The sequence below is a fragment of the Lynx canadensis genome, chromosome E1, assembly GCF_007474595.2.
Source record: "Lynx canadensis isolate LIC74 chromosome E1, mLynCan4.pri.v2, whole genome shotgun sequence".
NCBI lineage: Eukaryota > Metazoa > Chordata > Mammalia > Carnivora > Felidae > Lynx > Lynx canadensis.
Window position 1 is genome coordinate 4,520,514 of NC_044316.2, and position 50,829 is coordinate 4,571,342.

The window sequence follows — 50,829 nt, forward strand, 5'->3', positions numbered from 1 at the left end:
ATCTGCTTGAATTTTGGAAAGTATGGATGCAGCAGCAGTGAACTAGTTAACAAGTGAAGAACTGAAAATAGTGAAGCTGGTCCAGTGTTTCACGAGAACTGAGTTCAGAATCAAAGGATTAGGAAGGCCCTTAAAAATAATGAAGCCATTACACATTTTTTGCAAAAAATGAGACATTCTTTATGATTGCATTGCAAAACTTTAACCTAATGGATGCCATACATAGTGTGTAAGACTGGGAACTTTCCCTTTTCTCCCAACTCCTTTGTTGATTCCTTCTTTATTCTAAGAATTAGCAGAGAGTTGCAATTACAAGCTAAATCTTGTGAAATATAATAGAAAATAAACTTATTTCAGTAACTTTTGTTTTATTTTATTTTATTTTTTTAATTTTTATTTGTTTTTGAGAGAGAAAGAGAGAGGGAGGGAGTGCACACAAGTAGGGGGAAGGTCAGAGAGGGAGACACAGAATCCAAAGCAGGCTCCAGGCTCTGAGGTGTCAGCACAAAACTGGATGCGGGGCTCAAACTCACAAACCCTGAGCTCATGACCTCAGCTGAAGTCAGACACTTAACCAACTGAGCCACCCAGGTGCCCCAAGTTTGGTTTTATTTTTAAGGCAAAATCCCAATCAGATTCTTTCCCCAGAATTTACTATGCAGTTTTGGACTTCATTTTAATTTAGATTCACTTTAAAAGGGTTGTTTTCCCAGATGACATGTTTGTCTATATAGAAAATTGCAAGGAATTTATAAAAAACTTCCAGACTACTATGTGAGTTCAGTAGGGTTTCATACAAAAATCAGTTGTATTTCTATATGCTATGTGCTAGTAACGAACATATGGATATCAAAATTAAAAATATAATACCATTTAAAATTGCTTAAAAGCAAAAAGAAAGGAGGGCCTCCTTGGTGGCTCAGTTAGTTAAGCATCTGACTTCACTCAGGTCACGATCTCACAGTTTCATGGGTTTGAACCCTGTGTTGGGCTCTGTGCCGACCACTCAGAGCCTGGAGTCTGCTTTGGATTTTGTGTCTCCCCCTCTCTCTCTGCCCCTCCCCTGTTCTCTCTCTCTCTCTCTCTCAAAAATAAATAAAGATTAAAAAATTTTTTTAAAAAGAAGAGAAAAATTAAGAAAAAATAAAGGAAAAGAAAAATTTAGGTGTGAATCTAACAAAACATGTATAGAACTCTATATGCCAAGAACTACAAAACCACTGATGAAAGAAATCATGGATCTAGATAAATGGAGAGATATACTAACTTCATGAATTGGAAGAATCAACAGAGTATGTTAATTCTCCCCAAAGTGATAAACAGATTTAATACATTTGCTATCAAAAATTCTAACTGTGGCTTTAAAGTTTGACATACAGTATTCTAATTATCTTACCAAAGCACTGTAATTGTAGTATGTCCCTCAATGAAAAATTATAAACAGCTTTATGGAGGTATAATGACATATTACATACAGCACATATTTAGAGTGTATCGACATGTGCCTATGCTCTGATGCCATCATCTGAGTCAAGACAATGAACATGTCTGTCATCCTGAAAAGTTTCCTTCTGCTCCTTTGTAATTCCCCCTGGTGACCACTGGTCAGCTTTCAATAACTACAGATTAATTTTTATTTTCTAGAATTTTATATAAATGGAATAATAGAGTTTATAATTTTTTGGGGGGGTTGTCTTCTTTACTAAGCATAATTAGTTGAAGAATCATCCACTTTTTCGTATGTTAACAGTTTATTTCTTTTCATTGCTGAGTAACGTTCCATTGTATGGATTTACCCCAGTTCATTTCTCCATTCACTTGTTCATGGACTTTTGGGTTGTTTCCATTTTGGGGTTATTACAAATAAATATATTATGGATATTTCTTTTGGGTAAATAACTAGGTGTGGAATGAGTAGAACAAATGGATTATTTCTAAACTTTTGAAGAAGCTGCCAAACTATTTTTTTTTAATTTTTATTTATTTATTTATTTATTTTTTTTTTTCAACGTTTATTTATTTTTGGGACAGAGAGAGACAGAGCATGAACGGGGGAGGGGCAGAGAGAGAGGGAGACACAGAATCGGAAACAGGCTCCAGGCCTGAGCCATCAGCCCAGAGCCCGACGCGGGGCTCGAACTCACGGACCGCAAGATCGTGACCTGGCTGAAGTCAGACGCTTAACCGACTGCGCCACCCAGGCGCCCCAATTTTTTGTTTTTTAAGAGGGAGAGAGTGCAAGTAGGGGAGAGGGGCAGAGTGGAAGAGAGAGGGGGAGAGAGAGAGAGAGGGAGAGAGAGAGAGAATCCTAAGGAGGGTCCACTCTCAGTGTGGAGCCCAACTCAGGGCTTGATTCTGTGACGTGGGTATCATGACGTGAGCCAAAATCAAGAGTCGATGTTCAACTGACTGAGCCACCCAGGCACCGTTGCCAAACTATTTTTTTTAAATTAAATTTAGGTTAGTTAACATGTAGCAGTCTTGGTTTTAGGAGTAGAATTTAGTGATTTATCACTTACATATAGCACCCAGTGCTCATCCTAACAAGTGCCCTCCTTAATGCCCATCCCCCATTTAGCCACCCACCCCTCATCCACCTCCCTCCATCAACCCTCAGTTTTTTTCTGTGACATTAAAGGTCTCTGTGGTTTGTTTCCCTCTCTTCTCTCTGCCTCCCCCTCCCCATATGTTTATCTGTTTTGTTTATTAAATTCCACATATGGGTGAAATCATATGGGTAGGGGAGGACAGAGAAGGATGGGGAGACACAGGATCCGAAGAGGGCTCCTCATTGACAGCAGAGAGCCTGACACGGCTCAAACTCATGAACCATATACCACATCTTCTTTATCCGTTCATCAGTTGATGGACATTTGGGCTCTCTTCTTAGGGCCAAACTATTTTCTGAAGTGATTATGTCATTTAACATCACTAATGGATGTGAAAGGTCCAGTTCTTGGCTAACACTTGAACTTTTAGCCATTGTAATAGGTGTGTAGTGGTATCTCATTATGTTTTCATTGTTATTTACCCAATGACTCAGTGTGTTTAAATTTTTTTTCATGTGCCTTTTTGTCATCTGTATATCATCTTTGATGAAATAAATTTATTTATTTGTTAATTGACGTATAGTTGGTATATAGTATTATATTAGCTTCAGGTGTACAACATACTGTTCCAACATTTATATATGGTACTAAATGCTCATGATGGTAAGTATAGTCACTATCTGTAACCATACAAAGTTATTACAATGTTATTGACTTTATTCCCTGTGCCATACTTTACATCCTTGGTGTTTAACTTAATAACTGCAAGTTTGTACCCCTTAATCCCCTTCAGCTGTTTCACCATCTCCCCTCTCCTGCCTTCCCCTTTGCAGCCACAGTTTGTTTTCTGTATTTAGGAGACTGTTTCTGTTTTGTTTGTTCATTTATTTTGTTTTTTTGGATTCCACAAATAAATGAAATCATTTGGTATTTGTCTTCCTCTGTCTCACTAATTTAACTTAGCATAATGACCTTGTAGGTCTATCCATGTTGTAGATGGAAAGATTTCATTCTTTTTTGTGCCTGAGTAATGGTCCATTGTATACAATATATATATCCACACACGTATATATACATATATACATATTTGTGTGTGTGTGTATCACATCTTTTTTATTCATCTACGAGAGGACACTTAGGTTGCTTCCATGTTTTGGCTATTGTAAATAATGGTGTACTGAACATAGGGGATGCATATGTCTTATAACTTTAGTGCTTCCATTTTTTTTTTTTTTCGGTAAAAACCCAGAAGTGGAATTGCTGGATCATATGGTATAGTTCTATTTAAAAAATTTTGAGGAACCTCCATATTGTTTCCATGGTGGCTGCACCAATTTACATTCCCACTACCAGTGCACGAGGGTTCCCTTTTTTCCACATCCTCTCCAGCCCTTGTTTCTTGCCTGTCATTCTGACAAGTAAATATTAATAGAATGTTTATTAAATCTTTTGCCTCTTTAGAAATTGGGTGATCTGTTTTCTTTTTATTGAATTTTTAGACTTCTTTAAACTTCTGGATACAAGTCATTTATCAGGGATATAATTTGCAAATACTTTCCAGTCTGTGGCTTATCTTTTTTTTCTCTTTATTTATGATTTTATTTTTATTTTGTTATTTTATTTTATTTTATTTTATTTTATTTTATTTTATTTTATTTTATTTTATTTTTTGAGAGAGAGAGACAGAGACAGAGTACGAGCAGGGGAGGGGCAGAGAGAGGGGGAGACACAGAACCCGAAGCAGGCACCAGGCTCCAAGCTGTCAGCACAGAGCCCGACGCGGGCTCGAACTCACAGACCGTGAGATCATGACCTGAGCCCAAGTTGGACACTTAACCGACTGAGCCACGCAGGCACCCCTTCATTCTCTTTAAAACATGTTTTCAAAGAGCAAAAACTACATTTTGATGAAGTACACCTTTTTTTTTCATGGCTTGTACTTTTGGTGTTGTAACTAAGAATTGTTTGCCTAAGCCAGGGTCACAAAGCTTTACTGTTATGTTTATTTCTGGAAGTTTTTGTGATTGTAGTGTTGGGTTTCTCCTTGATCCAAAATTTTTTGAAGAAAATTTATTTGGATTTTTTTAAAATTTTAAACTTTTTTAGTAATTTGAGACATATTTGAGATCATAGGCTGTACAGTTTATGCTGTAAAGGTTTGAAGATGACAGGGTTGGGAGCTGGGGGCAAGTAGATGCTGCAGGAGGGACAGGAGGACATAAAATAGATCATGGTCCTGATCACCAGTTTTGCTCTGCTGCCTTCCCTCTTTCTGACGACCAGACTCCTACTGTTTACACTGCACCACTTTTTTCTTGTATCCTTTGTCCCTCTTTTCTCTTCTTAGTTTTTTTTTTCCTTCCTCGCTTTCTCTCTGACTCACTCATCCAGTTGGTCAGAAAATCCTTGTGCGTCACCTTCGTAATACATCCAGAATCCCCCACCCTAATATTTTCCCAATGCTGTTTCTCCAGTCTAAGCCATGGTCATTTGTTATCTTTTATTTTACTGTAGACCCCTCACTAGTCTCCCAGCTTCTGCCTTTGCATTCTTCAGTCTATTTCTCAATGCAGCAGCCAGAGTTATTTTTAAAAATGTGTGTTAATATGTCTTCTCTACTTAAATCCTCCAAAGCTTTGACATCTCACTCTGAATAAAGACACAAGTTCTCAGGCCCTCAGGCCCTACATGATCTGGCCCCTGGTTCCTCTCTTATGTCATAACTCTTTATTTTGCTCATTCTCCTCCAGCCCCTGTGACATGCTAACCTGCCCCTGCCACAGGGCCTGTGCCTTTTCTGTTTTTCCCTCTGCCTGGAAATACTCTGACCTCACATACTCAGCTTGGCTTACTCTCTTGGTTCCTGCAGGTCTCTTCCCAAATGTCTTTTTTTTTTTTTTTTAAGTTTATTTATTTTGACAGAGAGAGAGAGAGAGGGGGAGAGAGAGAGGGAGACAGAGAATCCCAAGCAGGCCCCTCACTGTCAGCACAGAGCCCAATGCAGGGCTCGAACTCATGAACTCTGAGATCATGACCTGAGCCAAAGTCGGAGGCTTAACCAACTAAGCCACCCAGGCGCCCCTCCGGTGTCTAATTTTGTAGAGAAGCCTATTCTCTACAAAGTAGTGCCTCCCTCTACTTCTTTATTTCCCACTAGTACTTATTGTCTGACATGTTACATGCCTTCTTATTTGTTGGTTGCCTTTTTATCCTCGTAGGATGTAAGTTCCCGGAGGAGAGGGCAGGAACTCTCTTTGCTCACTGTTGTACCTACACAGGAAAGAACAGTGCCTGGCACAGAGTAGATGCTCAGTAACTACTTGTGCGGTAGATCAGTGAATGGATCCTGTCTGCAGAGGCAGCCCTGGGGAGTATTTTCCTTAGTAGTTTGTAACAATCTAGAGAGTCTTAATAAAACCAAGTCCTGCAAAAGATACTTGTGGGGGTGGGGTGCAGGTGAGTGCTGATGGAGGTATAAAAAATTGAATGCTCTGCAAAGCCATATATCATATTAAAAAAATAGCTAGGTGAGAACTGTATTTGAGAGTAAATAATTTTGCAAATGAAAAATAATGACAGTATGGTTTAATTTATAAGTTTACTAGAGTTTTTATTTACTCAACATTAAAAGAAAAATAAATGTCATAGCCAAGTGGCCCAGAATAGCACATTTTGTGCATTTCTTCAGCCCCTTGGCAGGATCAGGCAGGTGTGTTCACTCCGCACTGATTTTCGTGTGGACCTCCCGGCTCTTTGCCCGCAGCTTGTTGACCTGGGACTCGGCAATGTCAGCGCGTTCCTCGGCCTCCTCCAGCTCGTGCTGGAGCTTGCGGAATTTAGCAAGATTAGCGTTGGATTGTTCCTCCTGAGAAGAAAGAGAAACTTGTGAGAATGAGACTTTGTGGTTCTCATTGCACTTGTCAGCAAACCAGATTATCTACTCAACCCAGATATTTCCTTCTTATGGTCTGTTTGCCACGTCTGACTTAAAATCTGGGCAGAACTTGTAACTTCAATTACATTTTTCTTTTCACCCTAAAGAATGAAAGAAATACGTTTGAAGTGGAAGGGACAACCTTGGTACGGCAAACCCAGGTGTATGTGAAGTCTGTGATGCATGAGTTGGGTAGAAGGGAGGAGGAGAGCCATGTACCCTGATGGTGTAGTAAGTAAATGCAAGGTCAAATTTTAACTTTGGGACAACCTCACTTAACAAATTTGGCCATTTATTTTGACTCTGGTATACAGAGAAAGGGAAAAAGTGGGTCTGGGAAGAAGCATGCATCTATTGGTTTTACTTATTACCATTTGAGCCTCTTCCTTCCTTCCTCCCCCTCCTAACTTCCTGCCCGCTTCCTACCTACTGCACTGTGTCTAGAAGAATGGGGAACAACCAGGAAAAGTGAAGCTGGAGGGTCTTCCCGCTTGTCTTTATTTGTCACGGTGCAGTGGAGAGATGGGCCCTGATGATAGTGGTAGTGCATGAACAAGTCGGTTGGGGTACAAGATTTACGTTCGGCTCTTGAGAACACTTAGTTTTGTGCATTTCTAGAGGAAGAGGAGTATTTATCATGGAACAGAGTTGTGTTGGTATATTTTTTGCAGCTATCAAGTAAGGTGGGTTATTTGGAACTTTCTTCCCCCTCCCCCAACCCTTACAAATTGCTTAATGATAAAAACCTCTTCTTTTGAAGTCTTATTCATTTTCTACCTCAGAATAAGTTTTCTTCTTCCCTCAAGGGCTTAAGGATACTCACAGCCTCCTCAGCTTGTCTCTTGTACGATTTCACCTTTGCCTGTAGTTTATCTACCAGGTCCTGCAGCCTGAGAACATTCTTGCGGTCTTCTTCGGTCTGGGAGTTTGAAAAAACAATCTGCATTCAGCACAGTGAAATGAGCCTACTACAGGTGGTAAAGTAAATCACTTTGGTATGATGGCAGGTGGGCCTGGGGTAAACTTGGTCCATGCTGAGGCTTCCATACTGTTAACAGTAGCCTTTCTTGTTAAGTGTCCACTCTGTGCAGGCACTGTATTAGGGAATTAGACACATGTTCTTTAATCTTTACCTCCCTACTCTGGAGAGTAGATGCTGTTACTCTGTTTTATAGGTAATGAAACTAAAGTTTAGAATGTTAAGTAACCTACCCAAGTTCAAAAATTAAGTGAGGCCAAGTTAGGATGAATACCCAGTTTATCTGGCTTTAAAACCTGTGTTCTTTTCTCTTGTATGCCATTTTCTAAAGGCCTCCATGATTTTCCCGGCTTAGGAAAGGGTCTGTGATAAGCAGTTGTAGCATTTACCCCTTAATTTATATATCAGGTTAATGTGTATCTATTTGTGAATACCACTTTAGTAGTTGCCAGTTGTCAGTTTTCCTTTGAGCAGGAAGTCTGGATATTCTAGAAAGTTATTCCCCTTACCTGGTAGGTAAGTTCCTTTACTCTTCTCTCATGTTTCCGCAAACCTTTAACAGCCTCTGCGTTACGTTTCTGCTCATTTTCAACCTCTCCTTCAAGTTCACGTACCTACAACCAAGAAATATTTGAATACAGCCAATCTTGAAGGATATTGATTAGCTCAGGACCTGCTGAAGATACTGGGTGGATGTCCTCAGGGTGAGGACAAAGATGGGTATCACTATGTAGGGAGAAAGGGTAGATGGAGTGCCCTTTCCCCTTCTCATATTCAGAGAGAGTGAGAGACCCACCCTGGCCTCCAGTTTCTGGATCTGCTTCTTCCCGCCCTTCAGGGCCAGCTGCTCAGCCTCGTCCAGACGGTGCTGAAGGTCCTTCACCGTCTGCTCCAGGTTCTTCTTCATCCGCTCCAGGTGGGCGCTGGTGTCCTGCTCCTTCTTCAGCTCCTCGGCCATCATGGCCGCCTGTTAGCAGTGAAACAAAACCGGTTGAGAGCTGGGCTGGCGCATCAGCGTTCAAGTTTGAGCACCACCGTGTTGCCCTCTGCTCACATCAGTGATGGCCTTCTTGGCCTTCTCTTCTGCGTTGCGGGCTTCCTGGACAATGTCTTCCATCTCTCCCTGGATCTGGGAGATGTCTGTCTCCAGCTTCTTCTTGGTGTTGATCAGGCTGGTGTTCTGTTAAAAATAGTCAATGGAAGTTTACAAGACTTGCTGTCTGCCATCATGGGATTTTACATATGTTTTCCTTGTTGGCTTGTGCAGGGGACCTGATGGCAACAGTTTACTAAACTTTAAATATTTGTTCAGTGGAAAGTATTAATCATTTGAAAGGTTGGAACGCTCCCCTCCCCCACCACTGTCCCAGTAGCTTTCTAATTTATGCATAAGGGCTTTTGAGATTTAGGAATTCCTATAATTATCTTTTAATTATATTTCAAACAGACATTACTAGTATTCTATCCTTAAAAGGTTGGAAATATTAGAAAATAATAGATTCTTTTTGTGAGTGCCTGGCATTGGGAGCTTTTCAGTTAGGATCTCTGTTAACTTTCATGGTTTGCTCCCTGGGGGAATACTCAATTAGTTTTATGAAAACATTTTATTAAAATTTTAACCTAGTGGTTCTTGGAGGGAATCAGTACTGCCTCAGCAGGCATATGGGAACATTTGGGGGTAGATAATTTTGCTTGAGCACCATCGTGTTGCCCTCTGCTCACATCAGTGATGGCCTTCTTGGCCTGCTTGTCAATTTTGACAATTTTGCTTGTCAAAATCACTACAAGGTGCTACTGCATTTGATGTCCAGGCAAGTCAGCAATGTCTTGCAAGACACAAGGCCAGTAAACACAATAATGTTAAGTGCAGAAGTACTCCTGATGAGAAACACTACATAGAACATTTTTGGATTTGGGAGTTAGCAGATATCTTTATTCAAGTTTATTCTGCGTCACGGTTTTCAAAATAGTCTAAAGAGTCAATTTTGCTTTTATAAAAACTCTCTCCTTTTTTTGGTAGAAAACCTAAAAAAAGAAGATAGGAACACACACCAAAAAGTCACCTACAGTCCCTTCATTCCAAGATAACTTGCAGTTAACATTTTAGAGCACATCCTGCATCCTTTTTTTTTTTTTTTTTAGTATACATATACACATATTTACAGGAATGGAGTGTTTCCATACTTTAATTCTTATCCATCACCTAACAATACACCAGCATCTGTTTGCTGTGCAGGCCTTACCTGGGTGTGGAGGAGCTGGACGCGCTCACTGGCGTCCAGGAGCTCCTGTTCTGCGATTTTCCTGCTCCTCTCCGTCTGCTCCAGGGTCGCCCGCAGCTCCTCGATCTCAGCCTGCAGCAGGTTGGCCCTGCGCTCCACCATGGCCAGCTGCTCCTTCAGGTCCTCCTGGCCCCGGAGCGCGTCGTCCAGGTGCAGCTGGGTGTCCTGTTAAGTAGAACAAAACAAAACAAAACAAAACAAAAACAAAAACAAAAACAAAACCTTAGACACTCTGAAGAGGACGTGAACATTCCAGGAGATGAATTGGAAGAACTTACTGGTGCCAGGAGCAGGAGATGACAGTTCTGTCATTTGAGTGTGCAAATGGTGATGTCACCGGCTTAGGTGAGAGAGAATTATCAGGAGACAGATTCTCATTCTATTTATGCCATTGACTGGTTATTTTTTCATGTGCGAGTAACTAATGTCTATCATTTACAGAGCATTTTCCATATGTTCTACCCAGTACTTGACATCTGTTATCTCATTTGATTCTCAGAGGAACTCTATGAGGTATGAGTATTTTCATTCTTATATTGTAGAAGAAGCAGCAGACGTTCTGAGAGGTTAAATAATTTGCCTAAAGTCAGGCAGCCAGTAAGTAACAAAGAGCTTCAACCTTAGGCTTATTGGTACCAAAGTCTTGCATTTTCTCTCATATCAAAGCTTATCTCTGGGCTTCTGTTTGTTCTTTTACATAATGTTCCTGTAAAAATATATTCTCTGTATATGTACATATAATATTTAATTTATATTTGGTTTTACCAGCATACTGTGAGCTACATAAATTGTTAAAAGAAAAAACTGGATTGTTTAGCACAAAGATGTTTTGCCGAATGGAAGACAGATAATTTCCCTGACTTAGCTGTTAATGTGGACCCATTTACCTTCAAGATGGCCTGGGTGTTCCTGTAGTTCCTCAGGGCCTCTGCAGCCTGGCGGTTGGCGTGGTTCAGCTGGATTTCCATTTCATTGAGGTCTCCCTCCATCTTCTTCTTGACTCTCAGAGCATCGTTCCTGCTCCTGATCTCAGCATCCAAGGTGCTCTGCATCGACTCCACGACTCTGATGTGGTTTCTCTTTAGTTGATCGATTTCCTCATCCTTTTCAGTGATTTTCCTGTCGACTTCAGACTTGACTTGGTTCAACTCCAACTGGATGCGTAGGATCTTTCCCTCTTCGTGTTCAAGAGATGCCTTAACAAAACAGTGATCAATTAATAATGGAAAGTAACTTGAATATTTGGAGTATATTTCCTTGTGAGCCAAACTCTTATTAATGTCAGTTGTCTGAGTTTACAAAGTATAATACAGCAGTTCCAGGAGCCTGCTAAGTACATCATTTTTTTTGGTTTATTCAGTCATAGATTATATAGGGTAGCTCTGTAATAAAGGTGCTTTGTAAAGTGTAAAGCGGTATATAAATATTATTCATAGGAGTAATAACAAAACCTATATGATTAAACTCATGTAATAAACATAAACTCTCCATGTGTTATCTTATTCAGAGAGAGAAAGAGAGAGCATGTGGGGGAGAAGGGCTGAGGGAGAGAGAGAAAATCTTAAGCAGGCTCCATGATCAGCATGGAGCTTGACATAGGATTTGATCCCACGACTCTGGGATCATGACCTGAGCCAAAATCCAGACTCGGATGCTCAGCTGACAGAGCCACCCAGGCGCCTCTCAGTCATAAACATTAAACATTAAAATGTTTATGTGTGCTATATGAATTCTTGTTGTAGAAATTCTCAGTCTTAAAACATACGTTTTTCTGATTGAAAAGTATATGTTCACTGCAGAAAATGGGGCAATATATAAAACAAAGAAAAACCTCCTATTGTGCCCCCCACCCAGACATAACCATCTTATTGTGGTACGTTTTTTCTAGTCTTTTTTCCTACTTCTATATATTTCTGCATGATGACATTATAGTGTGTATTCAGATGTGTGTTGCTCTAAAAATTGTCTACCATAAATATTTCCCCATGTTAATTATGTTTAGGGTTGCATAGAATTACATCATATGGATGTTCCTTGATTGCTTCATCTTTGTTCTTGGATTGCACATTTTTGTGTTTTTAAGATAATTTTCTTGAGATAGAGTCTCAGATACAGAATTGATGGGTCATAGTATTACATTTAAAAAAAAAATTTAACGTTTATTCATTTTTGAGAGACAGAGACAGAGCATGAACGGGGAAGGGGCAGAGAGAGAGGGAGACACAGAATCTGAAGCAGGCTCCAGGCTCTGAGCTGTCAGCACAGAGCCCGACGCGGGGCTCGGACTCACAAACCGCAAGGTCATGACCTAAGCCAAAGTCGGACGCTCAACCAGCTGAGCCACCTAGGCGCCCCCATAGTATTACATTTTTAAGCTTTTGCTAACTATCGCCAAATTGTCCTTCATAAAGATTGTGTGCATGATAATGGATCCACTGCCTGCTTTGGGTGTTTTCACCCATGTCTTTGATCCCCGCTCCCCAACACATCATAATATGTACCTCTGCTTCCTCTAAGGCAGCCTGAATATCGCATTTCTCTTGTTCCACTTGCTTCTTTATCTTCTCCAGTTCATGGATTTGCTTCCCTCCCTCAGCAATCTGCTCCGTGAGGTCAGAAATCTCCTCTGTGGGTGAACAGACCAGGGAGAGGTGGTCACACTGGTGTGGCATGGAAGGGTCTTACCACGGCTGTTGGAAGTACAGAAGTTCAAGAGCACTCACGCTGCAAGTTCTTGTTCTCTCGCCTCAGGGTTTCAAGGTGATCCAGGGATTCCTCGTAGGCATTCTTGATCTTGAACAGCTCAGTGCCGAGAGAGCGGGACTCCTTCTGGGAGGCCTCAAGTTCAGCCTGAGTCTCCTCATACTTCTGTTTCCACTCTGCCAGGACCTGAAAAGCAGCAAATCGTCAGCCTTTGCAAGAAGACAGGGAGGCCAAGTAAAACTCTGATGAAGTTTCAGCAGTCTGGGCCACCTTGTCGAAGTTCCTCTGCTTCTTGTCCAGGGCCGCGCAGGCCGCGTTTGTTCTCTCCACGTCGAGCATGAGGTCTTCCACTTCGTTCTGGAGCCGCTGCTTCGTCTTCTCCAGGGAGGCACATTTGGCGTTCACCGCTTCTACGTGCTCCTCGGCGTCCTGCAGACGTTGGGCCAGCTTCTTCCTGAAAAGTTAGCCAAGCAATTAAGGAGAGTGGTCAAGAATAGGAGCAGGTGATCACCTCCTTGGTCCCCTTCTCAGCCCTGCTTCTATAATGGTGCATTACGTATGGTCATCCGAACTATGGCAGCCAGAACTGCTTTCTAGATTGTTGCTGTATGAAAAGGTCCAAAATGGTGAACAACGGAATTCAGTTCTTAGAGGCTGCTGTTAGCACTCTATTATATGGATCTTACTGTGTAAGTGATTCAGGACTTTAAGGACTTCTGATCGAGTATGGTTGCAGAAAATGATTATCCAGGACAATTTTGTTGATTGATTTATATATCTCATCTCTTTCCAAAAAGGATTTCAGGCTAACTAGGTGTTTTACCGGGCAGAAATGTACTGAGCATATTCATTTGCTTTCTCAGCCTTTCCGTTTCATTTTATGTACTTTATCCCCAGAGAAAAATAGCTAGTTTCTTCTAATACATATTTGGAATTCTCACCAGAGAAAGAAATTGGTGGATAAATCAGAATAATTCATGCTGTTTAAGCAAAGGCAGGTTTAATTTTTCCTTCTGAATTGCCTACATTCTTGCTTCATTCCCTATAGTGTTGCCAGCTCTACATACTTAAGGTACAGAAAAGCCTTTAGCTCTGAAGTCCAAGAAGATCTATTTGAAGGTCCCCTTTGGTCTGTACACAGACTAAAGCTTTATTTTAGACTAACTGTGGACATTATGTACAATTTGGTGGCCTCCAGCTATGTCTTCTTATTACAATACTTAAGAAGGTGGGCTCTGGAATCAGAATATCTGGTTCTAATCCTAGCTGTACCATTTATTAATTGTGTGCTCTTGGGTTAGTTGGTTCACCTCTCGTAGCCTCAGTTTCCTTGTCTGTAAAATAGGGATAAAACATGATGTTGTCATGGATACTAAATGAGCTGACATATGTATAGTACTTGACATATAGTGTGCAGTCAGTAAATTTCACATCTGCTGTTACCCTTATGTTATCATCATCAACATCATCATAGTGTTGCTGGGAGTTGTTGAGTTGTGCAGCTAGGAAACCATGTCGTTTTCTTCCCCCAGCGTTCACAGCACATACTTGGCCTCCTCCAGCTCCTCTGTGCGCTGGATGGCGTCCGTCTCGTATTTGGTCCTCCACTGGGCCACCTCACTGTTGGCCTTGGACAGCGCCCTCTGCAGCTCGGCCTTGCCCTCCTGCTCCTCCTCGTACTGTTCCCGCAGCAGGTCACAGTCGTGGCGGGAGGACTGCAGGGCGTGGGCCAGCGCGTTCTTGGCCTGTGGAAGTACCATTTCAGTGACTTAAAATCGTTTATTCAGTGCTACATAGTTCACATACCCAGAGGAGAACCTAACTGGACGTGTTTAGATTTGCTTAGCCGAGAAGACCTTTGGTAAAACTCACTTTTGTTTCTTCCTCCAGCTGATGTTTCAGCTCCTCAATCTGTTGTGTAGATGCTTGTTTGTTCCTTGAAAGCTGAGAGACCAAAGCCTCTTTCTCATCTAATTGTCGGGAATATTCACCTAAGAACAAGAGAAGTAGATGAATTTGTTAATGGCATAAAAATAAGCTCAAGCTTTCTTGTGTATCTGTATATATTTATATATGTGTATCAAGTATATACTTTATCTGCTTCTAACTATGAGTATAGCACTGGTTAGAACTGGAGTTAAGCAGCAGAAATGCCACGGGAGTGTAACAAACTACTCTGCTCATTCTTCCTTTGTATTCTTTCTGACCTGCTCAGCAGATTCCAACAGTTCGTTTATTCCCCTCTAAAATGGGAGAGAGTAATGCTGTTTATTCAGAACCCCTGGAATCACTTAAAAATTTTTTTTTAAATGTTTATTTATTTTGAGAGAGAGTGCTAGCAGGGGAGGGCCAGAGAGAGAGAGAGGGAGAGAAAGAATCCCAAGCAAGCTCTACAGCTGCCAGCGTAGAGCCTGACACGGCGCTGGAACTCATGAACCAGGAGATCATGACCTGAGTCGAAATCAAGTGTCGGACGCTTAACTGACTGAGCCACCCAGGCACCCCACCTCTGGGATCACTTTTATTTAGTATGTAGTTTCAGGGCTCAGGAAAAGTCCCCCACCTGCTTCTGTCTGCAGACGCGCTCTCTGAGCCGTCAGGTCATTGATCAGCCGCTGCTGCTCCTCTTCCTTGGTCTTAAGTTCACTCACCTGGTCTTCTAGAGTGCGGCACATCTTTTCCAGGTTCCCCTATAGGACATGTGTCAGTGAAAGGTGAGACACTGAATGCAGTAAAAAAAAAAAAAAAAAAAAAAAAAAAAAAAAAAGATTCTTCAAACAAAGGTTTTTTTTAATGTTTATTATATTGAGAGAGAGAGGCAGAGTGTGGACAGGGGAAGGCCATAGTTAGAGGGAGACACAGACTCCAAAGCAGGATCCAGGCTCTGAGCGGTCAGCACAGGGGACGTAGGGCTTGAACTCATGAACTGTGAGATCTTGACCTGAGCCAAAGTCAGATGCTTAACCGACTGAGCCACCCAGGTGCCCCTAAAACTTGATTCTTAAAATATTTTTAGAGTGAATAAATTCAAGTCAAGTGTGAGTAGGAAGTTATGGCACCAACTTTATGGGACAGGCTAGGATTCAAATATGATGAGTGTGGAAATGTCCTTGAAGTGGTCATCGTTGGAGCCTGTTCATTTATCCCACTGATACTGATGTTTGCTTAACGTGGATTTTGCAGTAGTCTTAAGGGGTCATAACTAAGTACTGACAAAAATGAAGTAGAAGGGAATATATTAGAATATTAGGAAATATTAGTGTTGTAAGCTGCTGGCAAACAATGTTTAATGACAGAACAATGAGTGTTGTTACAGGTTATTAATTACCATCATTTGTAGATGGTATTTGGTACCTTGGCCTTGGAGACGGTCTCCATGTTACTGGCCAGGTCGTCGATCTCCATCTTCAACTCGCTCTTCTCCTTCTCCAGCTTCTGCTTGACCCTCTGTAGGTTGTCTATCTGCTCTCCCAGCTCGGCCACGCTGTCCGCGTGCTTCTTCCTCAGGGTGGCCGCCGTGGCTTCGTGCTGCAGGGTGGCCTCCTCCAGGTCCCTGCGCATCTTCTGGAACTCGGCCTCCCGCTTCTTGTTCATCTCGATCTGGGCGGAAGTGGCCCCGCCGGCTTCTTCCAGCCGCTCGCTGATCTCCTCCAGTTCGCGGGAGAGGTCGGAGCGCTGCTTCTCTGCTTTGGCCCGGGAGGCCCGCTCTGCCTCGATTTCCTCCTCCAGCTCCTCGATGCGGGCCTGGGGTGACACACATACATTAACATAAACTCATCTCAATCTCAGGGGTTTTGGGGGTACAGAAACAAATGGAGGCTAGATGATTCACCTGCAGCTCTTTGATTTTCTTTTGTAGTTGAATTTCTACTGCCTGCTCATCTTCAATTTTACTTAGCAAATTGCTGATTTCAAATTCTTTCCTTCAGACAAAAGAATGAGACATATTAGTACTCCTAGGAATTGAAAGATGATACCACACAGGATGTTTTTCTGGAGTTCCTACTTTTTGAGTCTCTCATCAAGTTGCTGTTTCTCATTTTCTACATCCATTGTGGATTCTTGGGCTAATTTTAGGTCTCCCTCCAGTTTCCTCTTTGCTCTTTCTAGATCCATGCGGAGTTTCTTTTCTTGCTCTAATGACCCTTCAAGCTAATGAGAAAGGAAAGTATATTAAACATTGAAAGTGTATTTAAAAATATCCTTCACATGGATATCAGAACCACACTTACGTCATCTACTTGCTGCTCAAGCTTGGTTTTAGCTTTGCTCAGCGTGTTGACCTTGTCCTCTTCTGCCTGTAGGTCATCCAGGGTCTGCTGGTGGGCCTCCTGGAGGGCCTTCTTCTCCTTGGTCAGCTTAGCGATGGTTTCGTCCAGGCCTGCCATCTCTTCCGTGAGGTTTTTCACCTTGAAAAATTAAAGAAGAAATGGTATCTGCTCTAAAGCAGGTTTACTAGGCTGGCAGAACCTCGATATGGTAGAACAGAGTGTGATTCGTACCTTGTTCTCTGTGGCATGCTTCTCCTTTTCAACCTTGGCCAGGGTCAGCTCAAGATCATCGATGTCTTTCTTCAGCTCTGAACACTCGTCCTCCAGTTTCCTCTTCTTGGCCGTCAGCTCGGCGTTGATCTCCTCCTCATCCTCAGCTCTCTCAGTCACCTCCTTGATCTTGGCCTCCAGCTGGATTTTGTTCTTAATGAGTTGCTCACACCTTTCCTCTGCATCAGCCAAGGCATCAGCTTCCTGTAGAGGGATTCATTAAGATATTTAGAGAACTTGTTACTGATTTTGAACTTGTTCTTTGCACAAAGTAGTAGTGTTTGTTGAATTCTGGTGACTCTTTCAGTATGAATGTAAATTAAACTTAATTGAACATTATTACATGGCTTAGAGAAATGCAGCTAATTAAAAGTGAGACTATAGATTTAGAAGCAAATTAACCTGAAAAATGATTGTATTGAAGCAATTGACTACACAGTAGTGTCTAGAAGAGTGATAGGCCGATGGAAGCCTGAGCTCTTATCTCAGTATTGCCTCCGTATGGATGAACTCAGGCAAATTGCTTTATTTCTATTGTTCTCACTTTTCTCATAGGGAGTTGAGGGAGTGGGAATAAATGATCAATCACTAGGAACACTTTAGCTATAATATTCAAAGAGTGTGACTTAGATTGGTTAAATTTGGTTTTGATCATTCTCTGCTCACCTCAAACAGCTAGTTGCTGGACTGGATTTAGAAAGGAAAAGAAAAAGAACTTAAACAGTTTTATGCCTATGAATACCTTTCCATGCACCATTTGTCACACACTCCCAACCTTCCTGATAGTCCCTAACAGTGCTGTAATTGTCCACAATTTTCATTTCCATTGAATGGAACACCTATTAGTCTCAATGTGAATTTTAGAATATACAAGAACATGCAATTTTGAGGCACTATATAGCTCCACACATTTTTTTTATGAGTGACTAAGGGTCTCCAATAAAAATCAGCTCAGCCTTATTAGATTACTCTAGCCCGGGGAATTTCTTTAACTTCTTACTCAGTGCTGGTTTTGTTCATACCTTACGTTTTTTAGTTTAAACACTTAAGTGGATGATAATGGGGACTTCCCAGCGTTCCTTTGCTGTTATTTTTAATAGTGATGCACTCAATAAATATTTATTCACTGATGATAATAACTGCGAAGAGAGGTTAAGATGGAGAGGCTTTTGATCTTGTGCTTTTGGGAAAAGGTAACCTTCATGTAAGTGAAGTTATCAGAAAGAAAAGCTGAAAATAGCTTAACGATTTTAGGTTTCTTCGTGACATTGGTGGGCTTTAGGTCCAGGGAAATGGGAAGTTACATTTGGTCAGAGCCCAGAACTGTCCCCCACCCTGATTACAACTCTTTCCTGAGATAATAAACGGAAGTCTAAAGACTCGGGGTCTCTATCGAAGGAAGAATCGCAGAGGGTACTTGGCTCTACTTTAGACTACGGTTACTCAGTTCAGGTAACTGCAAACAGGTTTATTGAACTAAATCTCAGTAGGGATGGAGAGAAATAAGATTAACGATTTTTCTTTCATTTCAATACAATCTCCTACACTGCGTTCGGAAAATAGGATGATCCTTGTGAGGCTGGGATGAAGCCTGCAGGGCAAGTGGGTAAAATATTGACTGAGTTTTCGCTTTAAACTGCTTCCTTTGTGGCTGTTAAAATTGTGATGTTATTGAATACGTGCTTTAGTCTTCCCTTTTCCATTTGTAATTTGGAAGTCATTGTGCTGTGTCTTCCTCACAGGACTATTGAAAGGTAGTGAAATGCTAAAAACAGTAACTTGAGATTTTCTCTTTCAAGATGAGGTTATTTGTGGGGCGCCTGGGTGGCTCAGTAGGTTAAGCGTCTGACTTCAGCTCAGGTCATGATCTCATGGCTCGTGGGCTCTGTGCTGACAGCTCAGATTCTGGGGCCTGCTTCAGATTCTCTGTCTCCCTTTCTCTGTCCCTCGCCTTCTCACACTCTGTCTCTGTCTCTCTCTCTCAAAAATAAATAAAAACATTAAAAAAAAAAAGATGAAGCTATTTGTAAATCCAAAGTATCTATGCCTTCCAGAAACGCTTCCATAACGTGGTGTATCCCAAATACACAGTACTCACGGATTGAACCTGAAGCTGCAGGTCATTTTTCTCTTTCAAGAGAGTGACCATCTTTTCCTCCAGTTCCTTCCTCTTCGCCTCTGACTTGGCGAGTTCATCTTTGGTTTTCTGAAACTCCTCCTTCATGGTGGCCATCTCCTTCTCGGTCTCTGCACTCTTGAGAAGGGGCTTGATCTTGAAGAAGAGTTTCATCCAGGGCCAGTGCTTGACGTTCATGAAGGCGCGGACGTTGTACTGGATGCAGAAGAGGGCTTCTCTGAAATGACGTGAAAATATCAGTGTAGATTGATCCGTCAGAGGCAGCGTCACTGTTGTTATTTTGTATTTTCCACACAAATTCCCCTTGTAATGATCCCGTATGTAGAGATGATTTATACGCAGGCTTTATATATACACACAAACACTCCTGCTGGTTCCCCGTCTAACCACTTTGCTAATGTGTACTGCTCATACCGAATAATCCTGTGTTCTTTTTAAAAGCAATTTTTTAATGTTTATTTTTGAGAGCGAGAGAGACAGAATGTGATCAGGGGAGGAGTAGAGAGAGAGGGAGACACAGAATCCGAAGCAGGCTGCAGGCTCTGAGCTGTCAGCACAGAGCCCGACGCGGGGCTCGAACTCACAAACTGTGAGATCATGACTTGAGGGAAGTCGGACGCTTAACCAACTGAGCCACCCAGGCACCCCTAATTCTGTGTTTTTAAGACCTGACCACGCTAGCAAAGGAGCTGACCTTAAAGTGGGAATACTTTGCAGGTATGAGCAACACATACCAATTTAAGATCATTTGGATATACAGTCTTAGTGATTTGGGAGTGGGCGTGGCAGTTGTAAGCTGAGTGTGCCGCTTGGCCGCTGGCACACAGATGTGAGCTGTAAGATGGCATAGGGTGCTCTCTGCGTTTCCCCGCTGTGTGAACTTCTGATGTAGCCTGTCTTTCTTGAAGCCTCTCCTCTTATTTTGATTACCACTGAATTATCCACTCATCAACTTTTGTTAGCTTCTTCAGACAATGTACTGATGTTTCTCAAATTCTTTTAAATGCCTCTCATTCTTAGTTGTTTAAATTGTTAATTTCTGTAGGGGATTTAGTATGCATTGAGCACTCAAATTTGTTTTATTTAAATAAAATTTTAAATAGTAATAAAAGATATCCCTTCTGCAGACTGTAGCAATAGACAAAACAAGGTTTGATTACCTTGTAGCAATGTGTAGTCCTCTTTATTATTAAAATGTAAATTCTGTTTCTGTATAGGTGCAAATTACAAGAACCATGATGACTCTGAGAAGGCAAATACCATGCAGAAGCCATAATGTAGACATATGGGAAAGGCTTGGGAACACTTACAGTGCAAATCCAAATAAGCACAGATGAGCAAAATGAACGCAAAATGTGTGTGTGGGGGGTGGTAGGGAGCACAGTAGTGCTGGGTAGAGCAAGCTGGACGAGGTTTATTGGAGAAAGAAGTGCATGTTCTGAATTGGTAAGTAGGTAAATTAGGATGAGGGGAAAAGGCTGGGGCAAACGTGAAGACAGACAAGTGAATTGTGTAGCCTGGCTGGAAAAGGCTGTGTGGCTGGGGATGACGGATGCAGTGGGGAATAGAGACAGCCTCGATGGCCACGCAGGGAAACTTGGATTTGACGTGAAATGGGAGCCACAGACAGAGATACGGCCTGATGAAAATGGTGCTTATTGCCGAGTATTCTGTCAGGTCTATGTGAGGTGGATGGAAAAGGAGAAATTGGAAGGAGTCCCAAATGTGAGGGGTTAAGCAAAGGCTGATGTGTTGTAGGAGTGAGTTCTGAACTGTGTGAGAAGCACGTATCAGCCACAAAATGAAAGTTAATGAAGAAAGAACACTGAGTAATAGTCCCCAGGGGATCTTACAGTTCTGATAATCTGCACAGCTTTTACCTCCTTTGCAACATCTTCTGATATTCTACTCTCATTAGGAATCCCCTGCAGACAGCTTGAGTTCTTGTTATAATCTGGGCCAACTTTTCGTCTCTCATTTCTTCCAGGAGACCCAGAAGGCCAGCTTTGAAGAACACCTGGAGGAAAAGTGAATCCCATGTCATCCCCATAGTACAGAAGATGCAGAAATGGTGAAGGGAATGGGTCAGGTATGCACAGATAACAGCTATACCTTGGTATGCCCAAATTTATATTGGGTGTGATCAATATCAATAGAGGCGAGAAGTTTCTCAGAAGCCTTCTTGCTGTCGATGAACTGTCCTTCTGGAATAGCACTTGCGTTTAAAACTTTGTATCTGTTCAGTGAAACAGAAAAGAATTATTAGGGAGGTGTGATTATATGTGGAAACTGAGACACCAAAAAGAAGCATTAACAAAAATCAGAGAAAAAGTAAAAGTAGAAAATCCACATGTCCTTTTAAGTTCCAACAGTAAAACAATGTGATTTTTCTTTTGCCTAATGCATGCCTCCTTCCTGTTTGTGAGAAATACCACCCCTTTGAACTGTTCTCCTGCCCTGCTACCACGGGACTATATTATTTGACTTCTTAATTTTACAGTATTCACTGAGTAGGGTACATGAGAAACAGAGGACAACAGTTAAGGTGACAGAATGGTCTGCAGCATGCAGTGAAATACAAAGAGACAGGCCTTTGTTTAAAATCCCCATATAAGATTCTGCTGGGGAATCCCTTCCTGCAGATGCGGATGCCTTCCAGCACTCCGTTACACCTCAGCTGGTGCAGGACAAGTTCATGCTCCATGGCCCCTGCAAATAGAAGAGTACTTAGTTTTGGGTAGTCCATTTTCAAACTTGTGCCTGTTTATTATTTCATGCTCTTATATCTTACCAGGAGTTTTGGTTTCATTGGGAATGATACACCGTACAAAATGAGGGTGTGTGCTCCTCAGATTGGTCATCAGTTTATTTAAATTTTCCTAGAAAACCAGACAGAAGGAAGTTCTTGATGAGGAAGTTTTATTTCAGGTTGCTTTTTTTGGTAATTATTTGGACTGAACCTAGACACTCTCTTAACTGTTAGGTATTAGCCTATTAGGCTTCGATTGCTCTGTATTTTAAACATCTCAAGAGCTCTAGCCTGCCAAATAACCACCAGGTCAAAGTGCTGGGAAGAATGCAGCTCTGTAAAGGTATTCATTTATAACATCTAGGGTCTGCCTTATAAACAAGCTGCAAATCCAGTAGCCTTGATGCATAGGAATTGTTCTCAACTGGGAATCAGAAGACAAAAGACTGTGGTCTCGTTCTGCCAGCTAATGAGCTGCTTGACTCTGTAAAATCCCTTTCGACTCTCTGGGCCTTAATCTGAAGAGTTGAGATTACCTCTAAGGCCTTTCCGTCTGTCTCAGTGCTGGTAATTTTCACAGTAGTAGTTTACAGTGGTAACCTAGGTTAGCCATTCCTTCCTCAAGTTTATTATTCCCTGGGACCTGTGACTTCTTGTTTTGTATTGTTTTGTCTTTTTTTTGAAGAGTCTAAAATCCAGAGACTATATAACCTTGTTTAGGTGGATTTCGGGTGCATAGGAAGAATGATCCATGGTCTGAAGCATCTGGAAGGACTTATTCCAGAAGTTGAATAACTGTTTATGACCGATGATGATGTTTTACTCAACTATAGGAAACTCACATGTAAATATTTCTTAGGTATACTCTGAGAAGGCAGAGTGGCTTTTTTTTTCTTTCATGTCTCATTTAACTATTCAGAAATAAAATAATTACTGTGAGCTTCTAATCTTGAAGATACATACAAGGATGAGTTGATGAAGCAAGAGCCTCCATGAGATAATGCAATTTGATAGAAAGAAAAAGGACAGGCTGGTTTTACTGTTTCAGTCATGGATTATATCCTCATTTTAGTTTTAAAAGGAATGAGACTTAGCCATACAGATTCTGACAAAGCAGTCATTAATCCAGACATTTCACACACGTCCCTTTGGAGGCGACAGTTTTTAAGCTACCTAACAAAATCACATTATTTGTAGTAAAATTGTTGTTATTTTAATCTCAAGATATATTTTCTAAGCTAAATCATCCATATATCACTAGGCCTGGCTTTAGATGATTTCCAGCCATTACAAAAAATTAGATCCACCTCAGAGGATGAAGATGTGTTTTGCTGGAGGGATGTCCTAAAGAGTGTATCTCTGGTTCCTTCTCAAACAGGAACTCAGGAGCATCTCAAAGGGCAACATTAGTAGAATAAAGATACGGCTTCCCTAGGGACAGCCTTGAAGTTCAGCTATGCTTCTTTAAAAATCAGCCTGATTATGTAATAAGTAAGCTTCTAAGGATGTTTTGGCATTCCTCAGTACATCAGATGATCATAATGAGGGATAATGGGTAAAGCATCTGACCCTGTAAGAGTGGTTTTGCTTTGGTTCTACCATGATAAGAGAATATTAGAACATTCTATTCCGTTCTAATTTATTTCAAACCTTGTAATTATGATAATTCATAGAAACTTAATAGGATTTTGAGGAGCACCTGGGTGGCTCAGTCGGTTAAGGTCCGACTTCAGCTCAGGTCATGATTTCACAGTTTGTGAGTTCAAGCCCCGCATTGAGCTCTGTGCTGACAGCTCAGAGTCTGGCGCCTGCTTTGGATTCGGATTCTGTGTCTCCCTCTCTCTCTGCCCCTCCTCCACTTGCTCTCCCTCTCTCTCTCTCTTTCTTTCTCTCTTTCAAAAAAAAAAAAAAAAAAAACCATTAAAAAAAAGAAAATAGGATTTTGGGATGGACTTTGTACTTTACCCTGAAGAGGGCTGACACAGTCTGGAAAGAGGAGCCCTTCTTCTTAGCACCTTTCTTTGTACCACTGTCTGAGGTAGAAAGAAAAACCCATCAATTAAAGTAGAATCCTAGAGGCTGGAATGTTGTACGGACATTCTGGGGGAATAGGTTTAATATAGATTGAAGGCACAGAAAGTACCTGCTTCAGCACTAGCATATGTGGAAAAGAGACTGGCCAGAGTCTTCATTGCGGACTTTTGGTACAGCCCAACCACGGTGTCATTCAGGGGGTCCTTGTTCTTGTCCAGCCAGCCGCCAATGTTGTAGTCCACGGTGCCGGCGTAGTGGATCAGCGAGAAGTGGGCCTCGGCCCTGCCCTTGACCACCTTGGGCTTTTGGAAGTTGGCGGACTTGCCCAGGTGCTGGTCGTACAGCTTGTTCTTGAAGGAGGTGTCCGTGGCCTTGGGGAACATGCACTCCTCCTCCAGGATGGAGAAGATGCCCAGTGGCTGGATTCAGAAAGGTGGATATTAGTGTCAACCTGCCTTCTCTCAAAAGATACAGACATGGTGGCTTTATTTCATTAAATTATTAGGACCGCCAATTAAAAAATATGTAAAATAAAATAGGGTCATAGCTCACAAAGAAGTCCTTTTGTTATCACTAGAATGATGTTTCCACCATTCCTTGCCATATTCAATCCAAAGCAACATTTTCAGTTAAAAGAATCGCTGAATTCAGACTCCAAATGTCAGCAGAGCACGTCTGGGCAGTTTGTTAAAATCTTCTGTATCATCACACTTTTTGCCTATTGAGTGAATTAATCTGCTGTCATTGTTTTATTTTGCTACGAAAAGGACTTACTGACTTAGAGTGATGTTTCCTTTAGGTGCAGTAATTGAATAGTATAAATAACCCATACCTTATTTAAGACATTTTCTGTATTTAATCTCCTTAAAGATAGATTATGGAAAAGCATAAGTAATTGGACTTCTTGACTTGTGAACAGATTACCTTTCATACAGGCCTTAGCTGGGTTACATGTGTACTACTTTTTATCTAGAAAAAAGACTTATTTTTGCTGCTGACACCTGGGATCGTAGCAGAGGTAGACTGAGGACTAATGAGGTACTTCTGGTAGTAGAGCACATCACCTCAGTTGAGTTCTCAGAGCTGCTTAAAAACCGGGTTGCGTTGCTGTTAGAACCAAACCGTTCAGAACACAACAAAACTAAACACTGATCCTTCTCATGTAAAAGTTGAAAAGAGGGAGTTCGTTCTAAAGAGGAATTCTGATATCCATCTATTTAGATCACAGTGATACTTTCTAGAATTGCTTCAGACACTTGGGAGGGTTGTTCTTGCAGTCAGCCTTTCTTTACAAGTCATACGAACCTTCTCGATGAGCTCGATGCAGGCAGCCAGGTCCATCCCAAAGTCGATGAACGTCCACTCGATGCCCTCCTTCTTGTACTCCTCCTGCTCCAGCACGAACATGTGGTGGTTGAAGAACTGTTGCAGCTTCTCGTTGGTGAAGTTGATGCACAGCTGCTCCAGACTGTTGAACTAGGGCGTTGCAAACACCAAAGAGCTCAAGTGAGTTTGGGAAACCCGGGGGGAATTCGGCAGAGCAGACACGAAGCGGAGGGGCCTTAACAGGGCCGCTTATTCCAACAACTCACATCAAAGATCTCAAAGCCGGCGATGTCCAGGACCCCGATGAAGTACTGTCTGGGCTGCTTGGTGTCCAGCTGCTGGTTGATGCGGGTGACCATCCACAGGAACATCTTCTCGTAGACGGCCTTGGCCAGGGCGCCCACCGCGTTGTATACCTTCGTGGACAGAGTAATGATTGTTGGCGTTACTAAAGACGTGTTGAGAAGGCTGGGGATGTGTGTGATTCATTGAGGCCGTTCACTTACCTGCTGCACAGTCTGGCCTTTGGTGACGTACTCGTTGCCGACCTTGACCCTGGGGTAGCAGAGGGCTTTGAGCAGGTCAGCAGAGTTCAGACTCTGGAGGTAGGCTGCCTTGTCAGCAACTGCAGAGACACAATTCAAGAAATGTTGTTTAATAGCGGATATCCTCTTTCAGCTAATTTTCTATTTTCATCTAATTAATTTTCTTTACTCTTTATAAAAAAAAAGCTTTAAGTAATTATGTAGAGGGTCAGATGAGGCTTTCTGTACATTAGAGCATGTACTCGCTAATAAATGGTCGGCTATCCTGGACTTTGGTGATTTATTGCAAGTAGCTTTTGAGAAATTCATCAACAGTGAACATATGTCCAGTGTTTATGGTGACACTTTATGTAAGGCAAAAGCCGTTGTCTCTGCCCTTAAGGCAGACACATCAGGTGTAGTTGGAAGGAAAAGATAAATCCATCTTAGTATTTACCGTTAGAGAGGGATAAAAGTGTGAATATTTGGATCCTCATTTCAGTTTTGCTCCTCCCAACTTAAATCCACTTGTTCAGTTTCACTCTCTGAATATGAGGGTATTAAATTTCACCATGTGACCCCTACAGGGTCTCTTTCTAAAATTGTGTCAGTGACTATAATGTAAATGGCATATGTCAGGTGCAGAGTAACTGCTGAAAAGTTTAGGAGGAGGGAGAAAATATGTCAAGCTGAAGTGGTCAGGAAAGGCTTCAGGGGACAAATAACTTCAGCTTCCTTGGTAGGTCCTATATGTTCCACACGTGGAATATATGATTTTTTTCTTTCTCAGTTTTTTTATTTTAATCTTACTGCCTAGACTGTGTATGGGTTTATATATAGACAGCACACACATGCATACAGATGTCTAGGGACGTCCTTCAGCCCCAGCCCCATGTTTGGGCAGATCCCGTATAGCCAGCCACCAGTTTACCCAGATAGTGCTGAAATAGGCTGATAAGCCACCATTGCCAAGGCAGAGCAGAAGCACTGTGCCGTCTCATTCTCTCATGATCTGGCCCCAGGTTGTGATCTCAGATATCTCTTGATAAGTGCCTATAAGGGTTCATTTTCACTTGTTTGGGCTGCTTAGAAATGATGGAGATACAGAGACATGAGGAAGGAATGGGGGCGAGGAAAGCATGCCGTGTGTGTAAATACATATGTGTCCTTCAGAAGTTCAGTTGTGATGAAGTTGTGGGTTTAGAATAGCCCCCCTCCCCCTGCCATATTCTTCAATTCAGGCCCAGAAGGAGATTCATCTGGTACCTTCCGTGCCATCTGGCTCGGCCTGCTCCTCACGCTGCTTTTGCTTGAACTTCATGTTCCCATAATGCATCACGGCCCCTGTGAGCTTGTAGATGGAAACTTTCTCTTCAGGAGTAAAGCCCAGGATGTCAATGGCACTCTGGCAGGAGAAAGGACAGAGGTGAGGGCAGAAGAAACTAACTTATTTTGGAGAATTTATACTGTGTCCTAAGGTAACCACACCTATAGTGGGCTGTTCACACACATAATGCATTTTTTTACAGTGTGTGTGTGTGTGTGTGTGTGTGTGTGTGTGTGTGTGTGTGTATGAATGAATATGAGTGTGAGTGTGTGAGTGACTTACATCTGTGGCCATCAGCTCCTCTTGGTCATCAATGCTGGGGACTGTGATCTCCCCTTGACTGACGAAGGCATAGTCATAAGGGTTGGTGGTGATCAGGAGCATTTCTGGGTACACAGAAGTCAGGGTATACATTTTACACTAGAAGTTGTTAATAAAAATACTAATGTTCATCTGTGAATTTAAGTTATTTCTTACCAATCAGATCTGGCTTCTTATTGGAAGTGATCTGATAAAAAATATGGTAGCTTCTTTCTGCCTTCAGCTGGAAAGTAACTCTAGACTTTTCTAGAAGATCTGGAAATAGAAGTTGATATTTAGAAAAAAAATCGCTGCTGAAATATTAAATGAACCTTGGTGTCTTTACTAAAATTGGGAGCATTATATTTGGCTCCATTGAGATTTCTACCTGATGGTCAATCCTTTTGGTGTTACACATAAGAATTCCAAATACATATGGCAACTGCCCAAGTTTCTCACCATTTAAGAGCAGACACTGAAGCATGTCTGCTCTAGTAAAAGTAAACTTTTAATATGGGAGCCCCATGACTTCTGTATTATAATTGATTTGTAATATTCCCCTCCTTTCTTAGGGAGACTTTGTGGTGAGTGGCTCCTTAGAAACACCTACCAAAGCTCAGATCAAGAGCAAATCACAGAGAAGCTTTGTAAACCTATAGGTAACTCATAGGAACCTGTAAGTAGTCCTAGAAAAAATGTCAGAGTTGCTCTGTGGCAGGAATTTCAGAATGTGCTCTGGAACCATCAGTCTGCATCGAGGTAGATGGGGCATGCGGTGGATTATGTCTAAGTCTGGCCATTAGCTCATGGGCAACACTGGCAGCAGGCTCAGTGCACACCAGGTGTTGCTGAATATGCCTGCGAAGGAAGTCACCTGTCCCTCTGTTTTGATTTTCAGTGGTCCTATTACTCACATGTTTCAATATCTGCAGAAGCCAGCTTCCCTGTAGTACCAAAATGAATTCTAATGAATTTACCCTTGAAAAGAGAAAGATTACTTAGTATTAAAAAGTTGAAGGGCACAGAATGATGCAATCGAAATGATAATTCACACATGCTTTCTCGGGCACCTAAGGGCTGAGAAGAGCCTTCTGTGACCAAGAGACTCACAAAGCGAGAGGAGTTGTCGTTCCTCACGGTCTTGGCATTGCCAAAGGCCTCCAGTAGGGGGTTGGCGCTGATGATTTGATCTTCCAGAGTCCCCTGCAAAGGCAAGCACGGTCCTCACCTCCGGGGCTCCAGACTTCCTGAGAGCCCTGACATCTTGAGTCTGACCCCAGACCCACCTGCATTTTGCCAGCTTCCTCCTTCTTCTTCTCCCCTGTGACTGCAATTGTTGCAAAGTACTGGATGACACGCTTGGTGTTCACGGTCTTCCCCGCCCCGGATTCGCCGCTGCCAACACAGTGACCAGAGATGAGAACAGAACTACTACAACTCACGTTGTCTATATCTAAGACAATCACCACAAACCAGAGGAGGAAAAAGTCACGTACGTGATCAGGATGGACTGGTTCTCACGATCTGTGAAAGAGAAATCAAGACCATCAGTTAAAAAACAAAAACAAGAACAAGAACATTCAATATAAAGATTATTGAATCCATTTAGATCAAACACAGCTTATTCTTTTTAACATGTTGAAGATGTCACCTATGAATGTAGTTTTCTAGTTAGCCCTCAAATAGCTCTTGGCTCTTGGAGTAAAATTTGTGAAAATTTGTGAAAATAAGAGGCAAGCTATCATCTGTTTCCTTTTGTATTTTATTTTATTTTATTTATTTATTTTTTAATGTTTATTTTTGAGAGAGAGAGAGAGCACGTGTACACGTGTGCGTGAGCTGGGGAGGGGCAGAGAGAGACGGAGACACAAAATCCTAAGCCGGATTCATGATGTCAGTGCAGAGCCCAGTGCAGGGCTCGAACTCACAAACCGTGAGATGGTGACCTGAGCCGAAATCAAGAGTCGGACACTTAATCCACTGAGCCACCCAGTTTCCCTTTTTTTGTATTTTATTAATTTAAAAACCTTTGTGATTAGAAATTTCAGATACCAAGTAGAGACAATAATATAAAGAGCCCCCTGGGTTCCCATCATACAGCTTCGACAATTATTGTCACTTAGCCAATTTTATATCCTCTGTACTCCCATTCCATCCTCACTGGATTGTTTTAAAGAAAATCCCAGGTATCATATAATTTTATTGATAAATATTTTAGTACGGATTATAGAATTTTGAAGTCATAAGGGATCTTAGAAATTACTTAGGCCAACTCTTTTATTTAACAGATAAAACAGCTGAGACCCAGAGAGGAATAAATGGCTTTTATAATAACAATTACATAGCTTGTTAAGGTCAAAGATATTCAGGTCTTCTGACTTGCAGTGTATATATTTTTCTACTACCTAGCCTCCTCCCAACTCTTGATAGGACTCATTTGACTGCTGGTAACACTATCGGGAAGGGATCTGGAATTATAAATGTGTTCATTTAGTCTTATGTTCCCTTTAATTTTATGTACATTTCAAAATAATAAAAACAGGAATTGTCACTAGTTATATGCTGATATGTTGGATCTATACCAATTTTCTGATTTGTTAAATATCGAATTTTATACTCATGGATTATAGATTTGAGTGAATTCTCAAAAAACCTATTAGGGAAACAGATAAAATCTGCCCGTTATTTAAATGTGGATGTAGACTTTAGGGATCTTCAGAGTTCTACTCAGAGAAGTAGATACGGATTTTAGAACATACTCAAATTGATTTTTTTCCCAATAGCAGAAAAATTATAAAAGATCATATCACATCTCATGGGAGCACAGATAAGAAAACAAAGTTCGAGGCTGTCTTGGCAATGCTAAAATAACATTAACCAGGTCAAATGCCATGGTTTTGCATGGTTTTATATGCGAGTCACGTTTGGGAGCCATGAGTAATCTTGGATTTGGAGCAGCTCCAAAGCTTGGGGAGTGGAGATCTTGGTGGGGGTGGTGGTGTACATAGCAGGGTCAGTGCAGCTGCTGAGTATTAAAACCTCCAAAATGAGCCAGCCTTTGGATCATTTCTGGAAGGTAGTTAACTTCTGTTGACAACCAAAGAACAGTTTCCTGGCATGAAATCCTTGTAGAATTGCTGGCCAATTTGTTATGGAAGATTCCTATTTTATTCCTTTCTCCTCTCTTGTCTCCTTTAATAGACAGCTTAACAACAAGTGCAGCAAAAACAAACAAACAAATAAAAACCAAAAGAGAATAAAACCCTCTCAGTTTCCAAAATCCTTTGGAACAACAGGAAACTCAGGAATTTCGAATATTTCCAAAGGCAATACATTTGGTGTGTGAAGATAAAAGATTTTAATGCTGTACTTGGGCCTATACTGTGTATCAAAGCTGTTTGTTTATGCTTTGATAAGACAGAAATAACACACTTTGATATGATTTCAAGAATATTGTCAGAGGAAGAGGTATTTTTATTTTCTTCCATTCTAATAGGAAATGCTTCAAAATCATCAGGAAGAAAGTGGTAGCTCTTTCTTTACACGTGTCCTACCCCCAAGGCTGGCAATATTAGCTGTGTCATTTAAAGATAAAGACAAGAATTTGCAAAGCTTTCCAGCTATAGCTGGTAACTACTTTTCTTGATTGCTGTGGATGTGTTTATTTTATTTATTTATTAATTTTTTTTGACATTTATTTTTGAGAGAGAAAGAGACAGAGTACGAGCAGGGGAGGGGCAGAGAGAGAGGGGGAGACACAGAACCAGAAGCAGGCTCCAGGCTCTGAGCTGTCAGCACAGAGCCTGACATGGGGCTTGAACTCACAAACTGTGAGATCATGACCTGAGCCGAAATCAAGAGTCGGACACTTAACCAACTGAGCCACCTAGGCACCCCTGGATGTGCTTATTTTAAAATAATCGATTTGAACTTTTTTTTCAGGAATTAAAAAATATAGTGGACGACATCTTTGCAGAGTTCTGCTAATTGTTTTGGCTAGGCTTCCACTAATAGCTGAGTTAGTGTGGGCAGGTCAGTGAATGAACTCAGCTAGCTTCTCTACTCTATGAAATGGGGGTGGCTGCTGGGAAGAGCGTATGACATTATACTCGAAGTTCCTTGAAAACAGTGAGGCCCGTGTGGCTGCAATGTGTGATAATCAAGTTCCAGTCAGAGTCTGTTTGCTCATTAAAGATTCCGTTTCCACATTTCTGCAAATGGCTGCATCACTCACCCGTCAGCATGAACTGATAGGCGTTGTCGGAGATGGAGAAGATGTGGGGCGGGGCCTCCTGGCGCTTCTTGCCTCGGTAGGCAGCCACCACCTCGGGGTTGTACACTGGCAGCCACTTGTAGGGGTTGACGGTGACGCAGAAGAGGCCCGAGTAGGTCTGAGAAAACCAGAAAATGCAGCATGTGGATCTTATCTTTGCTCGGAAAGGGGGACAGAATAAGGAGATGCCAAAGGGCACTCACGTAGATCATCCAGGCTGCGTAACGCTCTTTGAGGTTGTACAGCACTCCAGGCTCGTGCAGGTGCGTCATCATGGCCATGTCCTCAATCTTGTCATATTTCGGCGGGTTCATAGGGAAGACTTGGTCCTCCCTGACAGTTAGAGTCTGGCAAGGAAAGTGAGAGATGACTTGGTATTGACAGCTTGACGTAGGGTTGGTTTGTCTGTTTGGTTTGCTTGCAAAACTATAATTACAGATACTTTTCATTATATTATTCAGTATTCTTTAAATAAAGGCATGAAATTATATTTGTTTCAGAGTTTGACACAGTAAATCTGTCTCCTCTGATGAGCTAGGGTACCACCTTTTTTTAAAGATTTTTTTTCCCACAATCCCCTGTACCACGTTTATTTATCGGTTTGTATCTTTTTTAAAAAGATCAAGTTTTTTTTTTGTTTTTTTTTTTAATTTTTTTTTTTCAACGTTTATTCATTTTTGGGACAGAGAGAGACAGAGCACGAACGGGGGAGGGGCAGAGAGAGACAGAGCACGAACGGGGGAGGGGCAGAGAGAGAAGGAGACACAGAATCGGAAACAGGCTCCAGGCTCTGAGCCATCAGCCCAGAGCCTGACGCGGGGCTCGAACTCACAGACCGCGAGATCGTGACCTGGCTGAAGTCGGACGCTTAACCGACTGCGCCACCCAGGTGCCCCCCAAGATCAAGTTTTGGGATATAGATTGGGAAGTAGGGTCTGAGGGGATGCGGTGGCGGCTGATTCTAGTGTGTTGAAGTCCTGTGGGTGGATGGGAAGTGGAGGAAAGGAGATAGCTGCTGGGACCTTCCTCTGCAGTCCAAATCGGGTGTCGGGAACGTACTGGAAGGATGTTTGTGTTGGCTATAGGCTTCGAGATTCTAAGCCATTAGAGCTTCACTTTGAGGTGAGGAGGCCCAGAGATACAGCAGGGACTGTTCTCTCCCCGTGTTTATACTCACGGTTCCACCTTCCGTCTTCACCGTTACTTTCCCCCCTTCTTTGCTCTGGATGGTGCTCTTCACATAGGACTCCTTGGGCTCCGCGACAAAGACTGATGTTTTAGCATCGAAGGGCTTGTTCTGGGCCTCAATCCGCTCCTTTTCCGATTTTCGGAGGTAGGGAGCTGCTTCGCCAAAAACCGCCATCTCAGCATCTGAACTCGCGCTCATGGCCGCGGTTTATTTAGCAGAGGATTCTGCCTTGGGGAAGACGTGGGGGAGAGGGAGAAATAGAAACCAGAAGTTACACCTGGGAGCTAGGATTTGGTGTGAAGGAAGCAAGTGTTGAGCCCCCATCACTGGGGCTGTCGATGCTCCCGCAGGTTGTCATCTGCCAGTGTCCTCACACAGGCCCCAGGACTGGTCTGGAGCGAGGTTGTAACTGGAGGCTTCATTTTGGGTACCTTGCAGATTTTCTTTCCCAGATCACATTTCTTAGTCCTCAGGGCTAGGGTGCCTACCTGGGGGTCTTTGCATGTTTGAATCTCTACACTAACAGCATCTACAGCTGGAACCGCAGATGGATTGTTTAAAGGCAGCTTCTTCAGTCCCCACTTTTCCTTCTGGGTGATTGGGTCTGCCACACACTGGGACCATCATGCACTTAGGGTGGAAGGTTTGTCTTGTGGGAAGGAAGGGTGATATTTTCAAAGCGTTCAAAAACTAGCTTTACGTTTTTACTTTCTAGGTGGCCATTTTCTTCTCATAAGGCACATACTATTTTTAACATCTACTTTACGTTAATATTTGGTGTTAAATCTCTTGGTGGGTTGTTAAAAGAACCTCCTAATAAATTCTTAATACTGTGTATTTTTGTCATTTGGCTTGCTACCAAAGAGACTTAGCATTGCCTTAATTCCAGAATCTCTTCTGACACTTTGTTTTTGGCATGAGGGATTTCAACAGTCAGTTAACAGATCTAACCACAGAGAAATGAGAGCATGAAGAAGGTCCTTCTTCCCACATGCATTCCACAGGCTTCTTTTCTTTCCACCAATAAAAAGAAAACTGACAAAAATGAAAGGGTTCATCACAGGGAAACCATTCCGCTGATTGATAGATGGGCCTCTGCAGTGTTGGCCTGTTACACTGATTGAGTTGTTCCTTTCCTTTCATTTGTAAATTACTTGGAGAAGGGCCAGGGTCTCTCTTAAATTAGGTTCCGTATTTAGCACTCTGTGGGTGTACCACTAGGGACTTTTTAGATGAACAATAATAAATCTTTCTAAAAACAAGTAACAATGAATCATCAAAAAGTAGCTAAAGCATTGTGGTTTTCACAAGATGTTTGTGTTTTCGTTTTTTGATAAGGATCTTTCCAAGAAGTTTCAAAAATATCTGTAAAATGGCTAAGTATCAGTGCTTTGCGATAGAGGGAGGTCGACACACACAGAAGAGTCTCTTGCCCCTCGACCGGTCTACATGTAGCTGAAAACTCATTGTCAAAATTCTTTCTGTCCTAAGTATAGTCCTTTAACCCTGAACTCAGGTGAGGATAGCGTCAGAGAATAAGGCTTTCTGGAATAGTGTTTTCTCAGCGTTTATAAGCAGTCCTTGGAAGTACCAGCTACTTAGATAACTGCAGAAATGTGGAAATAGTGTACAATTAAGAGTTGTTCCCAGCTTTGTTAGCCTAAATGCCCTCTGTCATCAACACATCAATAAAGCTGAGGCTTACCTCCCGAGTTCCAGATGAAAACGCAGGTTCAGAAGTGGCTGACACTGTGAAACAACAGATTTCTTATTAGCAAAGCTGTGGAATCCCAGTAAAATAGTTACAGAATTAAAACTGTCCTGGTCTAAATCTTGACTCTGAGAAAATAAAAGTCAGAGTTGGGAGGGACGGTTTCATGCTCAGAGGTGGGCCATGGGGTCAACTCTCCCTGTCCCGGGGTCCCTGGGGATCCTTGAAGCCCCAAGGCCCCCCTGTCACTCACCTCTGGGTTCTTGGTGGTGATAAGGCAGGCGGGGTCCCCGTGCTTATATAGGCACCCGTGTGCTGACGCTGTGGCTCTCTCCTCTTTGTTAGGGCAGGACATTTGGCAACATGACCCTCAGCATAATTTGTACTGACATTTGGCATGTTTGGATATAATTAGAAGTATTCATATCATTTTGAGTATGTGAACCGATCGCCTATAAATAATTTGACAGGGACCAATCTGCCAGCAGAGAATGCTTTCTAGTATGCTAGGAAGGTGATCTCTGACCGTGCCTGGTGGGGCCCCAGAGTCTGTTCCTGTGAGCTGTGTTCGATTTGGCAAACTCTTTCACACATACCTGTGGTTCTCAGTGACACATTGCTGTCAGGGCCTTAACCACTTGTCCTTATTTGTTACCATAGGAACCCTCACTCCATTCCCTTGGGTCCCTGCCAAGGCTTACCCTTGGAGTCTGGGCTTGGGCAGCTGTGCCAAGGTGAGAGGAGAATCTGCACCGAGTCTCCACCGTTGGCCCCGTGCCCACCCACTCCACACTGAAAAGATTATTTCAGTAGAACATAATATGTATTCATTGTAGGGAAAAATACAGATAAGCAAAGAGAAAAAAAAGTATCTATAATCCTACAATGCAGAGATAAAATAAGGTAGAGAGGTATAAGTGGATTCATACTCTATACGTGCATATTGTACATAGAGGTCTTATAATCTACTTTAAGAATTATAGGTAATTTTATATAATTTACACCCTTATTCTTTAAACAGATTATATTGTGATCATTCTTTTTATTTTTTATTTTGTTTATCTTTTAAAGTTTATTTATTTTTTTTTTTAATTTTTTTTTCAACGTTTATTTATTTTTGGGACAGAGAGAGACAGAGCATGAACGGGGGAGGGGCAGAGAGAGAGGGAGACACAGAATCGGAAACAGGCTCCAGGCTCTGAGCCATCAGCCCAGAGCCTGACGCAGGGCTCGAACTCCCGGACCGCGAGATCGTGACCTGGCTGAAGTCGGACGCTTAACCGACTGCGCCACCCAGGCGCCCCTAAAGTTTATTTTTGAGAGAGAGAGTGAGAGCGTGTGCTGGGGAGGGATAAAGAGAGACAGGGACAGAGGATCCGAAGCGGGCTCCATGCTGACGACACAGAGCCCAACACGAGGCTTGAACCCATGAATCGCAGGATTATAACTCAAGCTGAAGTCACACGCTTAACTGACTGAGCCACCCAGGCACCCCTATGATCATTCTTTTTAAATTAAGATTTTTCATTTTTAAAATGTCAGGTATATTGAGGTATAATTTATGTACAGCAGAATTCACTATTTGGCTGATAGTTGTATGAGATTTTTTTTTTCTGCCATTTAAAACATTTTTAACTGTGACAGTAAATTCCCTTTCTCTGTTGTATAGCTCTAAGGCCTTTTACACATGCACAGATTCTTATAGACGCTGCCACAGACAGGACGCAGAACAATTCCATTTATGTGAGTTCTGACATGTGTGTAATTGCGTGACCTCTTACATACAAATTACATGAAAAATTAAAGCCTTGAAGATGAGGCTAAAATTCTCCTTTGATGAACTCACAATGGAGGTAGCTCCCTTCTCTCCAGAGGTAACCACCTATTACCAGTTTGGTGTATAATATTCCAGACCTTTTCTATGCACTTACTAAGTTATAGTTGGGAAAATATACATTGGTAAAACTGGTCTAAGAAAATTGGCTCATTGAAAATATACAATTAGATGTTTAAAGTATGTTTGAGGTAGTATCATACTTTACATTTACCAACTTGTTTTTTGTTGTTGAGTTGTTGTTCTGTACTCTTGGATCATTTTCCATATTAGTACATAAATTAAAATATGCAAAAATTTAAAACATATACAAAAATAAAGAAAATGGTATAGGAACCCATTATATTCATCCAGCATTAGTAATGATCAGTTCATGGTCAGTCTTTTTTTTTTTTTTTTTTTTAACGTTTATTTTTGAGAGAATGAAAGAGAGAGAGAGAGAGGCAGACGGAGGATCCAAAGCAGGCTCTGCACTGACAGCAGAGAGTGTGACGTGGGGCTTGAACCCACGAGCTGGGAGATCATGACCCGAGCCGAAGCCAGACACTTAACCGACTGAGCTACCCAGGCGCCCTAATTCAGCCCAACCCACTGCCCTATACCCAGAGGACTGACTTGATATTACTCATTTAAAAATTTCTGTGTAGAATTCTCTGTGATTATATGATTTCTTTGTTAGGTAAGTTGCAGAAGGTTTCTCCTGGTCTAATAGTGATCTTAACTTTGCTGTGGCATCTCAGTCTTATGGACGTTTTAAATTTGTATGTAGTCAAAGTTACAAACGCTTTTCATTTGTATTTTTGCTTTTTTGTGTGTATCGTAAAAGAAGGCCTTTTCTAAATCAAGGACTCGGGGTCATAAATATGTTCTACATTTTCAATCTAATGCTTAAAAAAATATACTAATGGGCGCCTGGATGGCTCAGTCGGTTGAACTTCCAACTTTGGCTCAGGTCATGATCTCAACGGTTTGTGAGTTTGAGCCCCACATCGGGCTCTGTGCTGACAGCTCAGAGCCTGAAGCCTGCTTTGGATTCTGTGTCTCCCTCTCTTTTTGCCCCTCTCTCTTTCACACTCTGTTTCTCTCTCTCTCTCTCAAAGATGAATAAACATTACAAAAAATTTAAAAATATATATATAGAGAGATTTGTAATCTAGAGATTTGTGTGTGTATGTGTCTGTGTATGTGAATATAATGTTTCTGAATTCCATATTTTGTACCATGTTTCTGTGGCAGTAGCGCATACGCTTTGATATGTAGTAGGGTAGATTATCCCTAATTATTCATTTATTTTAAAGTTGTCTTGACAGTTCTTGCATTCTGTTGTATTAATTTTAGACTCTGTGTTTCAGATTGTATGGAAAATCCTGTTGTGATTTTGATTTAGGTTAAATTGAATTAATAGGTAATTTAATGAGAGTTGGTGTCTTTTTAATATGAGCCTCTCAATCTACAAGTACGATATATTTTCCTGTTTATTCTGTTTTTTAAAGTGTTTTTCAGTCATTTTTTCAATAGTTTTTTTCTCCCAGAAATATCTTAAAATATTTCTTTTTATGTTTGTTCCTAGCAATTTTAGTTTTTTTGTTGCTCTAGTGAATGGGATTATTTTTCTTTCCACTTGGGTTATCACTGGCATGTGGCAGCCAAGATTGTGTGCCCAGAACTTCTGTTTTGTCTGTGGCAGCAGGTACCCACTACCCTTCATTTCACAGCACCGGGGCAACCACATGACCCTGTTTTGGCTAATGAAACGCAAGCAGGAGTTGCTGGGTGGGACTTCCAGAAAAGAGAGTAGACTCCACTGGTACTACCTTTTCCTTTCCCTTCTTACTGCTTTTTGGTGTAGAACACAGATGTAATGGCGGAGCTCCAGCCTTGAAGGAGAGATCAAGAGAAGTTCAGAGACAGTGTTCACATGTGTGAGTTGAATTTTATTACATAAATAAAAAAATTAACCAGTCATATTAATAAGGCGCTATTCACTCAGATTTTCTGTTCCATACAAACACAATCTCTGACAGACACGCAGTGTTTCAGAAAGTTAGTTTTACTGGTATCTTTCATCTAACTCACTTGCTGAACTTCCTTATCCCTCCTGATAGTTTATTTGATTCTATTGGGCTTTTGATGTATCATGCACAAATAATCACAGTTTTGTGTCTTCTTTTTTTTGTTTTTTTGTAATTTATGTGTTATCTTTCTCTTATTGCATTGTCTGAGACATTTAGGACAATGTTGAATACTAGGATACTTCATGTACGAGATGAGTGATCCTTATTTAGATCCTGACTTTAATGGGATTGCTGCTAATGTTTCCTCAAGTATATTTGCTGTGTACTTTAGTTTGCCAATAATTTTAAATTTTTTTTTTTTTTTTCAACGTTTATTTATTTTTGGGACAGAGAGAGACAGAGCATGAACAGGGGAGGGGCAGAGAGAGGGAGACACAGAATCGGAAACGGGCTCCAGGCTCTGAGCCATCAGCCCAGAGCCTGACGCGGGGCTCGAACTCACGGACCGCGAGATCGTGACCTGGCTGAAGTCGGACGCTTAACCGACTGCGCCACCCAGGCGCCCCGAGTTTGCCAATAATTTTAATCACAAAATGAATCGAACTGCTTCATCCTTAGGTATATGATACGATGAAGAGAAATGAAAACATATACAAAAACTTGTACACAAATATTCATAGCAGCATTATCCACAGTAGCCAAAAAAAGTGGAAACAACCCAAATGTTCATCAACAAATGGATACACAAAATGTGGTATATTCATATGGTGGAATATTATTCAGCCATAAAAAGGAATGAAGAACTCACACAGGCCACAGCATGGATGAGCCTCAGAGACACTATGCTTGAGTGACAGACGTAATGCACTTAGGTTTGATGATTCCATTTGTATAAAATGTTGAATAGGCAAGTGCATAGAGACAGAAAGCAGTTGAGTGGTTTCCGAAGGATGGTCTAGAGAGGGGAGATCGGGAAATGACTACTAATGGGATTTCTTTTCAAGGCGATGAAAAGGTTCTGAAATTAAATAGTGGTTATGACTGCATAACTTTGTGAATCTACTAAAATGACTGAATTGTACATTTAAATGGTGAATTGATGGTATGTGAATTAAATTTTTAAAAATGCATTGGATTTTATCAGTGTATTTTGCATTTATTGAAATTATTTTTTCTCCTCAAGTTTATTAATATAGTGAATGATATGGCAGATATTTTTCACTTTTACCACTAAAATTCATGAAATAAAAGCCATTGAGATAATATTGTTTAATTTCCTGCTGATTGATTTAAGTTTACATTTTTTTTTTTTTTTTTTTGTAATGTGGGATTTCTACATCTGAGTTCATTATGGGCCTAGCATATAGTTTTCTTTTCTTATGCTGTCCTCTCCTGGTTTTGATATCAACATCGTGCTAGTCTTGTAAAATAAATAGCTTCCTGTTTCTATTTTCTGCAATACTGTGTTTAGAGTGTGAATAATCTGTTCCAGGAAGATTCGTAGAGTTCCTTCAAGGAACTCTTTTAGTCTGTAGGCTCTTGGTGGAAGAATCTTTTATTTACTTTTATTAGTTTTTTTATGACTATTGATTAGTTTGTTCAGAGTTTCTATTTTTTTTTTATTTTGCCCATTTAGAAATGTTTTGTTTTCCTAGCAAATTGCCCATTTCATGTGAGGTTTCAGATATTTTGACTTTTTTTGTGCATATCTGTTTATAATAAAAACCTCCTGATCGATTCTCTTTTATTCTTTATTTCTTTTCATTTGCCTTTTATATAGTTTAATTTTATTCTTTTTATTTTAAACCATATTTGCTAAAGTTTTGTCTTTTGTATCAGTCTTTTAAATTTAGTTTTACGAAATAACTTTTTTTCCTATTTTCTATTTTGCATTCTGTTTTTAATCTCATTCATTTCTTCTATTTCTGTACATTTATTTTATTGGTCTGTATTCAACATCTTAAATTGAAAGCTTCATTTATTTTCATTCTTTCGTATGATCTCATGGATTTATTTGTGGTTATCAATTTTTCTTTGGTAACCACTGTGGCTAAATTCCAGAGGTTTATATGTAGTACTCTGCTTGTCCTTCACTTATAATTTACATTTTAAAATTTCCATTTCCATCTCAACTCCCAAATTATCTAAAGCATATTTGTTTTTTAGATTTTCAAATGAACACATTTGGGCATTGGGGGGAGGGTTCTCTTTTAGTTGTTAATTCTTTTCATCACGTGCATGTGAGCGTGCAAATTTAGTTTGGTTCCTGGTAGACTTGATAGGAGTGAGGGACGTTCGTGTGTGTGTGTGTGTGTATGTGCGTGTTTGTAAGCAGTAAGATTATCAGCACCCCAAAACCTCTCATGATCCTTCTCATTAGAACTCAGATTTCCCTCACCTAAAGGCAACTACAATTTTTACCTTTATGACAGTCATTTCTCTGCTTTTCTGTATAGTTTCACTATTTGTGTATGCAGCTGTAAACAATACATATACTTTTTTTTTTTTTTTTTTTTTTTTTGCCTAATCTTGAGCTTCATATGAATAGATAGAACTTTACTTATTCTCTACTAGTTCACTTTTTTTGGCACAACAATATTGTGGGATTTTTTTTTCCCCCATGAAGTTACATGTAGCTGGATTTTATTTTCATTATTGTGCAGTATTACATCGTATGATGATATTCTGTTGTACACAGAATTTGGGGTTATTCCCAGTTTTTTGCTGTAGTTATTTATTTATTTATTTATTTCAAGATGAAGAGTGACTGTCACTTCTGTGGTATCTTGTTCTAGAAATAGTTGGTGGTTCTTTTGTGGTTTTGTACCTGGGTAGTTGTTATTCCATCTCTTCTTCCTCCTCTTTTAGCAGATTTATTCAGGTAGAAGTTTATATACCTTCATCAATTTTAAGTGTATATATATGATTTTTAGTGGATTTATGCAGTTGTGCAACCATCACCGCGATCCAATTTTATAAACACTTACATTGAATTAAAATGCTCCTTTGTGCCCTTGTGCATTCAGTTCCCATCCCAACCCCAAACCATAGACAAACACCATTTTCTGTCTCTATCATCTTGCCTTTTCTAGAAATTTCCTATAATGGAGTCCTACAGTGTGCATTCTGTTTTGTAGGGCTCCTTTCCCTTAGTTTTGGAGTTCATGCATGTTGTCACTTGTATCAGGAGTGTGATCATTTCTTTTGCTGAGTATGAGTCCATTGTGTGGGTGCGTCACATTGTGTTTATACATTTACCAGCTTATGGCCATTTGAATTGTTTCCAGTTTGGTGCTATTATGAATAATGCTGTTAATAATACTCCATACAAAGCATTGTGTGGAAGTTTGTTTTCATTTCTCTTGGGTCGATAACTAGGGGTTGAATAGTCAGTCCACTAGGTTGTGTAACTTTTTAAGAAACTGCCAAGTTCTTTTCCATAGTTGCGGTACTATTTTGCACTTCCACTAATCACGTGAGGGTTCCAGCTTCTTTCCATTCTGACCTACACTCGTGTTTTTCTTCTTTTCACTGATAGCCATCCGAGTGAGTGTAAAGTAGCATCTCCTTGTGGTTTTAATTTTCATTTTCTTAACGAATAATGATTTTGGTTATGTGTTCGTGTGCTTGCCATTTATGTATTTTCTTTAAGTGAAGTGTCGATCTAAATCTTTAGCCCATTTAAAAAATTGGATCATTTTCTTACTAATTACTTGTTAGAAGTTATTTATCAGATGTATGATTAACAAATATTTTCTTGCAGTCTGTGACTTGTCTTTTCATTTTCTTAATGGTTTCCTTTGAAGAGTTGGTTTTAAGTTTTGATGAAGTCCAATTTTTTGATGAAGTCAATATTTTCTTTTATGGGTCATGCTTTTTATATGATATTTTACAAATATTTCCTAATGCAAAGTCAGCAATACTTTCATGCTTTCTTCTATACATTTTATATTTATAGTTCTTACATGTGGGTCTATATTCTGTTTCAAGTTAGTTGTTTTTAATATTTATTTATTTTTGAAAGAGACAGAGACAGAGACAGAGTGTGAGTGGGAGAGGGGCAAAGAGAGGGGGAGACACAGAATCTGAAGCAGGCTTCAGGCTGTCAGCGCAGAGCCCGATGCGGGGCTTAAAGTCACAGACCGTGAGATCATGTCCTGAGCCGAAGTCAGATGCTTAACTGACTAAGCCACCCAGGTGCCCCTAAGTTTTTTGTTTTTTTTTAATGAAGTATACAAATTTTAACATTTGTCTTTACAATTCAGCTTGGTTTTTGTGTTATTCAGTCATCTATGTTTTTTACTTTTGTTTACTTGGCCTATAGTTTCTCTAGTAGATGGAAGTTAAACTCATCGACTACGATTGTTCTCACATGTTTCAGATTTCGTTTGTGTAATTCAAAGGTAGTTGTTAACTTCATAGAAATTTGTGATCAGTTGATCTTTCTGGTAAACTGAATCTTTTAAAATAAAATAAGAACTGTCCCTGCTTCATTTAGTATTTTTTTTGCCTTGAATTCTATTTTTGCTAATATTTTGCTATATTTGCTTTTACTTTTTTGGTAGCATATAGATGGGCTATCTTTTCCCATACCTTTATTTTTCAACTCTTCTGAGTTTTTTTAGTTTACATCTGACGTTTAAAAAAAACAAGTAGTAGCTACTTTGAAAATCCAGTGTGAGAGCCTTTTTTAACAGGTAAGTCTTAAATTAAGGGCAGCAATGTGTACAATGCTTTAAATAGCAACTGAATCAGATGTTATTTTGTATGATTTTAGGCAAGTCACTTAACCCCTGTAAGCCTCAGTTTGTTCATCTGTTCAAGGAAAGCAATAACAATTATTTCCTACTATCTCACTGGATTTATGTGAGTATTCAATGAGAAATATATAGAGAGCATCTGGCAACATAGAAAGTATTTAATAAATATTGACTGCCATCACTCTGTTTAAAATAGTATGAAAAATAGGGCTCTGTGGCTGTGAGTCATGGAATATCACTGGAGTCTTAACCAAGAAGCTGATGTCATAAGATTTGTGTTTTAAGCACAGTTATGGTAGCAGCATGGAAGGTGGATTGGAGGAGTGAGGCAGAGAGAAAGAACCCACTTAAACAGTTGTTGTACTATTTTAGGAGAGCTGAGAACCTGCTGTAAGCCAGCAGCTCTTGGAAAAGAAAACGAAGAGGGTGTGAGCAAGAGGTACTTAGGTTGTAGACTTGACTCTGTTTGCCTCTGGTGAAACAAATAATTTTAGATGTTCAGGAATCATTTAAATTTATTCTACCTGAAGACAACTAAAAATAAACAGAATTTCCTGAGCTTGGGGGGTAATACTTCTCATGGCAAGGGAACACACTTGGAAATACTAGATAAAAGATAGAGGTATAATTTTGATGGAACATTACAATTTCAGAGTTTGCAGTAAAAGAATGTATTTCTAGGGATAATGAATGAGCTTTTACCAGACAGTGAGGTAACAAGCCACCCTAACTAACATCAAACATTATTTTAGGAATATGGTGGTTAAAATAGTATAAAATTAGTGTAGATGAAGAGAAGTAGATCAGTAGAACATAATATAGTTCAAAATGGGTTCTTGAATGTATAGCAATTTAGAATATGATAAAGGTGGCATTTTAAGTCACAAAGGGGGAAAAGAAGGACTAGGCAGTGAATGGGGTTGAGATTTAGCATTCAAAAAACAATTAAAGTAGGTCCTTGCCTGACACCACTGATAAAAATTAGTTCTAGATGAGCTGAAGTCTTAAGCATTAAAACAAAGCACAGTTATAAATGTAGTAGAAGATGTATACATGTCCTTCACATCAAGAAGAAAGGGAGATACAAGCAAATGGGAAAAAAAAGCCGAAAGATATAAATGGGGACAGTTCACGGAAGAGGCAGGACAAATGGCCAGTGAACTTGATAACACGCTCAGCCTCAGGAGGCACGAGCTCAGATAACAGCTAGCATATCTCACCCATCAGCTTGACAGAACAATTTCCTAGTAGCAAATGGTGGTGCTGGAAAGGGGACGCCCTCCTCTGGTTCAGGTAAGGGTGTAAAATTCCAGGGCAATTTGTTGCTTCTTTTGAAATTTAAAATTGCCGTAATTTCCCCTTACTCTTTTTTCTACAGAAGCAGAGGGAACAGAAGATAGGTCAGGGTTGTATATTTAACATTTCTTCTAATAACGAAACTTTGGAAACGACTTAAATATCCATTCAGTTACTTCGTCTGTAATTTAAGTGGCCACCTGTTAAATGGTGGTGCTCCGTGGTCAGTGGTTGATACCAGACACTCACTTGAATCTGAGAATAGGATAAGCATGATACATTTTCCACTGGTTTTCTTTGAGTTGTAACCCTGGAAATGGAAAATCTTGTTTAAAATAACATGAAACAATGAAGAGTTTTAATGGGCAATATAAATAAGAAACTGAATTGTGAGGTATAGTTTTGCTGAAGTCTATTTATTGGTATATTTCAACCCTTCTCCCATGTGCAGATATCTCTTACACAATTGTTGTATGACAACTATTTAACTTAGGGTAAAAGCCCTTCCAAGGTCTGGCTCTTATTCCTTGTCCTTACTTTTCTTGCTAGTATCTGCTTACAATTAAGCCCAGGGGCAGCATTAAATTACTCTGTCTGATGATCCTTCTGTTCTACGAGTGCATGTCAGAAGTTAGCTTATAATTCCTAAGATTCCCTTTGCCGTGAGGATTTGTATGTTCTCTCCCTCCAGTGAGGAAAAGCAGAGGGATTACAGCAACTAAAGGCATCATTACCTTTTTACATGAAATTCTGTAATTATCTCATCTTCAGACAAAGGGAACAACTCACCTTTCATAAGATTCATGCCAGAGAGGAATGTTATGTAGATTCTTCTGTGTTCGTGCATGTAGGTCAGTTATTGTTGTTATTGGTGAGTAGCATTTCATTGGGAGGGTATAGCATATTTTGTTCATCTGTCCTCGTGCTGATGGATATTCTCATCTTTTTGTGAATGTGTCTTTCATTGCTTTTGGTTAAATTCCAGAGTTGAATTGCCAGATCAAAAGGTATATAGGTGTGTATTCAACTTATAAGAAACAGCCAAACAAGTTTTCAAAAATAGTTGGACCATTTTACATTCCCAGTATTCACGTATGAGAGATGTTGCCCAGCGTCCTTGTCAGCATTTGTCATTGTCTGTCTTTATAATTTTAGCCATTCTTATGGATGTCTATAGATATCCAGTGGAATTTCCTTGTGGTTTTTAACTGTATCCTCCAGACCAGTGATACTGAGCATCTTTTAACGTGGTTATTGGGCCTTGACATGTCTTCTTTTTGAATGTGTCAAATTCTTATGTTTATTTTTACTGGATTGTGTTCTTTTCCTCATTGTTTTGTATGTGTTCTTTTTTCTTTTTTTTTTTTTTTTTTTGAGAGAGAGCGAGTGGTGGGGGAGAGGGACAGAGAGAGAGAGAGAGAGAGAGAGAGAGAGAATTCTAAGCAGGCTCCACGCTCAGTACAGAGCCCAATGTGGCACTTAATCCCACTACCCTGGGATCATGACCTGAGCCAAAAACAGGAGTGAGTCGCTCAACTGACTGAGCCACCCAGGTGCCCCGGTACGTATTCTTATAGAACAGATATAATAAAGTTGTTTGTTGCAGATATGTATTGCATGTATTTTCTCCCAGCCTGTGATTTACCTTTTTGCATTCTCAGCAGTATCTTAGTGAGCAGTACTTTTGATTTTGAAGAGGACAGTTTATCTTTTTTTCTCTTTATTTAGTATTTCTTATGTTCTGCTTAAGAATTTTTGCTCAAGATCACAAAGATATTTTCCTACATTTTCTTTTAGAAGATTTATAATTTTAGGATTTGCATGTAGATTTGTTTTCCATGTTGAGTTAATTATTGCATATTGTATGAGATACTTTTTTTTATACAGATATCTAATTGATCCAGTATCATTTCTTGCAAAGACTTTCCTTTCTATATTAAATTGCATTTGCATCTTAGTAAAAAGTCATTTGATTGTGTGTGTGTGTATAGTATATCTATCTATATATATATATAGATATATAGATAGATTTATATATCTATAGTCTATGCTTATCTGTATATACATATACATATGTATATATATGGTGGATTTCTTTTCAAGATCTCTCTTTCCATGTACACACACACACACACACACACACACACAAGTATATAATTTATTTAGATCTTTACTTTCAGCAATGATTTATAGTTTATAGTGTAGAGGTTAAAAAATTAAAAAAAAATTTTAATGTTTATTTTTGAGAGAGAGAGGGAGAAACAGAGAGTAAGTGAGGAAGGGGCAGAGAGAGACGGAGACACAGAATCCAAAGCAGGCTTCAGGCTCTGAGCTGTCAGCACAGAGCCCAGTGCGGGGCTTCAACTCATGAACTGTGAGATCATGACCTGAGCCAAAGTGGGACGCTTAACCAGGTGGCCACTCAGGTGCCACCACTCCCCCCAAGTTTTTAATTAAGTTTATTCCTAAAATATTATGTGATTTATTTGACACTATTGTAAATGCTATTCATTTTTAGTATTTCACTTTCCAATTGTTTGCTGTTAATATAAAAATAAAGCTTATTTTTATATACTGACCTTACAATTTGACACATGCTCAATTTGCTTCTTGGATTAAGTTGTTATTATAGACTTATTTAATTATTCATATGATTTTGTCATCTGCAAATAAGGACAGTTTTACTCCTTTTTTTCTTTTTTCAATATCTGTGTCTTGTATTTTCTTGTCTTACTTCATTGACTAGGACCTCCAGAGGGTTAGCTAGACCAGTCTTAGGTAGGAAGTCTTCACTGTTTCATCATGAAACATAATATTTTAGCTACGCTGTTTTTTTTTTTTTATAGGTGCCTGTTATGTAGGTTGAGAAAGTCTTCTTTTATTGCTAGTTTGCTGAGAGTTTTTCTATTTTTAATCATGAATGTGTGCTGGATATTATGAAATTCTTGTACCACATCTGTGATGCATTGAGATGATCAGATAATGTTCACTTTTATTCTGTGAGTATGATGGGCTTCGAATGTTAAACCAGCCTTGCTAGTAGGCTGTCCATATTTTGTCCTTTGGCTGGAGAGAGTAAGCTTTTTATGGGGCTTTTTGTCTACACCCATCGGTGTTTGTGTTGTCTTCTTTTTCAACTCCAAGTCCGGGCATATGAAGCAGGGAACTTACCTGGTCCATCTTCTCTCCACCACTCAGAATCTTTTGTTAGTTTGATATATAATGTCCAGGGGTTTTAGTTGTACTTAGTGGGAGGAATAGGGAAATTAGGTCAACTCCATTTTCCTGGAAACAGAAATCCTGGAAATCCTTACTGATTTTTAAAAATCAATTACTGAGAAAAAGGCATTAAAGTATCCTTTGCTTTAGGATTTTTTTTTTTTTTGGATGGTATATATAAAATACCTAGCCCAGTGTGTGTCACAGATTAAGTTCTTATTAAATTATTATGTGTCCCACAAATATTTCTTGAGCACTTGTTACATGGCAGGCAGTATTCTACTCATTGGACACTGAACAGTGAACAAACATCCTGCCCATGTGGAGCTTATATTTTAGTAGAGGGAGACAGATGCTAAAATAGTAGTCAAGTGGTCAGATAGTCAAGTGGTTGCATGGACAGATTTAAAGTAAATCAAGGGGATAAGAGGTGTAATTGGCGGGAGAGGGGAAAAAGGGTTGCCTTTTGATACTGAGTAGCCAAGGAAGGCCTCTGGATTAAGGTGTAATAATCCAGCATCCTGCAGCTGTGAAGGAGCAAACTATGTGGATGTCCAGGTAAAGAGTAGAGAGCCTTCTCCCCTCCAGTGAAATGACGGATTACTGACCTTGTTTCTAGGCAAGGACTGTCCTCAGAATCTTCCCTTGATCGGCTAGGGTGAAAGTCCAGGGCCGTGCATTACTTCCCAGGATGAAGAGCTAGAAGATCTCAGTCTGGCTTTATCATATATTAGTTATACAACTTTTGACAAACCATGATTCTCTTTGTACCTCAGTCTCCAAAAGGAGTCTGTCTCACATAGTCGTGAGTATCCAGTAACTGACAAAGTGTACGTGGAAGCATTTTGCAAATAAATCAGAGTCCCACAAATGTAAGGTACTGTGATTATATCATGATTTTTTAGAAAAAATCTCAATGTTTATTTTTGGGAGAGAGAGAGAGCATGAGCAGGGGAGGGGCAGAGAGAGAGACACACACAGAATCTGAAGCAGGCCCCAGGCTCTGAGCTGGCAGTACGGATATAGATGCGGGGCTCAAATTCACGAGCTGTGAGATCATGACCTGTGCCGAAGTCAGACGCTTAACCGACTGAGCCACCTAGGCACTCCATGATTGTACCATTATTACTGACGGTGCTGTCCAGCTTTGACTCTAAGGCATTTCGATTGGATTTTAGTGATTATTTAGCTCAGTGTTTTCATTTTATAGATGAAGAAACTGAGGCTCAGAGAGGTTTGACTGAATTTATAGGTATAAATGCAGGACTATAGATGTCATGTATAATTCCTTTTTGGAAAATTTTGGTGATAATGTAGTGCTGTGGTTTTCAGACTATTATCCTGGACTAGCCACATCAGCATCACCTGGAAACTTGGTAAAAATGCAAATTCTTGGGCCCCACCTTCGACCTAATGAGTTAGAAGCTCAGGAGGTGGGGATCCCTAATCTGGGTGGTTAGGGTGCCCTCCAGATGGTTCTGATTCAGTCCATACCAGAGTCCTGATGTGGGGGGGGGGTGGTTCACGTAATCCATAGACGCACGAGGAGGGTGCCAGGCGTCCTGATCCCCAGAGGCAGCCCTAAGTTTTGGGCAAATGGTTTTTGTAGAGACATTTTTAAAGTCTCCCCCTTTCTCTCCCTTCAGGCACGTTTCAAGACACTTTTTTCTCTAGATGCTTTCTTAGTTGATTAGCCAGTAATTCCAGCTGAGGTGTTAGTGGAGATTAGTGCCTTTCCAATGTAATAGGAGGTTAGAAAAGTCCATATCTTTTGGGGTGCTGAAGATTTCAGTCTCATAGTGGGAGATTTAGATATGAAAGAGAAGGGGAGGTAATGGAGAGGGATCATGAGATTTCTTCTGTTCTTGCTATCTGTGTGGTTATGAATGGAGTTGGAAAAAAGGTTTCATGGTATTTTCGAGTATCAGTATGTCGGTGGTACCAGTATTTGCTTTAAGTAACCATGGTCTTTAAGTCCTCGGAAGATAGAGAAGGAAAGAATCTGGCCTTGTTACAGATTCTGAGATTTTTTTAGTGTAATGATTCCTGGCTGGATACCAAAAATGCTAGGGCATGGCTATGTCTGCCTAGTTAGCCGCTTATGCGCTTGAAGTGGGTTTATCTAACCTGTTAGGTTACCTGACAGTTGCCCCTTGTGGCAGTCCATAATCTTCTTCCAGTCTGTTTCTCCCCATCACAGGAAGTCTGAGTGTTGCCATCAGGGAGGAGTTGACGTAAACTACCTCCCTTGTTCCTAATTCAGAGTTGTTCTCGGAGATGGTCTCCTGCCTCCCCACTGCATGCATCCCATTTGGGTCCTCAAATCCAGCATCAGTAGGTTATGAACAGTTCCCAAGTCTCAATGGTCCCTCATTTCATTTAAAGGAAAGACAAGGGTGTTATAAGCATTTCTGGATTTTCATGTGTGCTTTTGTTGTGAGAGATAAGGAAATTAGCCTGTAAATATCTAATCTGTGAGGAAGATGAGGAAGAATATTAACCAGAGTATCTGTGACTCTTAAATCCTTGCTGTTTTAATCAGAGACCCCAGGATAATTGACCCATATATAATGAAATCCACTCCCAATTCTCTACATGAGCAATTATTTAAATAGTTAGGAGACAGAATAATAAAGCAATTGCCCTGGGCTTTTGAGGTCAATAGGTTAACTCTACAGAGTTTAATTAAAATTTGCTAATAAATGTCTGCCTACCTTAGGCAGGTTATTTCATTAGTCTTCATCATGGCCTAAGTCAAATATTCCTTATTAATTATTTTTCACCCCTCTTAAATCCTCTTCTTATGAAGCAAGCAGTCTTTTCATTACTAATTAGGATTCCCACACTGGGGAAGGAGATTCCTTGAAGCAGCCGCCTCATTAGAAAGGGATATCCACCACTGTAAATGAATAAATTGGGATTCTACTATCTTATTTTTTAGTATACGTGCTGCCGAAGTGAGCACTACTGTCTTATTTTTTAAAATAGCTACACAGTGAAGCCAAATTGCGAGCTTTAAAAAAGTATCAAAGAAAAGACCACTCTGGCAATGGCTATGGTATATTTCAGTCACATTCTTTTTGATATTAATAGGAAATTCCCTTTCTGATTCTTCCTTAAAATATGCATGGTACTGAGAAAAATCAG

General features: G+C 40.5%; 1 protein-coding gene across 1 annotated transcript; it reads right to left on the reverse strand.

The window, feature by feature from the left end:
* Window positions 1-6,138: 6,138 nt before the first annotated feature.
* Window positions 6,139-33,060, reverse strand: MYH8 (myosin heavy chain 8). The gene is made up of 38 exons (XM_030295224.1): window positions 32,836-33,060; window positions 31,862-32,005; window positions 31,620-31,776; window positions 28,882-28,909; window positions 28,672-28,780; window positions 28,496-28,588; window positions 28,300-28,363; window positions 27,563-27,661; window positions 27,368-27,471; window positions 27,025-27,163; window positions 25,741-25,859; window positions 25,501-25,650; window positions 25,214-25,384; window positions 24,018-24,327; window positions 23,840-23,907; window positions 21,917-22,004; window positions 21,717-21,834; window positions 21,238-21,361; window positions 21,006-21,142; window positions 19,087-19,342; window positions 16,950-17,192; window positions 16,680-16,856; window positions 16,454-16,599; window positions 16,280-16,370; window positions 15,802-16,191; window positions 15,011-15,137; window positions 14,320-14,438; window positions 13,996-14,192; window positions 12,718-12,901; window positions 12,468-12,633; window positions 12,246-12,370; window positions 10,632-10,940; window positions 9,706-9,909; window positions 8,517-8,642; window positions 8,259-8,429; window positions 7,972-8,076; window positions 7,307-7,402; window positions 6,139-6,414 (listed from the first exon to the last, which is right to left on the reverse strand). Exons 1-38 carry the CDS (start codon window positions 33,043-33,045, stop codon window positions 6,265-6,267), a joined length of 5,814 nt encoding a protein of 1,937 aa, XP_030151084.1. The 5' UTR covers window positions 33,046-33,060; the 3' UTR covers window positions 6,139-6,264.
* Between the last annotated feature and the right edge of the window lie 17,769 nt (window positions 33,061-50,829).

What these genes read in the sequence shown, in the direction of transcription:
- MYH8 (XM_030295224.1), bottom strand. Translation starts at nt 33,045, where the DNA reads ATGAGCGCGAGTTCAGATGCTGAGATGGCGGTTTTTGGCGAAGCAGCT. An exon ending in AGCTGGAGGAAGAAACAAAA is followed by an intron (nt 14,193 to 14,319) that starts GTGAGTTTTACC and finishes GTACTTCCACAG; the next exon opens with GCCAAGAACGCGCTGGCCCA. An exon ending in AGCAGAGGAACTTCGACAAG is followed by an intron (nt 12,634 to 12,717) that starts GTGGCCCAGACT and finishes GCTGCTTTTCAG; the next exon opens with GTCCTGGCAGAGTGGAAACA.